General features: G+C 55.0%; 2 protein-coding genes across 4 annotated transcripts; one reads left to right on the forward strand and one right to left on the reverse strand.

Annotated features, from left to right (window-relative positions):
* The first annotated feature begins 793 nt into the window (after window positions 1–793).
* On the forward strand, window positions 794–21515 carry PADI6 (peptidyl arginine deiminase 6). Its single transcript, XM_032864054.1, has 16 exons — window positions 794–903; window positions 1657–1840; window positions 3092–3164; window positions 5260–5327; window positions 5990–6104; window positions 6893–7018; window positions 11327–11505; window positions 11780–11883; window positions 14999–15110; window positions 16378–16485; window positions 16697–16851; window positions 17525–17681; window positions 17793–17916; window positions 18907–18977; window positions 20054–20215; window positions 21270–21515. Exons 1-16 carry the CDS (start codon window positions 812–814, stop codon window positions 21513–21515), a joined length of 2076 nt encoding a protein of 691 aa, XP_032719945.1. The 5' UTR covers window positions 794–811.
* A 1392-nt stretch (window positions 21516–22907) lies between these two features.
* RCC2 (regulator of chromosome condensation 2) lies at window positions 22908–47630 on the reverse strand. Of its 3 annotated transcripts, none has more exons than XM_032863565.1 (13): window positions 47613–47630; window positions 46146–46434; window positions 40915–41008; window positions 37440–37583; window positions 34655–34786; window positions 34203–34291; window positions 32860–32974; window positions 30761–30927; window positions 28913–29093; window positions 28559–28664; window positions 27636–27708; window positions 26019–26096; window positions 25204–25314 (listed from the first exon to the last, which is right to left on the reverse strand). In XM_032863565.1, the coding sequence occupies exons 2-13, from the start codon at window positions 46425–46427 to the stop codon at window positions 25210–25212; spliced, it is 1566 nt and encodes a 521-aa protein (XP_032719456.1). In that variant the 5' UTR covers window positions 46428–46434; window positions 47613–47630; the 3' UTR covers window positions 25204–25209. The 3 variants fall into 3 exon arrangements, with proteins under 3 accessions (XP_032719457.1, XP_032719456.1, XP_032719455.1); XM_032863564.1 differs by lacking the exon at window positions 47613–47630 and adding an exon at window positions 47498–47591; XM_032863566.1 differs by lacking the exon at window positions 47613–47630 and having other exon boundaries at window positions 22908–25314; window positions 46146–46427.
* Window positions 47631–69109: the final 21479 nt, after the last annotated feature.

Here is a 69109-nt window from a genome sequence, read left to right on the forward strand (position 1 = left end):
TCTGTCCTTTGCTCCGTGAGCTCAGGGATGATGGGAGGCAGCTGCTGAACCGGGCTCAGCAGGGGCTCCTCTACTCATTCATTCCAGCAACACTTGCCACGCCCCCTCTGGGAGTTGTTGCCACCCCTGCGGACAAGGAGCACCCCATCACCTGGACCACACCCCAGACCGGCCAGGCCCAGGAGTCTATAATGTTAACAAGCCTCCTGATCCTTTCTGCAACCACCATGCATCGAGGACCGCTGATCCAGCTAGTTTGCCCGGCTCACCTCAGGAATTTTCTGGAAGGGCTGAGGCCCTGGTGCCTGGTGATGCTGCTGCGCGCTGCCCTCCTGCATGAACCCCATGTACCCTCTGTGGATATGTGCTCCTGACAGCAGCTTGCAGCCAAGTCAGTCCTGTGGTGTCATGGCCAGGTTGCCCAGCCCCCTGCCCCCACCCTCACCCCTGCCCCCGGCCCTAGCTCCCCAGAGTCCCTCTTGCTCCTAGTTCATGACCAGAGACCTAAGCAGCCGGCCTCAGAGGCCCTGGATCTGTAGGAACTAGCTGCCTGACTGATTAGGGGCCACGGGGCTTGGACCCCACCTGCTCCTCCATGCCACCCCCCACCCCCACCCCAGCAAGTCTCAATGGAGAAAATCAGCCACACCTGGGCAGCTGCTGAAGCCTCCTTAACAAGGGAGTGGCCTGGGGAGGCCCTGAGCCCATAAGAGGGGAGGACGCAGGTGAGCCCTGGGGTTTATGTGAGGCTGCTGTGTTGAGTCAGGGTCGTTTAGCAGGTCTGAGGGTTGACGGCTTGGAGGGCCGCGCCATGTCTTTCCAGAGCATCATCCGCTTGTCTCTGGACAGCCCAGTGCATGCCCTGTGTGTGCTGGGCACGGAAATCTGCTTGGATATCAATGGGTGAGGAGCTGGGGGCTCTGGCTGGGGGGACAGTTGCCTGCCTCACGTACGGGGGTACCCCTAGGCTAGGCGGGGGTCGCTGCCCTTCTCTGCACCTTTGGCTCCTGCCTCATCTCCAGGAGCCTGGTTTGGGTCTCTACGGGCCTTGTGATCCTGACACTGCAGGATTCTGACCTAAGCCCTGCCTCAGGCCCATATGGGCTGTGGGACCTTAGAGGAACAAGTGCCTTGCTGATCCTGTGCTCTTACCAGTGAAGCAGGGGTGAGGTTGGCTCTCCAGGAGGCCATGAGGATTAATTAGGGGCTGGGGGGCTCCTGTAAATTGGAGCCTTAGTGGAGGGGGAAGGGTGGAACTTGTGCTGGAGGCTGAGTCTTCCCCAGAGTCACCACGTGAACCTCCTGAGGCCCGGGTCCTGTTTCTCCCCCTATGGGGATCCCTTCTGGCTCATACAAATGGCTCCTCCCTCCACGGTCTTACAAATAAGATGTAGCTTTGGTAATTTCTGGAGACTCACTGAGGGGCGGGGTCTGGGCTAGAGCTGGCGGGCGAAGGACACGGGCTCCTTGGAGTGGGTGAAGGCAGGAACAGGCTGAAGCTGGAGGTCCACAAACCTGTCCTGGCCAGCTGGCCTCTGGCTCAACACCCCAAGGGGAGCCATGGTCAGGGCCCATCTCCCACCAAGCCACCTGCCCTGTGGTCCAAGGATGGAGACTCCTGTGCCCTAAGGTCTGTCTCCTTGCCGGGCCAACCAGGTGTGCCCCGGAGAAGTGCAAGTTATTCACGGTCAGTGGCTCTCCGGGGGTCTTGGTGGATGTCCCCAACACAGTCCAGGCAGGGAGTGGGGAGGAGGCTGCCCCGACCCGGTGGCCTCTGTCACATCCCATAGACGTGCTGGTGAAGATGACCGCCCCCAGCTCTGCCATCGACGGTGACAAGGTAAGCCTGGGCATGGGGGTGAGGGGGAACCCCCTAACTGGGGGAGGGGTCAACCCAACACCTCGGGGCTCCCTCCTGGGAGCTGGTGTTTCCCTGGGGCCCCGAGTCTGTGAACCATGCAGGTGTTTTGCCTGCCATTCAATGCTTCCATCAGAACTGTGAGTGGGGTGCTCAGTGACCCCAGGATGCAGACAAGCAGGGAGGGAGGGCATGATCGGCTGAGCCAGGACTCCAGCTCCAGCACATCTGACTCTCCCTGTGCTCCTGACCACGACCCCGGGCCAGCTTCCCAACAAGCTGCTTTGCAAAACTGGCTCAAAAGTTTTAGCAGCAAAACTCAGATGGGCTTGTTTGGCCAAAGCTGGTCTTCGGGGGGTGTGGAGAGCTTAAGGAAACTGAGGAGCTACCGTGTAGTAAATGCATATGCTGTGTCCTGGGTATCTGGGGTTCTATTCCAAGAGGTCAGCCCTACCCCCATCTTCCATACGTGGAAACCGAGGCACAAGATGACCTTTCTCAACCCCAATGACGTGACTAGAGTGGGGGGCAGATCTAGGGTTTGAGCCCAAGGCCGTGTTCTTTCTCCTGGGCAAGCTATCACCCTAATGGGGCACCACTGGTGGCAGGAGGGTGACCTCCTTGCAAAGCGGGCTCCTGGGTTTGCTGTTGGGGGTGGTTCTGGGGCCGCCGCTGATGGCTCCTACAGTGTCATTGGGACCACCTGGGACTCTTAACACTCACCTCCCAGATCACACCCTCTGCCAATTAAGTCAGCCCCCAGGGGAGCCCCGGCTTCTGCGGCTCAGCTCTCCAGCTGACTCCAGTGTGAAATGGGGGTGAGAACAGGGAAGCCAGTTCAGGACCAGGGCATTCGGCCGGCAAAACTTGCTGGAACGGTCTGCTGGTGACCGGCAGGAGACCAATGGGCAGTGCACGTCCCCTGCTGCCCTCTGCCCAGAGCAGGCCCCTCCCTAGGAGGCACAGGGCACACTTAAGCACAACACAGCTCCCAGGGAAAATTCACAGCTGTGACTCATCCTGGCTGAGCCCAGAGGACCGGAGAAGTGCTCTCTGCCCCGGAGCCAGCCAGCACGTGGAGGACCCTGCCCCCCAGCTCACTGGTTGACATCAGAAGCTCAGAAGCTGTAACGGAGGCTGAAGTCCAATGGCCGGCTGTGGGTGCTTAGCCCAAGGTCCCGTTCCTGCTCCCCCCGCCATCCCCTCCATGAGTGCTGGGTGCTGTCTCCACAGGTTTCCGTCTCATACTATCTGTCTGACGAGGATGTCCCTGTGGCCACGGCTGTGCTCTGCCTTACCGGCATTGGTGAGTACCCTGGGGCGTGGGGAGGGGCTCTCCTGGTAATAAGACCCCTCCTGTGGATCCTGGATGTACTCCCCCAACGTGCCCATTCACACAATCCCCTCCAGCCACACTCACTCACCGCTGACCTCATTCCCTGAGCACAGGCATGGGAAATTCCCTGAGCTTCTACTGTCTGGCCCACCTACCCTGGGCCCCACCAGCATTCTGCCTCCTGTGTTGTTACCCGTGGTGCATCTGGTGCAAAGTTCACTTTCTCACATCCGGTCCTCTCCCCTCTGATTCAGAACCTTCCTTCTGCAACTTAATGATGGAGGAAGACTCAACTCCTCTCCTCACTCCTTTTCTGGATCATTCCAGAACAAGCCAGAACCTCTATTCCTTCAGTAGGAGCAAACTATGCTGTCTACTGTCTTAAGGAAGAAGAGAGCTCCTCTGCTCTCTTAAACCTGATTCTGGATCGTCTTCAAACTTTTTGAAGGAGATCCCCCAAACTTTTCCAGCCAGGCATCTCCCACAAACTTGATGCGGGTATCCGCTGACCCAGCATAACTTCTTGGCTGTCTAACCAACGTCTCCATCTTTACTATATCCCGAATGAAACCGGTTCTACTTCCGGGAAGATGGCGGCAGAGTAGGAGGACCCAGATTGGTTTCCTTTTCCTCTAGCACCTACCTTCCCGGTGGTCTTCCCATCACCATGGACTGTGGTCCACCTTTCTAGCCGGTCAGGCCTAAACCCTGGGGGTCACTCTTCCCTCTCCCTCCACCCCCGTCAGTCCTTATGTCTGTGGCTGTTTCCTCAAAGTTCACTGGAATCCAGCCACAAGCCACCTTGGCTGCTCTTGGCTGGTCTGAGCCACCATCCTCTCCTACCTGGGTCACTGCACAGGTTTCCTGGGTGGGAACCCTGTCCTTCCTGTTCTACTGTCCACTCCTGACCCGGCTCCCAGAGCAGCGTGTCTTCAGAAGGCTATCTGATAAGGTCTCTTCAGATTAGAGACTTCTGGTGCTTCTGCATAGTCGGACTAAAGCTGGCGTCCCTTTTACTCACAAAAGCTACGTGAGCTGGGTATCTACCTCTGCCCCGTGGCCCGTTTCTCTTCTCCATGCTCATTCTGCCCTGGGCCCTTGACCTTACCACTTTGCACTTCCTGTTCTAATTGCTTTTACCAAAAATAACACCAATCTTTTTTTTTTTTTTTTCTCTTTCTGGCCTCTGTTTATATTTCAACTCTTTAGAAGACTTCGGATTGTCTAAAACTAAAACAACCCCCCCCCATCCCTTCCTTGTTTCCACAACACTTTGCCATCAGACATAATGTGCATTTTACTCATTTCTTGACCCCTTACCGCTGTTTGTGTGTACGTGCGTGTGTGCGCGCGCGTGTGCTCTCACACTCCCATCCCCAAGATTGAAGAAGACTGAGACTGTCTCGCACGCTGCCGTGTCCCTAGGACCCAGAACTGTACCTGATTCCTAGCAGGGATCTGGTCCCTGAGCATCCCCGTACCAGGAGCTAGGTACACGCGGCGACTGTGGTCTGTTCTCCTGGTCCTGGCATTCCAGCTGAGCACATCAGGTGATCCGCTCTATAAACGAAAATAAAACCAGAGCAAAGCCGCACGGTGGTCAGCGTGCAGTGGGGAGGAGTGGAAGGTGGAGTGTGGAGACTGTAGGAGGAGCCTCGGTGATGATATCGGGCCCAGCCTCGATCCCTCTGCTCTCAGAGGCTTGGAGTTGCTGTGGATCGGCCCTTCCTAAGTCTTAGAGCACCAGGAGCTTTCCAGAGAGCTAGGAACGTCGTTCCTCCTGGGGGGTGTCACCTGGGTAGTCCAAGAGGCACGAGATGGATCAGGACCACCACGGGCTGGTTTTGTGACTTCCCAGGGGGTTGGGGGAGACACGCAGGTACTTGGTCCTCTCCAGGCTCGCTCAGAGAAGCAGTCGGCCTTGGAGGACCTTTCTTCTAAGTGGACAGCATGCCTGAAAGGCTGGACATCCCTGATCCCAGCTTTGGGCACTGCTGGGATTACCTGGCACTCCGAGGCTCCATGCAGCAGATCTGGGTGGTGGAAACTTTCTCTCTTGTTTCAGTGGTCTCCCTGGACGTGGATATCTACCGTACTGGGCAGGTCCAGATGACCAGTGACAAGCAGGCTAAGGTGAGGCGGCCCAGGGAAGGGTGCGGGCCCACAGACTGCCTAGATCACACAGTGTCTTCGAAGTCCAATAGCTCCAACACAATCCGAGCTGATGAAGTCCAGGGCGCCTGCGGGGCTCAGTCGGTTAAGTGTCTGCCTTCGGCTCAGGTCATGATCCCAGGGTCCCGGGATTGAGCCCCACATGGGGCTCCTAGCACAGCAGGGAACCTGCTTCTGCCTCTTACTCTGCCTGCCACTCTTCCTGCTTCTGCTCGAGCTCTCTCTGTCAAATAAAATCTTTAAAAACAAAACAGAAGTCCATGTCTAGCTCTTTCAAAAAAAAAAAAAAAAAGGGCTAGAATATCTGGTGATGCTAAGTCCCCATCCTAGCTTGGTTGTACAGTCAACCAGAACGGGCCCCCTGTGTGGGACCCGCCTCCTCCCCTTTGCCTCCATCCGGGCGGCTCAGCACTGAAATCAGGCGGGGAGCTGTGACCCGCACCCAGCTTCCTCTCTGCCTCTCCACCCACTCCCCTGATGCTGCCTGCTTCTAAGTGCCTGAGTTCCCCAAGAGGTCCCAGTCCCCCTGTAAAGCCTCAGGTCCACTCCTGCTGTGGGGTAGCATCTGGAAAGCAGGATTTCCCTGGCTTCTTCCTGAGTCAACATTCCTGTCGTCTTTGCAGAAAAACTGGGTCTGGGGTCCCAGCGGCTGGGGTGCCATCCTGCTTGTGGACTGCAGCCCTGCTGACAAGGGCCAGGTTGTAGACAAGAAGACCACGAAGGTGTTCCTTCCAGAGGGTAAGGTCTGGCTGCTGTCCTGGGACTGCTGCCGCTTTTCTCCTGGGATCCACCTCTCCCTGGGGCTTTGCTGCCACACTCCCAGCAAACATGGATGCCAGGTGGAGGTGTCCCCACTCTGAGCCTAAAATCTCTTGTCAGAGTCTTGGAGCTTATAACTAGGAAGAAAGAAGCCACATGGCTCTGGCTGGGGGGCAGCATGGGTCCTGGTGTGGGATAGCAACCTTATTTCCTGGCTATGGACTTAAGCATGTTAACTTCCCTGGTCTTGTTTTCCCATCTGTAAAATGGGGATGATCTATCTAGCTTCACACATTAGATGAGAAGGCCAAACAGAGGGTTGCAAGCATCTTCCTAAAAACCCTCCTGTGACCTGGGCCAGGAGCCCTGACTGTCTTAGGGAAGAGCAGTCTTGGATCTGGTCCTCACTTGTGGTTGGCACCAAGGTTCTGGGTCTTAGCAGTATAAAGGGATGCCCTGGTTCACACCCAGGCTAGCAGGGGACCCTCCTTGAGCGGACTGTGCCAGGCCCTGTTCTCAGTTTGTAGGGGCTGTGTACTGGCCCTAGCTGGGGTCACAGCCATCCTAACTCCCAGCAGACCCCAGGATGACAAGTTGCCCGTGGCCATGTGGGGAAGCAGGGAGCAGAGACCTGTTGCAGGGATGGGCCAGAACGGAAGGCGGAGGGTCCCCAGGACCCTGATATAGGAGCCCCACCCCTGGCCCGACAGCCCCTCCCCTCCTCCCTCCACCCCTGCAGCGCCGGCTTTATCTTGTCTTTTGCCCAGAAATACAGAGTCTGTCCCAGATGACCCTGAACGTTCAAGGGCCCAGCTGTGCTTTAAAGAAATACCGACTGCTTCTCCACACCTCTGAGGAAGAGGCAGAGAAGACCAGAGTCTACCGGCTCCAAAGTGAGTTTCTTGATTGTACCACATCCAGCTCTGGCTTCTCTTCCAACGCGCCAGGGGGAGCTGAGGCCAGGTCGTTCCCAGCAGAGACCTTGTTGGAGGCCTGCAGGGACCCACGGCTGCAGGTCGGGGCCTGGTGGGGCCACACTTGTGTCCCTGGGACCCTCCGGCTGCCACCTCCATCTACTAAGCCTATACGTGTGGGTGAGTCAGTGTCCCTTCAAGCCACTTCCCTAGCAAGGATGACAGCAGTGCCTGTCCGGCAAGGTTTCACAGCTCAAGACAAGAAATGCATACTGGCTGAAAGCTATTGCCTTATACAGACCTGCTAAGCTCTTCTCCCAATTACTCCTGCCTGGAGAGGCCATCTTCACTCCTCTATAAGGCCCCATTAGATTGAGTTTCCAGAACTCGGAGGCCAAGGAGCTGCGTGGCAGCTGTGCCCGCATGTCTGTCCCGGGCATCACACCGCACCCTGCCCATCTATAGCCCTACCAACCTGGAAGGCAGGTGCACATTCTTATCCTATAGATAAAGGCCCAAGGGCTGTTGCTTCAGAAAGCAGATCTGGGTGTGTCCAGCAAAATGTCCTTGAAGGAACAAGTTCTTGATGTAACTAAACTGACTTAGCATTCAGTGCCTCTGTATTCATCAAACTGACATTAACGTTGCTTCTGGAGGCATGTGCCAGTAGGCTCCCTTCTCTTAGAAGCCAAGTTCAGCTTCCGCTGGGTGGCTAGGACAGGTTCTGCTCTAGAACGACCATCCCTGGTCTCCAGTCCTGGAGAGCACACCTCGGCTGCTTCCTGACCTGTGCTCAGGGGCCCTGGATCAGCCTGAGGCTTGGTCTCTCCTGCAGGCCACAGCTGAACTTGGAAGGGATACGGGACCAGCCACGAGAGGCAGCCTGGGTTGGTCATATGCGGTCCTTCCATGTGTGCGCTGGGTCTAAGCCTGCTTCAGGCCACGAGGATGCTCTGGCCCAGTGTGGCCCCTTGTGGACAGATAACAGATAATGACTTGTGTACCTTGCTAAAGATGTACTTCATCACCCGTGTCCAACTGTCAGGGCTTTTTTACTCAAAAACTTAAAGGTTCCTGGCTGGCTCTGTCTCTTGATCTCGGGGTCATGAATTTGAGCCCCACACTGGGTGTAGAGATTACTTAAAAATTGAAAAACTTGGGAATCTAGGGCAACCAGGTGTCCTGGCTCCATCAGTGAATCATGTGACTCCTGATTGCGGGGTTGTGGGTTTGAGTCCCACATAGGGGGTAGAGTTTAAATTTTTAAAAAATTTTTAAGTTCTACAAATACAGGGCAGGGACACACAGCACGTGGTGTTTTCACGAGCCCTCCAGCTGATTGTGAAGCAGGCTGAAGTTTGAGAACGCTGCTTTGTAAGATCTAGCAAAGGAGTCTGAGGGGAGATTTTCGGAGACCTAGAAAGCCAGAGGAAGTTCTAGAAACTAAGGAAAGGAAGCCTTTCATGAGGGCCACAATGGGCCATTCCTAGGCTAATCAAATCTGTGGTAATGTTCGCAGTTCTCAACATGCCCGTCGTTCATGAATTTGGTAAGAACGTGGGGCTGGAAGGGAAGCGGGCAGACGGTGGACATGCACGTGGGACAACTGGGCTGGGAAGGGAACCATGGGGAGGTGGTGACTGGAGGCTGGGAGGGAGCGGGGAATGACTGGAGATGGAGGAACTCAGCACGTCTGGGGGTGGGGGCGTGGTCCAGCAGGGGTAGGGGTGAGGGAGCAACTCAGAGGAAGAAACTGGTGAGGAGAACATCCCCCTCGGAGGACTCTGGAAACTAACAGATGGGAGTGTGACAGTAGTGTTCCCAAGCAGTGGTGATGGCAGCTCTGAGGCTTTGTCCCCTCCTAAGTGTGGTCTCTCAGCGTTGTGGTTCCTCTGGCTGCTCGGGTACAAAAGTGCTCCGCAGACTTGGCTTACCTGGATTCGAGGTCTCAGGGTGGGAGCGGACCGGGCGTGTGTGCGAGAGAGCGAGAGCAGGCGTAGCTGTGGCTCTTGGAACGGAAGGGAGGGCAGGGGCAGGGAGAGGGAGGAGTTGGCAGGGTGGGGGCTAGGGTGGAGAATCATGGAGGTGGGAGTGTAGTTGACCTAAAAAGGCAGAACATGCAGATGGTCTGTGTGGAGGTGACGTCCGGGCCATGAGCATGCGGAGGCACGTCTGAGGTGGTTCAGGGCTCTATCTCATGGCAATGAGGTCAAGGAACAGCGCGGACTGGATGGGCTGGGCTGGGCTATGGTGTGACCAGCAATGACCACCGTGGGGAAGACGGACCAGGGCTAGAACAGTCTGGAGGACGGGGCGGCGAGAATGAGGGCAGGTGGAGTGATCTGCTAGCGTGACCTTCAAAGGGATTAGGATTCTTGAAGGATGAAGACATGAGCTAGAAGTATTGAGGACAAACCCCCATGGTACCTAGAAGGTAGGGAGAAAGCACGGCTCACATCCATGTTGACTGGGTTCTGGGGCCCCAGCTCTAGAAGGGTAAGTTCACTCCCTGCTCTCCAAGTCTGCTAGGGATGGACCGCCAGGGACTGAGCAGGGGCTGGGGAGTGGCTTGAGTTCAAAGGTAGGGTAGGGGAGCTAAGAGCTGAGTGCGAACAGGAATGCGGGCAGGAAGAGCCTGTCTTTGTCCTTAGGTACTTTTCTCCCTCCTTAACCGGATAATGCATCAAAGGTGGGGAGGGTGCATAGGAGTCCGTGGGCCTCCGCCACGCTTCCTGGCCTATAGGACGGCCACAACCAAATGTCAGCTATGCTTAAAGACCAGCAGCTAGAAGAGAGACCTCCCACCCCCCAGCCAGCCACAGAAGGACTGAAGTGGCTGGGAAGGGCCCGCAGCAGGCAGAGCTGGGCCCCCCTTGAGCCCCACCAACTCCATGGAACATCACCTTCGTGGGCAGGGGCCATGGGGAGCCCAGGGCCCTGCGCAGTTGAAGCTGCTGGACGTTCTTGGGGCGCCAAGTGGTGTCCAGCACAGTCTAGTCGTGGCGGCTGGGCACCCGGCGATGCTCCAAGCATACCAGCTGTGAACCTGCACAGCCTGCTGAAAGGGCTGCGTCCCTGTGCTGGCCAGCTTTGGGGGTCCTGGTGGCAGGCTCCACCTTGTCCAGGTGTGCCTCTTTGAGGCCTGGCTCCGGGCCACCAGGGGCAGCCTTCAGGCCGAATAGAGGCAGGAGTCCCCAGGGGCGGTCCTAGCTGAAGCTGTCCCAAACGTGGCCAGCAGAAGCTGGGGTCCCCCGTAGCTGGCACCCCATGCCTGTAAGGCTTTCTTGCTGAATGCCCCATAGCTAGTGTCTGGGGCACAGCCACCATGCAGGCCACCGCAGTGCCATTACCCAGAGTAAGAGGTCCGTGAACCAGAGCTGTGCCTCTGTCCTGGGGACAGCAGTGACCTCAGCAGCCATCTGTGGCGTGTTGGAGTCCGAGGCCAAGGCAGCTGGCCCCCGCTGTGCAGAGACATGTGGCGCCCGGATGGTTTTTGGTGACCCAGGGAAACCGAGACTGGGATTTCCTGGAGTTGGAGTCTAGAGGCCATCAGGGCAGGGTGGCCATGCTGGGAATGGGTCGGAAGGACAAGGAGAGCGGCAGGAAGGTCAGGTGGGGAAGTTTGGTGGCTTCGGATCAGGACGATCTCTGCAAATGGACAGTGAACAGAGTTTCGTAGAGATAACCGCAGGGTGTGGTCAACTTCTCTTTTCTGTGTGTGGTTTTCTGTTTCACACCCCCAAGAAGCCTGAGGGTGCTGGGATCTGCACAGTGGATAGGAACTTTCCTGAGCTTCTCTGGAAACCATCCGAGGCCTATCCTGTCCGACAGGCTGTTCCCACGGAAGCCTCCCTGCCGCTTACTCGAGGAGGGTCTGCTGTTTCAGACGAGGCTGCCAAGCCCACCTTGGCTGCTGCTCCCCTTTGAGGCTTTTTAGGATTTCCTCCCCAAAGCTGGTCTGAGAATGCAGCCAGATACCTCTGGCCTTCACCCTGGACCCAGAGCCTCAAAGGCCGGCATCTTCATCCGAGCCCCAACCCTGTGATACATGTGCTAGGTCTTTGAACAGCGCTGCTGAGCTCTGGCCCTTGTCCGTGAACAAACACTTGATTGTCCCCTAAGCCCCACACACAAGAAACGCGGGGACGGAAAAGCCAGCTTTGTTCCTCCTCGGCTGAAGCTCCCGTCCTGGCTTCTGCCCGGAGGAATGAGCCAGCACCCCGACTGTCCGAGGGGGAGATGGGCACCGGGCTATGTCAACAGCTGGCCTGTCCCTTCTGTCCTCAGGAGACAGCTCAAGCACCTTTGAGTTACTGCTGGGGCCTGGCCGGCCCACCTACACCCTCGCTCCCCTTGAGAATCCCCTGAAGGAAAGCTTCTATGTTGAGGCTGTGGAGTTCCCATCTGCCAGCTTCTCCGGCCTCATCTCCTACTCTGTCTCCCTGCTGGAAGAGTCGCAAGACCCGGTATGTTCCCCGCCCCCACCCAGGTAGACCGGCGGTCCTGGGGCCAGGGGCCGTATGGGGAGGAAGCCTTTCTCCTGTGGCACAGCAATGGGGGAGACCAGGTTTGGTGCAGGCAGAGCTACGGTCTCGGTCTCCTGCCTCCTGTGGGAGAATAGTTGGCAGAGGACAGGGGAGGGTCCAGAGGTGGGCAGGGGTGCACAGCTGGAAGCTTGGGGCTGGGGGGGAGGGGCGACGTGGAACCAGCTCGCCAACGGGACCCCGTGTGACTTTGCAGTCAATTCCAGAGACCCTGGCGTACAAAGACACGGTGGTGTTCCGGGTGGCCCCTTGTGTCTTTACTCCCAGCACCCAGATGCCTCTAGAGGTCTACCTGTGCAGGTAAGAGACCCTCGGGTACCTGTGCCGGGTCCTTCCTGGTATTCTGTCCATCTGCAGGGTGGGAGGTGGGGGTCAAGATCACTAGACTTCTCCCCATGTCTAGTGAGCTCCTCCTGCCCGAGCTGTCTAGTCCTATCCCCAAGGTTAGTCCTTGCAGGAGTCCTTTTTAAACACGAACAGTGCCGGGGACGGAGCCGTGACTGTGAGCCTCCCTCCCCCGCTCTCGTGGGGAGGTGGACGACACCATGGCTTCAAGTATCGGCCAGTGCTGGAAAGCGGGGTGAAGGACGGAAAGGTAAGGACTGGCCCGTGCTCCTGGGAGGCCCAGAGAGCCAGGAAAGGGCAGGCAGGAGCAGGAGCAGGAGGAGGAGGGCAGGACCAATGCAGAAGGGCCTCGGGGGCTGGAACAGACCCCATTTTCCACCTAGACGCCCACAGGTAGGAGGGCTGCACTGTTCAGTCACGGAGCGGCCCTGGCTCCTTTCAGTCTTGTGCTGACGCCTTCCCTGGGGCGGCAGCTCCATCTTTGTGATGGATGCTGGGCCCGGGCATGTCTGTGTCCATGTCCCAGGCCCTAGGAAGGCAGGAGAGTCAAAATCAGGAAGAGCTGCCCTCTGCTGTCACTGAGGTCTGGAAGTCTCTGAACTACTTCTCATGTGCTCATGGCCTGCAGAGGGCCACCCCAGCTGCAGGGAAGCCAGGCATGGCGTCCTAGCTAGGTGGGCAAATACCTTTGGAGGAGAGGACAAAGGACCCTGCCTGGTAAAAACCCATCACTCCAGCCACTTGGAAAATCAGGGGCACAAGCAGAAGGCAGGACCCACTTCAGCTGTCGCAATGGTGCAAGCTGGAGGTAGCAGTGGCACAGGACAGGGGGTGGGAGCCCAGTTAGGTTCAGGGGTGTGTTGAAGGCAGACCTCCTCCCCCTGGGCCATGGGAGCTGATGCATGGGCTATAAGGAGACAAGACTGTCCCCTGGGTCTGGGGTCTGCAGCAAGGTGAATGGGGGTGCCGTTGCTGACTTGGGATAGAGTCATTGCTTTGGTCCCAGAGACTTAGAGCTGGGGGGACCCATGGGGTCTCCTAACTTCTGGAGCTCCATGGACAGTTGGGAAGCTCAAGACGAGGCTGGGTGCCCCTGGCCAGTGGAGCACGTTCAAAGCCCAGGCCTAGCCATGCTCCTCTAAGGAGTGATGAACCCAGGAAAGCTAACTGAGCGGTGAGCTCTGGGTTGATCCAATACTCAGCTCTGGACAAGAACATAGCAAGGCAACTGGGAAGGAAGAGGAGGTTTGATTAATAAACCAGGAGAGTGAAGACCCAGAGGTTAAGGGTAGGGGGAGACCAGGTGAGGGTCCAGCTGTGTGAAACCAAGAGGAGAAAGAAATGCCCATTGGGTTTGGTAAGATGGAGGCCACTCACTGTGCAGCAAGAAATCCTGCCTGGTGGGTTTGGAAGCACAGAGGGATGAGCGGGAAGGGGGAGTACTTTGCAAATCTCTACAGAGATGGGAAGCAAGAAAGGGGTGTGTGGCCAAGGGCAGGCTGTTTTTTAAAGTGGGAAGCTGTGAATGAGGCTGACTTAATGATCCAGCAGAGCAGGTCAAATCCGAGGAGGGGAAAGGCCACTCCAGGAGCCAAGCTGGTAGGCTGCGTCCACAGGTCCTGCTGATAGGCGCGAGGACTGCTCACCCACAGCTCCAGGAGGGAGAGCAGAGCAAGGGGGTGAGGGCTGGGTGAGAAGGACGGCTGTCCAGTGTTAAGGACAAGTTCAGCTCGTCCCAAGGAGCTTTTCTCCAACTATTTCTGGTAACTTGAGTTCAAGGGAAGAGGAAATGTAGAACTGGGCTAACCAGGGTTGGGGTTCTGTCAAGCAAAGGGGCAAGGGGAAAATTATGAAGCCAAATGAGAAAGGCCAAGAACCGGAAAGATGGGGTTGACAGCGGCTGAGGACAAGGGGTCCCAACAAGGGGGAGTTGGAGCCAGAGCTGTAGGTTTTGGAACTGGCTGCCAGATGGGGATCTTGGAAGTAGTGCAAGAAGGGGAACTCTACCCTCTTCCAGGCCCACTGGGGGATAGAAGAAAGCTAGCCTTTCCATGGGAGGGCTTCCAGGGAGGAGGGTCCCCAGAGGAACACCAGATTTCAGTATAAGAAGGGAAAGAGCTTGAGGGACTGCCAAGAACAGATAATCGATACACCAGATCCATCTACCTTGTCTTTTATATCTGAAGATTCCTCTTCACTCAGAAGAGCCATCTGTTGAATGCCTGGTCTCCTAGGACTCCCCCATAGAGGTGGTATGCAGGCACAGCTTGACCCAGCTTCAAGCCTTCCACCCGCACACATCCTTGGACTATACCAGACTTTGTCAGGCTGGTCGGCTAGCTGCAGCCTTCTCTGTGTTGACTGGAGAAATAAGGTTCTTTAGGAGCCCAGAATAACAAAGGGAGTCTTGGACCTGGAACCCGACTAGAGTCTTAACTTTGACACTTCCCAATAGTGTGACCTTGCTTGCATTCGACTCCTGAGGATCTGTGTATAAAATGAGTGGTCTAAGTACCTGCCTCAAACACATCTGTTCATCTCCAGCATGGAACAGACATCCATCGTGGTCCTATAAGCCTGCTATTATGCCCAACAACACGAAGATCCCCAGGGTCTGAGACCTGCCCCTGTCCCCTGCCAACCATACCAATATGGCAACCTTGTTAGCCATCCCAAGGGCTGGTGGGGGGCACTTGGCTGCTTGGCTTCTTAAGAGAAAAAGAGCCCCTCTGGGTAGGCTGAGGTGGGAGATCCTGGGGCGGGGTGGAAGGCACACATGGGGTATGACTGCAGGCTGGGGACAAAGCAGGGTCCTAGGGAAGCAGAGCAGGGGCTGACCCTGGCAGTTCTCGACTCTGCTGTGTGCTGAGTGCTGCTGAGCAAGACCCACTCTAAGTACCAGCTCGTGCTCCGAGAAGCGGGGCACAGCAGCTCTGCCTACCTCGGGGCTGGGGGCGTGAGCTCTCCTGACCGGAAGGAGGTGCCCCCCTGGCCCTGGAAGGGCGAGGCCATGACTGGGGTCGAGGGAGCCCCACAGGCCTCCCCAGGGCTGGCTTTTCTCCCGTGGCAGAGAGCTGCAGGTCGAAGGCTTTGCGAACACGGTGATGGAGCTGAGCGAGAAGAGCAACATCCAGGTGGCATCTGTCTATGAGGACCCCAACCGCCTGGGCAGGTGGCTCCAGGTAACTCCCCACCTGGGGAAATCCACCTGTTGGGGGAGGGGCAAGGAGCCTTGCAGGTGGTGCATGTGCCCAGCATCACGTGTCTGTTCAACCTGCCCAGCAAAGCTCAAACCAGAGGTGTCTGTTTCTAGAACTTTAGTAGAGGCTCAGATGGAAGGGCTTGCCCAAGTCCTAGCCACTAAGAGAGAACTTAGAGTCCAGCTTCCCCTCCTGTTCCAGAATGTACAGGTTCGAGACCACAGAATGCCCAGGTGTGAACGGTCTGGCACCTTCGCCTCCTGGCTGCTGGGGCAGGGCTCCTCCTGCAGTGTCCAGCCCAACCGGGCAGGGCCCTGCTGTCTGGGGCTCTCCTCTCCCCAAAGACCACACACTGGCCACCAGTCTACACGCTACAGCCACAGGACAATGGGACGGGTCGTGCTCCTGTGCTAGCTAGCAGGACACGGGGCTCTAAGTGCTGGGATAGCAAGATGCTGTAGTGAGTCTCTTGCCCAAATGAGGCCGTTTTGGGTGGTGAGGAAAAGCTTCAAATTCAGGAAACCGAGCTGACCATACAAAGATCTGGAGATGGGGGGTTGGTGCTACATTAGACATTAAAGCTCTTTGGGGGGAGGCACAGCTGATGGGAGAGCCTAATGGGGGGTGTCCTTGGAGCATCGGAAGAGCAGAAGGGCTGGTGTGGCCAGATTAGAGCAGAAAGGCCAGAGGGAGGAAAGAGCCAGACTGTAGACTCGGGATCTTTTAAGCCAAGGTAAGGGAGAGAAACGAGTTCACAACAAGGTAGGACGTCAAAAGGTGTGAAGTGAGACGTAAATGTTCTGATTCAGGTTTCTCTGGCTGACAACTAGAGAACCAGTCCTAGGCAGGGGCAAGGATGAAAGTGTGCTGGCCGCGGGGGACTGCGGTCACCGGGGGAGGCAAGCACGGTGGCTTCCTCTGGCTGGTGCGGGAGAGCAGTGCGTCCACACCGTGAACCACCAAGGCTCGTTCATGGACAGGGTGCGGGAGGGAAGACAAGGAAGGATCTCGGTGACCCAGCTTTTAAGTGAGACCCATGGGAGATCGGGTCTGGAAAACCCCAAAGAAGGGGATGCCTGAGCAGAGGAGTTTCAAGGGCTGGGCAGGAGTTGGCAGAAGGGGGTTCCTGTTGCCTAGTCCCCCGCTGCCCCTTGGAGGTGGCCTGAGTGCAAGGTGTGACCGGCAAGCCAGACACAGGAGAGCAGGTGATGGTGCCAGGTGACTCGACTTCTTTTCCTATCCCCTCCAGGACGAGATGGCCTTCTGTTATACCCAGGCTCCCCACAAGACGGTTTCCTTGGTCCTCGACACCCCTCGGGTCCTCACGCTGGACGACCTCCCCATGAAATACTCCCTGGTGTGGGGCTCGGTTTGGCTGATCTAAACTCCATCCAACCTGTCAGGCCCCGCGGCTGCCCAGGAGGGATGGGGTGCCAAGGGGGAGAGGGCCCCAGTGGCCTCTGGGGGCAGGGGGTGTGGGGATCTACCCGGCGGTCTGGATCAGGGCTAAGACTGGGGCTTAAAGCCCATCCTTCCTAACAGACCTGCCCCACTGGGTCTCCTTCCAGAGCCCAGGGATTGGCTACATGATCCAATGCACCAAGGACCACAGGGTGGCCAGCATGGACTCCATTGGGAACCTGATGGTGTCCCCACCTGTGAAGGTGGAAGGCAAAGAGTACCCCCTAGGCAGGATCCTCATTGGCAGCTCCTTTTACCCCAGGTGAGGCAGGAGCCAAGCGGGGGCCCGCGGGGGCCAGCTGCCTTCAAACTAAAGGGACCGCCCCCCCTCCCCGACTCCCACATGACTCCGCAGATCATCTGCACTGGACTATTTTTTTTTTAAGATTTTATTTATTTATTTGACAGATGGAGATCACAAGTAGGCAGAGAGGTGGGTGGGGGGCAGGCTCCCCGCTGAGCAGAGAACCCAATGCAGGGCTAGATCCTAGGACCCTGGGATCATGACCTGAGCTGAAAGCAGAGGCTTTAACCCACTGAGCCCCCCAAGCGCCCCTGCTCTGGACTATTTAAGTTGGCAAGAAGGGACTTTTGAGTCTTGGACTGTCACAGAAGACTACAGGTAGAAAAAGCAGATGAATTGTTCATCCTTTTCAAGTGGTGACTCGTGGCTTCAGATTTGGAAGGCTGCTCATTTAGTTCACCTAAATCCAAGAGCTACTTGTGCCCCAGGGTTCAGAGCCGATCTAGCTGGAATCCCTTGGCTCCGTCCAGAGTTGGGCCAGAGGAAGGGATTCTTAGCCAGCCCATCCTTTATGGACCAGTCCCTTGAGCCCAGTGGTTAGAACAGCCAGTTAGCTCAAGGGAGACTGATCTTGAGCTGGCCAACCCACACCATGCTGGCTCAAGGGCTGGTCATTCCGTGTCTCCCTTAGCAAGGAGGGCCGAGACATGGGGAAGGCTCTGCGGGACTTCCTCTATGCCCAGCGAGTCCAGGCCCCGGTGGAGCTCTTCTCAGACTGGCTGATGGCTGGCCACGTGGATGAGTTCCTCTGCTTTATCCCCACGCAGGACAAGAGTGAGGGAGACAAGGTTGGTGGGGGGCGGGGGGTAGCCTAGAGAGGGAGGGGTCTCCCCTCCCTTTTAAAGCCCCTTAGAAGCTTCTGGAAGGAAAGCGAGCATCTGACCCTAGTTGTTTCTCAGGGCTTCCGGCTGCTCCTGGCCAGCCCCAGCTCCTGCTACAGACTGTTCGAGGAGAAAAAGAAGGAGGGCTACGGAGACATGACTCTGTTAGAAGAGGTCCGGGAGGATCAGCTCCTTTCTAATGGTGAGCAAAGCCCCCGGCATCAGAGCAGACACCAGCTACTCCTTTCCCACATGTCCCTTCTAGAGTGCTGGTTGGCCATTGTTCCTCCTGGTGCAGGGTCCCAGGGCAGCACGAAAGCCTAATGTGTAACACCCATCTTGTTCCAGGGCTATTCTGGAGATGCTAGGGGTTCCGGAGGGGGGAGATGGCCAAGTGTATGAGAAGGGGACTCTGGGGGATGAGGCGGCAAAGCCAGGTGTCACCAACACTCACATTTACCTACTTGGAGAACATGGAGTCAAGTACCTGCGCTTTGGGACTTCCCGGGTGCCCTGTCATGTTGTAGAAAACCTACAGGGACAGGTGGAGATGGTGTGTCTGGGGCACACTTGTTCTGTTTGAAAGTCTGTGGGAAGCCAGGGAGGGGTTGCTGGGAAGCTCTCTAGCTCCACTGCTTCTCCAAGTGCGGCTTCACGGTCACCGGGAAGCCTGTGACCCATGCTGGACCTGGTGAGTCACAGGGTTCTAGGAGCTCTTCTAGAAGGTGATACTTAGCACAAGCCACATTTCACACCCCACATGCCAAAGACCCTGTTACCTTAGCTGGGGCCTGAGCGGGCCATCCCTGTCCTAAAGACAATGCAATCGAGGCACACAGTTGAATAATCTAGTCAAGGCCCCAGGTAGGAGGGGCCAGGTGGTCCGGGTCACGTGGTTTACAGAGCCGCCCAGGGGAGAGGGGAGTGCCGGCTGGAGTCGCCCGCTAACCTGTTCCAAGCTGCCTTCCCTCCTACCAGGGTCAGAGAGGTTGGGGGGCAGCAAAGGTCCTCCCTGGGCTTTAATGACCCTGACGTCAGTTCCCAGAGGTGACAGGTGACCTAGGTAGTCTCTGGAGACTGGCCAGGTCACCTGTCAGGGCCACCAGGGGCAACAATACACCAGGAGGCCCGGTGCTGGGAGGAACCACTCCCCGGCCTCATGTCCTGCCCCGCGCCTGCCTTCTGCCTACAGGGCGGGAGGCCAACACCATCAACCAACTTCTAACGGATGGAAACCTGAGGAAGCAGAACAACTATGTAGAGGTAGGGGCCAACAGCGTGAGGGACCATCTCCAAAAAGTGGGGGGAGGCATGGACAATTCAGAAGGTCCTAAATGAGCAGCTACTCAACCCAAGCATCATGAAAGGGACTATGATCCTTGATCACCCCCTGAAGCATAGGGGGTACAAAGCCTTCGAGCCCAGGTATGAACCTAAGCCGAGGAGTAGGGGGAAGCGGGTCTGATTCCAAGTCTGACCCCCCAAAGACCGGCTCTGGGCCACTCAAATCGCCTGGCGTCTGACCTGAAAATAGAGGATGCCCCCTCCTGCCAACTCCCCTAGGAAGCTCTGAGTTCTAGAGACTTGGACCAGGGTCCTCTCCATGCTTCCAGGAGTGGCCCATGGGCTGTGTTCTAAGCCACTCAGCACCTCGGGCCTCGGTGTGAATCACTGGCTAGTAGTTCCCAGAAAGCGCTTATCCAGATTCCAGCAGGGAACACAAGTCTGGAAAAGGGCAAGGACCTGTCCAAGGTCACATGGCACAAACCACTTCACCCCCTGAGGCCTTCTGGCTCCCAGCGTAATCCCGCCCAGGGGCATTCTGGGCAATGGTGCTAACCTTTGCTGAACAGGGAATGCCTCCGGGGACAACAGGGTGGTACTGGCCAGGTATGGGGTCAAACACCATCTTGGCTCCAGTGACTCCTGTCCTGGGGGTGGAGGTCATGAGCCTTATTATCAAGACCCAGGAAACAGGTGGTCAGGGCAAGAACGTGCTGTAAGTGTGGGAGCAGCTGCTCAGGTCCCTTCCTAAGGAAGGCAGTAGTGTGCCCATGGAGGACTTCCTCTTGCCTTGGCCTGGTCCAGCCCGGCTCCTCCACTCTGGCCAGGACGGAGGGCCACACGAATGCCCCGCGTTACAGTAGAATCAGGCCAGCTGTGGGATCCTGGCCATTTCTCTAAGCCCTCCCCTCCCTGCTTCCCCAACCGCAAAGGGACCTGTGTGCCCTCTATGAGAGGGCATGCCTGCCAGCAGAATGAAGACGGGGGGGCCGCTCAGGCCATGACCCTGGGCTTCTCCATTCCCTACCAACTCCCGTCTCCTTCCTGCCCCACAGAAGTGCATTAACCTGAACCGTGACATCCTGAAGAAGGAGCTGGGCCTGGTGGAGAAGGACATCATCGACATCCCACAGCTCTTCTGCTTGGAGCAGCTGACCAATGTCCCCTCCAACGAGCAGACCACGAAATTGTTCGCAAGGCCCTACTTCCCTAACCTGGTGAGGCACGCAGGGGCTGGGCTGGGTGGGGGGCTGTCCTGCTCACTCTGGCTGCTCTCCTGACCTGCCTGATGCAGGACTAGAGCCTCAGGCACAGCAGACAGCAGTGGCTGCAGAAAGGAGGTGAAGTCCTCCCTCCCCCGTCAGGGAACACTGCCTCGGGGAGCAAGGAGGTGAAGTCCTCCCCTCCCCCGTCAGGGAACACTGCCTCGGGGAGCAGACCAGCGGGTCCCAGGCCAAGCAGTGGCCATGGACGAGCCTCTGGGTTCAGCCTCAACCCTGAGGGAGCGATGCTACATGCCCACCTCACAGATGGAGTCACTGCTTACCCTCTTTTGAGTCCCAGGGACACAGGCCCTGCATTCATTAGTCACACAGGGGTAGCTTTTAATTCTAGAAGACCCAGGAGCCCTCGGTTTTGACGTGGCCCTGGGAGCAGGGGTGGGGAGCAGTGGTGGGGGATAGTGTATTTGAGGAAGAGAGGCTGGAATTAAGAAATGAGAAATGGGGGCGGCCTGGGTGGCTCAGTGGGTTAAAGCCTCTGCCTTGGGCTCAGGTCATGATCCCAGGGTTCTGGGATAGAGCCCCGTTATCGGGCTCTCTGCTCAGCAGGGAGCCTGCTTCCTCCTCTCTCTGCCTGCTTGTGATCTCTGTCAAATAAAATCTTTAAAAAAAAAAAAAATTAAGAAATGGACCCAAGTCAACTGCCAGAGCTGGGTGGAAAGGCGTTCCAGGAGAGGTGCCTGGATTACAGTGTGTGAAGTTAACTTCCTGTCCAGAGCAAGAGGAACGCAGTAGGGGAAGGAACCAGGGAGGTCTGCAGAGCCAGACCGTGGCCTGACGGGATTTCGGTTTTGCTGAAACACGTCAAGGACACGGGAAGGTTGAAGAAAAGTGAGTTGGATTTTGCTGAGGTCGGCTGGCGTCCACAAGGGGCAGAGCTCGAGAAGCTGCCCTGTGTTTGCTACGTGTGGTCGAGCCTGACCACCGAGGGGCTTTCTTCCATAGCTCTGACCCCACCCCGGCCTGGCCTGGCCCGTCCTCTCTCTGACAGCTGCAGATGATTGTGATGGACAAGAATCTGGGCATCCCCAAGCCTTTTGGGCCCCAGATCAAGGGCATCTGCTGCCTGGAAGAGAAGATCCGCCAGCTGCTAGAGCCCCTGGGCTTCCAGTGCACCTTCATCAATGACTTCGACTGCTACCTGACTGACATCGGGGACTTCTGCGCCTGTGCCAACATACACCGGGTGCCCTTTGCCTTCAAATGGTGGAGCATGGTGCCCGAGCCCCAAGCCTAGCCCCACCAGCCCTTGCCCAGCGCGAACAGCCCAGTCATCGCATTCTGCAACACTCCGATGGCCTGCCTGTCCCTTCCCCAAGCCATGCTCGTCCCTCAAGGTATTCTGAGGGGACGGCAGATGGGGCTCAAATGTGCTCGAACCCCCTTGGAAAATGGTCCTCAGCTGAGAAGTGGTTACTAAGTATCCATTAAAGTCCTAGGTGTTCCCAATGCATTTTGGTCGCAGCTGCCTTGTTTTGAGGACGGGGAGGACACCTGAGAATGGAAAGTGGAGCCCCTGGGACTCCTGGGGTCAGGCTGCCACCTGAGCAGGGATGAGGGCAGGGACAAGGCTGGACTCCGATTCCTTCAATTCTTTTCTAGTTTAAGCCCCTCTGACATGCTGGGTCTACACGCTTGAGCACGGGGACAGCCTCCAGGCTTGGGGAAGGGGAGTGAGAAATCACCCCCTGTAGGCAACCGGCCTCTCTGGGGTCAGAAGGGCAAGATACAGTAAGGGCGCGGTGGGCCAGGGTACCTTTGTTAACCTCAAGTGTCCAGGAGAGAAGAAACGCCCACCCTGGGACCCAAAGCTGCCTCTTTCTACCTGTCTGCCAGGCCCTGAGCGGATGGCACAAAGATGCTATTAAGGTAAGTGCGTCTGAGGGGCCACTCCCGCTCTGCCCCTCCTGCTGGGGGTGTGGTGGGGCGGCAGGGGCAAAGACTGGGAGGTGGGGAGGGGAGGCCAATCTGAGGACTGAGGGCAGCCAGCATCTCAGAGGTTGTGCAGTGATGGGTGTTGGGAGACTGGTGAGTGCAGGTGGCCACCGGCCGCAGGGTTAAGAGCTCAGTGGGGGAGCAGCCTGGGAGCAAAGGCTGTCAAGGCGGACACTGCTAAGTGCCTGGGGCTTCTGAGCACCCGACTGGCTCCTTGGTGCCACCTAGTGGGCAGTGCGCTGCACAACCGGCAGGGGGGTGGCCCTGACCTGGAGCGCCTTTGTGACCAGTGCTTAAGTGGCGGGAGGGCTGGGGGATCCCCTTGGAAGTGTTGGTGGGGAATGAGGACAGACCTTTCTGGGCACACAAGACCTACCATTGTTCCCGTGCTTTTCCGTGCCTGAATGTTTGCCCTCAGAGCCCCAGTGGGCAAACCCAAACCCCCATTTTTAGTTGGGCCAGTGAAGGGGGACACCTCCCTGAGGGTCTCAGGTTTCCAGGGAGAGTTGGGAGCTCCACTCACCTTCAACCCAGGTTGAAGCCTAGAAACTGAACCGAGCTCCCACGAAAGCCTTTCTCAGGGGGAGCCTCGGTGAAGGCAGGGGCCACTGCGGGGAGCATGGGGAAACCCAGCTGCTCTGTGTTCTTAAGGTCTTACGCTGGTTCTACTGACAAAGAAGCACAAAAGCCAAAACAGAGTAAACAATGATGTCGTTTATTTAAAACGTTTACTCCAAGAAATATATATATAAAAAAAAAAATAAGACAAATACAGCACTAAACCAGGCACCTTCGACCAAATCACAACCTCTTCAGGTGTTCTCTCCCCTTAGCCCTGAACCCCCCTCTTCCAGAGATGCCCTCCAGAGCTGGAAGGCGGGTCAGAGGCCCAAGGGGGTCGGCGCAAGGACACTCTTTCTTTTGGAGTGCAGGACAACCCCCTAATTCCTTGTCAAGAAGGATTTCCCCCCCTTAGGAAGTTCATCTTAAAATTCTAAGCCAAAAGGAGTGATTGTGGTGGAGAACAGGGCCGTCTTCACCTGGAAGTTCTGAGCCTATGCTGCTCTGGTCCCTGGCAAGGAGCCCTCAAATAGGCTGGTGGCGGGTTTCAGACTGGTCCCCCAGAAGATCGGAGCCCTGCCTGCCCCAGGGCAGCTCCCGCAGAGGGGACCCTGGGACTGCTGTGCGGGTCCAAGGGGCACATATGCCGAAGCCCCGTTCCAGGAGAGAGACTCATGTCCAGGAAAAAGGGTGGGTGCCCCGCACAGAAGTGAGAGCCCGAGATGGTGGCTCTAAGGGTGATTTGGACAAATTCGGTTAGTTTAGCAGAAGCTTCTCCCCTGGACTACGGACTGACACAGGACAGCAAAGATGAGCATGAAGTCAGACTAAACCTTAGGAAGACGCAGGCCCGCTCTCCTTGCACAAGGGCCTTGGGACTGGCGGGGCAGATCCTGTCCTGTCAAACGCCCTGGAAAGGCAGACGCTGTGAGGCGCCATTGGGGATGGGCAGGGAAGAAAGCAACGACGACTCGATCATTTTTGGCATTTTAACATCAAGACAATGACAAGTGGTAACAACAGCAAAGCAAAGAATAAAAAGACCCATATTCAACTCTCCCATCCCCACCACGTGTCCCACCAAGTCCGAACCCCCTCTCCCCCAGAAGCACCACGGAACTAAAAAAATCTATTTTAAAGCACCCAAACCCATCCTGACCCTCTCGAAACCAAGAGCCCCAGCCACAGCTGTCGCCTCTCCTGGGTCCAAGTGAGCGGAGGGGTCCGGGAAAGGCACCTCGTAACTCACGCAGAGCAGCGCACCGCCGGTGACGAGCTCAGGCAGAGGGCGCGTGGCAGGAAGCGGGGTGGCAGTCATAGATCCGCGCTAACACGCGGGGAAGGGGGACTTTTCAGGAATCCCAACTATTTGGTACCACAGCCAAGCAAGGCGACCAGAGAGCTGGGTTAGCAGAACAGGACCCCGTGTCTCAGAGACCGGGCCCGTTCCAGCAGGATCCGGCAGAGGATAGAGACAGAAGCACAGAGGTGATCAAGGCTGGTACGGAAAGGGCTGATCCTTCCTTGCAAGGACTCCAGAATGCACTTTTTTTTTTTTTTTTAAACTGCTGGCTGATCAATCTCTAATGGCGAGTGCTGGCCAGACGGCTCCAGCTCGTCCAGAGAAACCTCAGAGCCGCCTGTGACCTAGACATGCTGTCCCTTCGTCTGCCCACCCCCCAAGTCCCACTGGGTCCACAATCACCCGATTTTCATTTGGACTTCTTTTACAGCTAAAGTATATAAAAAATGGCTAAACACAGACCCCAGAGCCCCCACCAGGGGGGAAATGGCAGATTCTAATAATGTTGCAGCCAAAAGGTGCTGGGGCTTACAAGCAGCCAAGGAGAGAAACAGAAGGCCAGCCTCGGCTGGTCTACAGGAAAAAGCGGGAAAGAAAGTGACCCAGATGCTTCCGAAGCAGGCGGGCGTGATTTTTGGATGGAGATCCACCACCAGCACTGTCTCTGTCCAGCTGCTGCTGGCTCCCAGAAGGGACCTTTCTTTCTGCGTCAACGGGGACTCCTCTCCCAGGGAGCACCCGCTCGGATCACGTGCTAGTTACGACTGGAAAGGGGTGTTCTAAGAAGTGTGTTTAGGAACAGGAAGAAAAAGAAAAACCACTTGGAGAAAAAGAAAAAAAAAAAAAACCTAGGTTGCTCAGAGTTTCTGCCTCTTTTGTAGGAATGGTAAGTCAACTATGAGCAAATATTTTAATTAAACATTAGAAGAAAAAAAAAAAACACTTTGGAAAGCATACAGAAAAGGTAGTTGACGTTGAAATCACTTATAAAATGGAACCTCAGGGAGTCTAACAAAAATGCACCTTCGGTCAACTCTTGCTTTCTTTAAATTCCTCATTGGACGTCCGGTCCCAGTGCACGTGGAACTGACAGCTGCCGCGGGAGGTGTGGGGCTGCAGGGCTCCGGGAGAATCAGAGGGTCCGGGGGTTGTACTCGGGCAGTTTTCTGATCTTCTCTTTCTCGGTCTCGCTTTCATCTCGAGCAATCACCAGGGAGTGTGCGTAGCCCATGGCCACCTGGGGGAACAAATCGGGGTTGGATATGCGCGAGCCCGTCGTGGAGAGCAGAGCAGACAACGGGCCACCGCTCAGCTGGCCTGGCAGCCTGGGCCGGGACCACCTCCATGCCCCTGGCTCCATGACACCAGCGTCCACATGAGCTGACCCGTTACCAACGCCCCGTTCCAGGCTACCACCAAGAAGGGCTTTGATGCCATCAGCACACACCCAGGTCCTGCCCCCTGTTCCCTCTGCCTCCCTGGACCACAATCCCACCCTGTGTGGAGGTCACACGCCCTGCCTGTGGGATGACAGACAAGGGCGGGCAGGGCGGCCTGGTGGACAAAAAAGGAACCCACCCCCTGCCACCACCTGCCCCATGGCCAAATCGTGTGTAGTCTCAGCTGAAGGTGCAAAGCAGATGTTTGCGGTACCCTTGTACCCAGAACAAATCCGCCGTGGCTGAACTGTGGCTGGTGTCACTGGGGTGAGAACGCCTACTGAGCCTGGCTGGCCCGCCCCTGTGCCACGTCCTATGGACGCCCGTTACGCACCAAATCCTCTAGCACGAGGCAGCCAAGAAGCTGCTCAGGGAGACGAGACCAGCCTCGAATAGGCGCACAAGCCCAGGAGCAGCCTAAGGAGGCCTCGTGTGGCCTGGCCTCGCTTCGCCCGGCTGCCAGCGCCCTCCGCTTCTCACCGGCCTGGAGGCCCCCGCTCACCTGCTCGGTGAAAATGCCGTCCAGCGTCTTCACCTCCTGGGCCGCGGTGGAGGACTTGGGCTTATGGTCCCCGTAGCCCTGGCAAAGCGAACAGAAATGCAGAACTGGGGTCACTGCCGTACGGTCCAGGAGAGGGAACCACAGCGACGTGTGGCGACCCCGCTGTCCGGGAGCCTGAGCCAACGACGGCTGGCCTGGTGACAGAGGCCCGCCGTGCCTGACACGACGGTTGGCCTGGCGAGCGACACCGGCCCACACAAGCGCTACCACCAGGGACTGATTCTCAACCCAAGAAGGGCCCGATGCTGAGCTGTCACCTGTGGGGGTCTGTGTGTTCTGGCGGGGGGGTCTGGGGAGACACCATCATCACGAAGAACCCTGGCGGTCCCCACACTCACTGGCAGGCCAGACTCCCAAGAGCCCCCCCTCAGGGCCCCACCCCCAGACTCCAGGACACCAGAGCCGGCAGGCTCTGCTGGAAGACTGCTCCCAGAGCACGGCTCGGATAGGGTGGGGATGGGGGCTTTTCCAGCTGGCAGACCCCACCCTTCCCAGCTCCATCTGCCACCAGGTGCTTCCTCACCCCTTCCCGTGCAGGGAGTGCTTCCTCCCAGACGCGCTGCCATCTCCTCCTTGCCCCTGGGCCGCTGCCCCGAAGTCCCTCTCGCTCCCCTCTGGTTTCTAAATTGGTATTCGGAATCTCTCTCTGACAGGCCCTAGAAACACCTTCCTCTCTCTGAGAAGGAGCCATAAAAACCGGGCCAGGTTCTGTCTCCTGATTTCGAGGCTGCAGCCAGGGCCACCTCGGGGGGCTGGAATGTCTGCTGCCCGGGGGCCCCCGTGGACCCCCAAAGTCGGCAAAGAACACCGAGGACAAGGCCACCAAGTCCCGGAGATGGCTCAAGGGACCAAGACGCCCTCCCTTCCCTCCTCTCCATCACCCCTCAGCTCCCACCCACGAGCGAGGCGGGAAGGGAAACAGACCGCCTTCCCCACAGGAAATAACAAAGAGGCTGAGGATCATCGCAGCTAGAACGGGCAGAGCGCCAGCCGGGCTCCGAAGCCAAGCTGTTCTCGACGAAGAAATTGAAAGTTAAAGACTCATCAGGCACCAGAACTGAAGAATCAGACGGTTGGTTGGGGAAGGCCAAGTATGGGTGAGAAATCGAGGGCCATGGGTGCTCATCAGTCAGGCAACGGAGATGAAAAGCAGGCAACGTAGACTTTCACGCATTTAGGAAGAGCGAGGGCACCGTGTCCCCAAGTGACCAAGAGGCTGGCCCCGTGGCGCTCCGCTCTGGGCAGCAGCAGACGCTACTACTCGGTGCCCATCGCCCCGGCGGACACGACCCCTCCTGGAGGGGAGCCGCGAAAACGCCCCCTTCCACGCCCCTGCACACCTCAGCTGTGCTGACAAGACCCCGGGGAACAGGGATCTTCAACCTCCCTGTCCCTGTGAATGCACAGGTACAGACCCCTGAAAGCCAACGAGACCCGAAGACTAGGGAGCGTATCGCCTTCCAGCAGACACTCATTCTCCTCCTCCTGCCCGTTTTCAGGAGGCAGCCGCAGAGCGCGGACTGTGTCCCACCCTGGCCACACAGGCCCCCCGCTTACCAGCTCCCCAAAGGTGGGCGACGGGCCCCAGCTGATGGTGCTCTCGTCGGCGGCCACGATGATGCTGCTCTTCCTACAAGCAGAGGTCGGGGGGGGGGGGGTGTCACCAGTGCAGCCACAACCCCGGACCCCGCCGACACCTCCCGCAGGCTGGGACTTGCAGCACCAAGATCAAGTCCATCCCATTCTGAACCCTGCACGGCACGCACTTGCCACAACACGTGCCCGGCCAACGGGCTTCTCTGAACCCCTCACCGGTGTCCCGTGCAGGCCCCCGAACCCCAGACCTTCCCACCAAGAAAAGAGGTCATCGAGTCAGGACGGAGAGCTCATTACAAAGAGAGTGGAATGCAACAAAAAAATAACATGTTCGGGGCTGGACATTTGGGAGATTAAAGCCACAGCTCCCCTCCCCCAACGACACCGTCCCGCTCCACCCCCCCAACCCCCACAGCAACCTGACAGCTGATTAACATTAACAAACTCCTCACCAAGGCGTGCTAGAAAACTCAACAGGTGTCCTTAAAATAAACTGAAAAGCACCGGCTTCAGGACAATCTCTCCTTCCCAGCAAATCAGAGTCACTAAAATCCTACCATCATGTGGAGCTAAAATCATTTTAACTTGCTAGATGAGCAGAGCCTACCAAGCCTCTGGAGAACGGAAACTGTCAAGACGCCCTTCTTTCTGAGAAGGCAGCAAGACAAGCCTCCATCTGTCCCAGGACCTACCAACCCCTCTTGCCCCGAACAAACAGTACCTCCCCTCCTGAATTCTACTGCGTCTGATGCCCTGAAGGAGGGAGCGGGGGTGGTGGGTTGGAAGAGAAGAGCCTCTCAAGGGAAGAGGCGCCCTCCCTGGGGTGTCCACCAGGCCTAGGAAGGGGACAGATGTCCCACTCCCCAGCAGCCTTGGCCACATACCCACAAGCCAGGCTCCGGATTCGCCAGCCACAGAGGTCCTGCACGGCCTTTGGGTACATGGTGGATTCGCGGGACGTGTTGGTGGCCCCCCAGAAGAACAGCCCACCTGGGGGAAAGACAGACACATTCCCACTGTGACCACACGTGCCAACATCCGAATTCTCCTCAACAAGAAAGGCAAGATGCCGCACACTGGGGACAGCAGAGGAACATTCTGTCCGACAGAACGCCGGGGTTTCGGTCTGGGAACGTGGAAGGACTCCGTGTCTCCCCACCCACGGAGTACTCGCCTGCCGGGAGGCTCACCTCCCCCCCCCCCCAACCGCCTGAGGCTCCGATGGGGAAGTCACTAACCCACTTCACTGACGGCAAAGGAGCAGGTGTAGCCAGCGTAGATCTGGGACGCCCCGCGCCCGGGAAAGTCGAACAGCTTCACCAGGCGAGGGACCATCTCGTCCTTCTGCTCGGCGTGGCCCAGGCGGCCATAGCCACCAAAGCCCCAGGAGAAGACGCGCTTCTGAGAGTCCAGGACCAGCTGCGGGCAGAGAGAACACACAGTGTGGGATGGGACCCCACAGGAGGGGACAGGAGGCGCCATCGCGCTGCTGCAGAGGACAGCAGAGCACAACGTAAAAGGCAGAAATGCTGCAGCTAAGCTGAGCCTCCCCCAAGGCAGGGGACGCAAGGGCACTTCCTCTTTCCCTCCGCCGCGGGCCCTACTTTCTGTCCTCGAGTACTCCCTCAAGTCACAAGTACCCATGGTTCCCCATCAGAAGCAAGAGCCTGAGGCCCCAGCAGGCAGGTCAGTGCCCTGGTCCCCCCAATCACAGCGCAGACAGCACCGCAGGAGGAACGAACGGAAAGCCTGCCAGGGCCTTCTCCGCAGACACCCCGCAGACACCCCCCATCCCACCCGTGCACAGGGGACCTCCGTCTGGTCACAAGGACCAAAAACAATTTCAAACTGATCTTCGGGGCACCCGCATGGCTCAGATAAGCATCAGACTCTTGGTCTCAGCTCAGGTCTGGATCTCAGGATTCTAAGTTCAAGCCCCACACTGGGTGTGGAGCCCTATTTAAGCAGAACAAAACAAAACAAGAAAAACTTATCCATCACAGCCTCTTCACTGTCCAGCATTTGAACGGTGTGAACGTGTAACCTAGTACAACCACGTGATGTAAGAAGGCCCGTACAAGATCGACCTTTGCTTCCCCAGACCACACTGGACAGAAGAGAACCACAGATTTCAGACTCCAGAGGACCAACATCTCCTAGCCCACACCACTGAGCACGGGACAGGGAGGATTCCAGGGATGAAGCCATGCCTGAGGTTGACACGCCAGTCAGCTGCACACCAGCAGACCAGTGTGGTCTCTGGACTCCCAGCCCAGTGCTCTTTCAAGAGAAGAAAGCCAACTTGGACTCACAGGCGCGCTCGGGCAGAATAACTGCAAAAAGGCAACAAAGATAAACAGACACAAATACGGGGGCACCCAGCTGGGTCAGTCTGTGGAGCATGTGACTTGATCTCGGGGTGGCGAGTTCAAGCCCCAGGTTGGCTGTGGAGACAACTTCAAAATAAAATCTTGAACAAAATCAGGGGCGCCTGGGTGGCTCAGTCATTGAGCAGCTGCCTTCGGCTCGGGTCATGATCCCAGGGTTCTGGGATCGAGCCCCACACCGGGCTCCCTGCTCAGCGGGAAGCCTGCTTCTCCCTCATCTACTCCCCCTGCCTGTGTTCTCTGTTTCTGTCAAATAAAATCTTATAAAAACAAAACAAAACAAAACTAGACAGTACGCACACAGAAAACAGTACGGCCATCTATCCAAAGTGATCTTTAAGGGAACAGCCCTCACAGCTAAAAGCCATTCAACACCCTCGACTACAGACCTAGAAAGAAGTCCTGTGGTGCTCTGGTAGACAAAAGCCATCCCAGAGAGACACTTGCAGTAGGATTCTGACCCCAAACGTCTGTCCTTCAGCTGCGTCTCCAGAAACTGTTAGAAAAACTATAAACAAAAATACTACACCCTGTGGCTAAGCGAGCAGCACAAAGCCGTGGGAGGACAGGCGGTCGAGGGCCTCTGGGATCAGCTCCCGGCTAGAGCGGAGCGTTGGGACACTGGAACATACACACATCCTTCTCCGCAGAGGTGACAGTCGGGAAGCAGAGGAAAAGCCAGAAACCCTCAAGCCTTACCGTGTGGTTAGCTCCGCAGGCCACATCCCGTACAACCACATTGGGGACTGGCAAAATCTGCCCGTCTTTCGTCTTCTCGATGAAGATGGCCACTCGCCGGGGTACCAGCTCGCAGTCATACTCTATCCGCTGCGCCCTGGCGATGAACTTTCCGTCCGAGTTGTGTCCTGGGGCGACAGAGCCAGCAGTCAGCGGCGGCGGAGAGCACAGGCCCCAGCCTGGCCCATCAGGGCCTCATGGGACATTTCTGTCAACCAACATGATGCCTTCCACCTGGGGCACAACCCAATCAGTACCATGAAACTGACTGTGGGCGCTGAAGCAAATTATTTTTAAGAAATAAACAGGACAGAACAGCAAACACCCAAGGATACCCTCCCCCAAAAAGGATGTTGCTTTGTAAGACATCATCAAACGCACCTGTAGCGTCTGCATCAGTCTGTAACCGACCACATGTCTACCCACGAGCCGTGATCACAGAAGCCAGAGACCACAGATTCAAAGGAATGGCCTACCAAGTGTGGCCTCACTCGGCCCCTGCTTGCTCCAAGAACGAACAGAAAAAGTTCAACACACAATCCCTAGACTTGAGTTTTTAGGAGTTCCTGATAACCTAACTATACCATTATGGCGGTTAAAATACAGTTAATGGCACACGCCCATCTCTGCCTTGCCTGACCCAGTAAAATGCGTCATGGCGGGGGGGGGGGGACATGACACAGGCATGTGTGCTGCGGACACACTTCTCAAAGGTTACATTTGTATGTTCTAATTCTAAAAGGAAAGGAACCTCTCTGGATTTGGACAATGATATTCAAAGTGGGTTTCAAAGAAAGCTGACAAGTAGGGCTGACTCCACAGACACACGTAAAGCCCATATCTCAAACTATCGTTAAGAAAACATAGACCGGGCACCCCAAAGTCTGGATTCAGCACTTGGGAGTGCGTGGCACACGGTCCCTGCTCCAGGACCAGCCATGGTCATCACTGCCAAGGTCACGGAGTTTTCCCCCTAGGAAAATCCACCTGCCGGTCTGCAAATCCAGGGCAGCCAGAGGCCACAGGGGAGCCACACGCACTTCCAGAAAGAGACCGGAAACACGCTTCCGGTGTTCTGCCCGGGCTTGGGGATGGCACCAGGGCCTGTGGCCATGGAAACGGTTTCTCCAACAGCCTCTGGCAGCTCCCTGGCAACCAACACTGCATGTGCGTAAGGGGCTGTTCGTTCTTATTCACTTCTGACTCGAGGTATATTTAGTTTCACAAAGTCACTGTTCCCTGAAGTCTAAGGCCAGCGCGATGCTCCTTGTTCTATTTATACCGTCTTCCATCTGCCTGCTCTTAATGACGTGGGGACCCGGCAACCCAGATATGGGGGCCGTGGGGATCCGGAGTGGCATGCAGCTGAGGCGCCAGCAGAGGGCGCCCACTCCTCACCTCCTACTCGCCAGGGGCTGGGCTGTGGGAAGACGCCAGAAAGGGGGGGGGGGGGACAATTAAAAAAAACACACTTTGGTGTCAGATGGGAAAGAAAATGGAGACCTTGTAAAATCAGGATCGAGAGACGTTTTCCACTTACTAGGAACTGCTTTCTGAGCTTTCCCTTTCTACTCAATGAGACAGACATGACTTTTTCTGAAGGCGTACGCTCTGTTCAGGGACAGAAACGGGGAAGGGGACTCAGGTGGGTGGGGGGTAGTCGCCCAGCCCCGGGTCCGCAGGACGACCTTCACCGTGTAACATTCTCGCTTCCAATAAAGGCGAACTCTTAAACATGAAACCGAATGACAGTGGTTTGATTTTTCTTTCTTAAAAACTCTGAGATCCTTTTACATATAAATGAATTCCCCCTCCCAGAAAAAAGAATCCTTTGTCAGAATCCTGGCCCGACTTGATCATTAGGCCAACCCGTTGTAGATACTCCACCACCCTGTGACTTAGGACGGGCTGTCCCAGGAAACGGGAGACCCACTTAACGGATCAAGGCTATTATCTGTGATCAATTACCCACATTTCCAACATGTGTGTGCAGGCCCACACTGACTTCTGGTTCCAGATAGGCAGTTAGATTACAGAGCTTTTAAAAAACGTTTCCATACCCAGCTGACCATATTCGGGGCACCCAAAGGAATAGAGGTTCCCTTTGCAGTCCATTATCATACTGAATTCTGCCCCACAGGCCATTTTGGTAATTGGTTGACCGTTGTACATGATCTGAAAAGACAAGACAGCAGACTCTCAGACTTTGTTTCAAAAGGCAGAAAAAAAGCCTCCCCCTCTCTGCAGGTTGGTGTGAAACAATCAGATTGCCAAGGAAACTGAAGGGACCCAGGAATTCTGAAGGCTAAAACCCAGAGTGTCCATGAAGAAACACTCTTGGGACGCCCACCTTCCTGGCAGAGTCGAATCCCAAGGTAGGGCACATGGTGGGCCCAGCCCTGCGTTCCCAAAAATGCCCGATACTGCGCCCAGGCAGCATGGACCTCGGCCGAGCAGCCCAAAGTCGGGGAGGCGGGGGGGCAGAGACTAGCCCACACATAACCCCCAAAGCTTACCCAGTCACTAGCAAGCAGTTCAGCCTCAACCTGGAAGAGGGCAGCTTTCTCCCATGCTCCTTGCCCTCTAGAAACACTAGCCCAACTAGCCCTCACAGAAGGTGTGGACAAGAGATAAAACCGTTCAAAGCTAGGAAGCCAGCCAAGCCCCCCCCCCACCACAGGAACTCGGCATGGGCTCTGGAGACACGTGTCAGACAGGCTGTGGAAGCCGCGCTCTTATCACACCCAACAAGCCCTGAACCCTGGGCCCAGCCCGTCATTCCCACCTTGCTCTAGAAACCGTCACTTCCTCCTTAGTGCAAATGACAGATACAACGGGGATTATTTCCAAAATCCTTCAAACCACAGGTAGCCTTGCCCACCGTCTTTCTCAGACCAGGCAATGGGACCCCCGCCGTCACCTTCCAGCCATTCGTCTCTCACTAGCACGTGGTCTTGCCTGACATTGGCGGTCACCATCAGGTGGGATCCCCACCTCTCTGATGGGAGCACATGTTCCTCAGGAATAAAACACCGCCCAACTCCTGGCTGGGTGCTGTAAGCCCCTGGCGGGTAGCCCCACACAGGGTCAGAACTCAGAGTATTTACAGAGACAAATGGCATGCATCGAACATTTCTCACTTTCTTTGGAAAAAAACAGGCTTAAAACAAGGCTTCTGGAGCTAATTCGTTCAAGGAGAGCGAGTTGTCAGGAGGCTTTCTGACCACGGGCACCCAGAAGGTGCGCTTTAAAGACTACAACATGTGATTTCCACTCCGAGAATCTAGACCGTCTCCGCAAGGCATCGACTGAACTACAAGGAGTGGTGCTTGTCCTCAGCTTGGACAGTCAAGCACAAAAGCAAAGAGAAACAGAGGCCGGGCACCAGGAGAGGGAGCAGCACCTGTGCGGGGCTCGGGACAGCGTCTGTCTGGTTGCCGAGGCCGAGCTGCCCCATCTTGTTCTCTCCAAATGCAAGCACGGAGCCCGTCTCTGGAAGGAAAGAACAGTATCACAAAAGGGGAAAAGAACATTGAGGGATCTAAACCTGATTTGGGATCAAAGGCTCCCGAACCATCACAAATAGCTCCTTTGGCAGAAAGAGTGCGAGCGAGACCAGGCGGTGGATGTGGGGCGGGCAGCTTGGAGCAAAAGGCCCTCGAAGCCCTGGCCTCTGGGCCCACTGTCTAATGCCAACGGGTGGGAGAGGCCACCAGCGGCTCTGAGAAGCACCCTCTGGGGCTCTCCAGGCACTGTTCCCATCCTGACCGACAGCTAGAGGCGACTCCACCCCCGTGCCCAGGGTGGACTGCGTGGCCGCCTGCCCGGATGCATTAGAAACCAGCCATTCCTCACCCGTCAGTGCCAAGGTGTGGTTCCGTCCACATGCCGCAGACACGATCACTTCATGGCTCAGACCCTCAATGAGTTTGGGGGCTTCTACCCTCTTGGTGTCACCATGTCCCAGCTGCCCCTTCTCATTGCGACCTGCAGATCAAGAGCAAGATACCGTAGGAAGGACACAGGGTGGCCAGGCCGGAGAGCAGTGTCCTGGGAAAGGCAGACACACCTGGGTCCCCCTGAAGGCGCCCTCCACAAGCAACAGCCGAGGAGGCAGCGGAGAGCACCCCACTCCCTGTCCACAGCCAACCTCCTGAGCACCTCGAGAGGCGCCGGGTGAACAGGGCAAAGTACACAGTGTCGTCCCCAGAGATGGTCCCGCAGGCCGCCGCCACCTCCTTCACCTGCTCTGACCTGTTTTTCTGGGACAGCAGCTGGAACCCAGCCGGGAGCACTTCCTGTGGCTCTACCCCCAAGGGAGAGAAGGTTGGCCCTGGGGGTCCTGCACGAGCCGGGGAGCACGTGGAAACTCCCAGCTCTCACTCCACCTGCCAGACAATAATTCCCTCGCTCCCTTCCTGAGATGGACTTTAAAAGAGGAACCATTTTTGACACCTGCCCCACACAGTTTAGTCACCTCAGTGCCCTGGGTGTCTTCCATGGACCACGTGGTTCATTTCTACTTGTCATTTCTTTCCTTTTACCTGCCCTGGAAACAACGCCCACAGAGCAGAGCCAAGCCCACCTCCATAGGACCCGCACAGGCCATGAGCCTCGAGACACAGACCTTCTGGCAAGGCCCTTGGGCCCCACAGCAGACAGGGCAAGCAGGGTGCACAGGGAGGAGCCCCTTCGCCCCCCTTGGTTTTCAACACCGGCTACTACAGTCCTCAAACCAAAGAGCTCAAAGGGCCCCACACAGGTCCCCCCAGCCAAGAGAACTACCACACAGCAGGAATCAAACCTTTCACAGGGCCAAAAAGTCAGGGCACCTGGGGGCAGGGGGAGGAAGCAGTTCCCACCCCTCCCTGACAATGGCCTTCTAACCTTCCACCATGAAAAACACAGAGGGCAGAGCCATAAGAACAAGGACCAAGCATCCTGATGGCTGGAAAGGCAGACATCAGCTTCTACCGGGAGCTGTCCAAATTCGCCAGGAAAGGCATGGTTTCTTGGGCCCTCAAGAGGCCTGAGTGGCTGACAGGTGTGGACCCCTCGAGAGTGACATGTTGTAGCACTCAATCTTCCAAACACCAGCCCGGGCTGTTTTAAGCAGCTAACCATGGCACCAGGATATGTCCTCTCCCTGCCCCACCCCCAAATCTACTCATGGGGCACAGGTCCTTGCTCGGGCCCTGGGCCAAGTGCACGACCCCTGCACCACTCCTTGCTCAAAGGGCCAGCACAAGGCCCATTTTTAGAAGCACCATTTAAGTGCAATTCAGTAAAGAGATCAGAAAGAAGGTATTTCAAGTTCGGAGCTCTGACAGACTGCTGTGTTCAGCGCTGGAACACTAGGCAGGAGGGGTGTGCTTTGGGGGAAGGACACACCTCCGCGCCACTCGGGGAGAATGAAAACCGTGGCAATGTCAGCATGTCATCAAGAAACTATAAAGTTTAAATTTGGGCCAGACACACTTGTTAGTTTTTTTTTTTTCCCCCAACAGCATTACAAAATTAGCAGAGTGCAGTGAAGACAACAGATGTTAATATATTTGGACTTTGGTACGGCAGCTCATGAAATTGCAAAAAACTGTTCAAACAGACCGAAATAAAAAAGCAGTCATATGGACTAAAAACTAGCCAAAGGACCAGAAACAAAGGGCGGGGACAACTGCCAACCTAGCCAGCTGCGGGAAGAGGCCGGGGGCTACCAGAGGGCGTGGGGCTAAACTGAGCCTTACTCAGGACCTGCATCAACAATGTGGAAGGAAAAAAATGGGCAGCAGTGCGTGGGGGCCCCACGGAGGGGATGTTGGAACAGGAGGTGACCAAGGGCAAGGACACTGCCTCCCAGGGACCCAGGCCAGGGGGTCCAACAGCAGGAGACCAACTCCACTCAGAAAAAGTAAACTCAATTGACGAGAAATGTATAAAGAAACAGGAACCAAGCAACCAAACCTGCAGACGGGCGAGATCCCCAGAATCAGAGGGACAGGATCGCAGTGACACGGCGACTGATGCCATGACGTGGCCAGCGGCATTTAAAGTGGCAAGAACAGAGGTCTTACATCAACACTGTGCCACGAAGCAAGAAGGGGGGCCTGTCTGCCCTGGGGACAGCGTGTCTAAAATAGGAATTCAATTCTAGGTGCCTCAGGATCACAAAGATCCAGATTCCGTCAGAACATTCAGGAAAAAGGAGGATCAAAAGAGAGAGAGGACTCGAGGCGCCTGGGTGGCTCTGTTAGTTAAACGTCTGCCTTCAGCTCAGGTCATGATCCCGGGATCCTGGGATCGAGCCCCGCTTTGGGGGGTGAGGTGGAGGGGGGTCCCTGCTCAATGGGAAGCCCGGTTCTCCCTCTCCCTCCACCCCTCCCCCACTTGTGCCCTAATAAATAAAATCTTTCCCCCCAAAAAAAGAATTCAAAAAGTTCAGTAGCTATGTACAAGCAAATGACAAAAGAGTGCAGGAAGGGGACGCACTTTCAGGGAACAGGCGAGACCAGCTGGAAATTAGGGAGAAGAAATACCACTGCAAAAAGCTGCCCTTCCAGGCAGACAGAGAAGGAAGTCAGCTCCATGAGGGAGCCCACCCCACTCCCATGAGGCACCCCATCCCACCCGACCCCAGACTTACCCCAGCTCCACAGCTTCCCTTCCGTGGTGATGAGGAGGCTGTGGGCAGCGCACGAACCCGAGACCACGGTCCGCACCCGGACCCCCGACAGGCAGCCGTATCTATGGGGCCCCCACAAATTCTGACCGAGATTGCGGTAGGCAGCTGCAAAGGGAAGAATGCAAATCAAACACCCACAGTGACCAGGGGGCGGAAAGCACCCCAAGAAAGGGTACTAGCCACAAAGCATCCGCTCTCCGACCACACAGGACCCCCTGGGTGCTGCAACAGCCTGGCCTCGGGCTGCCTAAGGAGAAAGTCTGCAACTGCAACAAAATGACTGCCTCCACCACCCCCCGCCCCGGCCGTCTCTGTCCCCAACCAGTGGGGACTGCAGACCCTTGGGCACAGGCTGCTGAGCACACCCACGTGCAAGCAGTGGAAAAGGAGGGCCTCTCCCTCCTGTTAGGAGCCCAACCCAGGAAAGTTGGCGGTGGGCTCAGTATCTCCTTCCCCACACCCCTTCTCACCTTCCCCTGCCTGTCCTTTCCCCCACCTTGGCCTTGCCCTTACAGCCAGAAGCTCCTTTCCAAGTGGAGTCTGAGGGTCCCCATCTTCCCCAGAACCACCTGCCCTGCCTGGCACATCTACCAGGTCCTGTGCAGGGGGCCTAGCTGACACCCCTCCCCTGCCACAGTTTCCTCCTTTCCCAGGGGTCCCACTGTAGTGGCCAAGTCATGGCCCCATACTTTGTCATGCACTCCCTCCCACAGAATGCCCCTCCTTGTCCCCTGCTTGTTCCTTGAACCTCATGACAAGCACCCCCTCTTCTGGGAAGCCCCCCACTCCCCCATCCCCCTCTCCCAGCTCATGGCTCCCCGCTCACCATGAGGCCGATCCCAGCACTCAAGCCTACTGAACTCATGAGCCTTCCAGGCCCTACCAAGCCCAGGGCCTCACTAATGCCTGGCCCCCAAGGAAGGACTCAAAACAATGGAGGGTGTATGGGCAGGAAAAACACAGCCGCCTCCTTCAAAACTCGCCCTCCTCGCCATTCACGGACAGGGCATGGCCAGTGTTTTGTGTAGTATTTTCAACTTGGGGCTCTTGAGGACAGAGACACGAGCCGCATGTGTAGGCCTGTAATGACCGTTATGAAATGCTAGTGGCTGCCACAACAACCGTGTCACGTTAATCTGGATGTTGGAGCTGATGAAGCGGATGCTTAATCCGACTCCAGGGGAAAAGCGTAGGTGAGACTCTTTGAGGCCAGTCCTGCCCTGCCTGCGCCCCACCAGCAGAGGGCGCGAGGCACGTCCTCCTTCAGTTACAGGGGGCCCCCAGGCCAGGGAACGCTGTGTGTAGTCGGCACCCCAGACACACAGCAATGGCCTCCCCGCCTGAGCTCTCCCCAAAGGTGGAAGACGATCCGACAATTTCCTGGGAAAGAGCACACCGAACAGGACAGCCTTCACAAGATCTGCTGTAGTCTGTTTATCACGAAGGTGAAAAAGGACGGTGGCAGGACTGACGCGTGTCATCTCTGGGAACAACGCACTGCACACAGGGACACCGTGGAGGGAACAGGTGTACCACGGCGGACCCAGCTTGGAGTGGACCGGTCTCACAGGTGGCTGGATACCCTGGTTTGCCGAAGCCTCTTCCCTACGGCAGCTTCAGGAAGATCAATGCCCAAGATGCTGAGGGCCCGAGGGCTAGGATTTGTCCCCACCTCCAAGGACCCCCGTTCAAGTGATCCAAGTCAAATCCAGTGCCCAGCAGCAGTGGCAGCTCCTCAGGCAGCCTGGCGGTCTGGGGACGGAGCACAAGCCACCGTGTCACGTTGTCAACGATGTGGCCATCATGCCAATACCAGAGGCTTCGCCACAGTGGGCACTGGGGGGCTGGTCGACTCCCTAGCCAGGATATGAGGAGACTGGAAAGGGCCAGCGCGGGAGGACTCCTCTTCCTCTTTGGCTTGCAGCAGAGGGACAATAAATACCTCCCCTTCCCTAGAGTCTCCCAGCAAGGTCAGGGATACTTTAAAGATACTTTAAAGTACTTAGGAAGAATGTTTGTTAATAACATAAAACTTCGCTTGAAGGGAGACCAACCAGGGAAGCAAAGGTTGGAATGGGAGAAGACAAAAAGGCACTCTTGAAATGCACCCAAAACGCCTATAACTAGGGCATGAGAGTGGATTTTAAACCACAGGGCAGTTTCCCTCCTTCTGGACCTCCCTACGGTGTGGGGAGCCCGGCCTGGCCTCAGTGCACCCCACCCTCTGTCCACAGGAGATGGCCCATACCCTGCCGCTTGCTTTCCTCTGGCATTTACTTCCCCGCTCGGGGCCCGAGTGCGTAACTGTGAGCGGGCCACTCACTGGAAAAGCAGCTCAGAGACCCAATGCAGAGCCCACACGGGGCTAGCAGGGAGACAGCAGCTGTCACACCCCCAGAGGGGCTTCCCGGACACCAGCCCCAGCAGACCTGGTCCGTCTCCAGACAGACCCCTGGTGCTTCTGGAAGTCCTGCTGCCTTCATGGAATACGATGATGTTCTCTGCCCGGTTTGAGGCACTAGGGAGTGTCCATGTGCAAATATTTGTTTGCTGGGCAATGTCGGAAAGTACTTTGGGAATCTTTCCAAATGAAATCAAGAAGCCATAAAACATGGCAACAGGCCAGCTTCACTTCTCTTGGTTGGCCCATAACCTCCTGAAGAGAGATACCGGTTTTCTAAAAGCTACTGGGCACCAAAAGCTCCTTCTTGGGGCTTCTCTGCTCTCTCCACTCCACACTCTGCCACCTGCTCTGTCTGAGCAGTTCCCGCAACAAAGTGGCAGCGTGCAAAGGACCGCAGCCTCTTCCGTAACGTCTAACAAGCTGGACGTGTGACATGTGACGAACGTCTTAGACATTCTGACAGCCCACGGGACCAGCCTCTTCATGATCATGAAAGTAACGGATGTGAGGAGGAGGATGGGAAGAAGGCGTCCATGTTCTTTTTGATGGTTTATACTTTTCCCGTTTAATCCTCAACGGAACTGGTTTTTTAAAACACAGTGTTGTGAGGGGCGCCTGGGTGGCTCAGTCGGTTCAGTGTCAGACCCTTGGTTTCCGCTCACGTCATGATCTCACAGTCATGGGACAGAAACCCGTGTCCAGCTCTGTGCTCAGCATGGAGTCTGCTTTGGAGTCCTCCCCTCTCCCTCCTGCATGCGCTCTCTCTCTCTCTCAAATACATAAATAAAATCTTAAAACAACAACAACACAGAACAGTGAAATGAGACACTGGCACAAGACCTGGGTTCAAGTCCTGCCCTCTCCCTGGAGGGGCTGTGTGGCCTTAGGCAAGTTGCTTGGCCTCTCTGAACACTCTGCCAATGCAGAGCGCACCTACCTGGCGAGGACTCACAGGAACCACACGGGACACCTAGCACACAGGGAAGCACTCGACAAACAGCTTCGCACAGTTTTGGAAACCGGGTCTCATACCTTGCTGTTTAGGCACTTCTTTTCGACCAATCAAGTCCCAGTTGGTTGCCCCAAAAATCAAAAGCTGGCCTTTGCACTTAGACCCTTCAAGTTTCTACAGAGAGAAGACAGGGACAAGAAAGAAAAAAAAAAAAGATTAGCTTGCAATGCTGCTTCCAGCTGGGCAGTCTGTCCGACGACAGCCAGAAACAAAAGAAAAATTGTCATTCATTACTCACGCCTCCCCCTGCTGTGTGTGTGTGGTGGGGGGGGCGAGGTGGTCACCACCTCATCAGGGTGTGGAATCCCAAACCTGCCTGCAGCACCTCATTTTTGAGGCCCAGGCTGATCTCTACCTGTTGATTTTTCTTGGAAGTACCTTTTGCAAAACACTAAAAAAAAATCAGCTACATGTATGTTTCCCTCCACCCTGCAAACTGCCTATAGAGGTATTTCCAAGAGGCCTGGCAGGGCGCACAGGGGGTCTTAAAGCAGCTGACCTTGGGGTCAGCAGGGCGCCGCACCATGAACTACAAGCCTCAGGAGCCCTGCGTCACCCGACTTCAGACCATCCTTCCTCTGCGTGGGGCCTACTATGCCTAGCCCCTTTCTGGTTGGTGGAGGGGGGGCGGGCGGGGAAGGAACGACAACACCTCATCAGAGCACCATGTGACAGGGGAGATCCCAGCCGGGAGGCCCGTCCTGGCTGTGGCCTGGGAGCCGGGGGAGCAGCGGTGAGTGGGGACAGGGAGGCTCCAGGGGAGAAGCCATGTTCACAGCCCCAGGACCCTGGAGTCCAGCCCCTCAGCCTCCCCCCACACAGAGCAGTGCTAGGACGACACAGCACGGGCCAGTCAAGGGAGGGCACGTCACTGTCCCATTTGGGGTGGCCCTCATGAGGACATTCTCAGCAGTGCACTCCATTTCTGAAAAGTCCAAACACACTTTTTAAAGTTGACCAGCAGGCAGAGACTCGCTTCTGAGCCACGCACCCACCTCCTCTCTGCCGTGAGCCTTGACCCTGCCACCCCAGGACACCGAAAAGAATGGTTTCCTTCTGCTTGCAGAACTGCTCTCAATGAAAGCAAGCCACCCATCTTTCTACGTCTAGGCAGTGCCTGCCCCAGCGGGATACTCAGCGACACAGTGCGTGCCTTCTGAAGAGGAACACATCTCCAGGGGTGACACGGCATGACCCAGCACCCCACTGAACAGGTCCCACCACACGCGTCCATGTTTACATGGCTGGAGGAGGACGGTCCCTGTACAGGGCACATCCTGCAGACAGCCTGTGAAGGGGAAGCCGACAGCCAGGAATGGAGAAGGACCTCACCACGCGTAAATTATTTAGAGAAAGACCTTAATCGGAGGGCAGTTCCCACCCCACGGCACCCACCGACTCGGATTACTTGAATGGGAGCCTAGTTTCCCTCGGTTATCTCCCCTTGTTTAGCTGGCGGGCCTGGCTGGAACGTTCTACAGATCTACCACAGAGGACAAACAGCAGCCAGTGGGTTCTGTCAAGTTCCCCAAGGAAGCAGCAGCCCTGGGTCTCTGCCCAGGCCCCTAGCCGGCCCTCCATGGCTCCTCAGGTCTGCACGGAGAGGGCAGGAGACGACCCCTGGGGGCACGATGTGACCATGAAACCAGGACATGGAGGGGCACCTGCCAGAGCAGCAGCTCGCAGGCCTGCAGGTCCCTTGGACTTCGAGAGCTTCTGCAATGGCCCCGGGCAGGAGCGGGTGTCCCCTGTGACCCGAGGCAGCAAGGGCCTGTGGGTACCGGCTCCCAAGCCAGCTGCACGCTTCTCCAAGACTCCTCCACCCTCCTGATACAAGGCTTGTGGTGAGCCTTCGAGCATGCAGTCCATCCGGGCACTGCGGTCAGATTCCTCCAAAGAGAGACTGTTCTCTTTCTCAGGTTTTCATGTCCTGGGCCTTATGTCCTCACCCATCGGATGAAACTAATGGACTAGACTTTATGCCATGATCCACACAGCTGTTTGCCATAGGTCACCTACTTTATTTCTCCCTAATGGGATTCTTACCTTTACCTTCTAGGAAAAAGAAAATTCAAGTAAGGAACAGAACTCCCAACACCCTTAAATCACAGCCCGTGCTCCTCTTGGTCACAGACCTGAGCTGGCCCGCCACGTGCGAAGACCCCGATGTCTGCTGGCTCCACCCAGAGGAACCCCCAAGGATGGCTGTCGGGGCTGAGGGCTGGAAGCTCTGCGGTGGTGAAGCAGGGCCTACAGTCTCCCCAAGAGGAGGAGGGATTTCATTCCACCTGACACCCCGGGCACAAAAGCTGGTCCGAGATGAATGGCCGCGGCAGAAAAATGCACGGCGCTTCTTCAATCAACAAAACAGGCTTTCTGGTTCAAAGCGATTTCTGAATTACTGCCCAAGTGCAAAGAGCACGTTAATGAGGCTGAGAGCCCACCTTTTAACGTATGCCCTTTTAAAAAACCGCTACTCTCACCAGCGGAAGGCTGCTCAGAGAAATGCCAGCGACAAATCCCCTAACAGGCTATCATCAGCTAGAATAGACTTCAAGCTCGCTTTCTGGTCCTATGTGTTTGGCCCTTGCAGATGGGACAGACTTGTCTGGAGCCCACACGACCTCGGCAGACCAACACTGAAGAAACCACGAAGACCCGCACAGGTGGCAACACTCCCGTTTTTCCAGAACTCTGCCAAGGCAGCCTGTGTCACCTCCAGGGTTGCAGAGCTCACACGTCACCCACCCCAGACCATTGCAAAATGCTCATCTGACAACACTACAGAGAAGTCCAGGAGAGAGCATTTCCCGAGACTAAAATCCCAAGAATGTTCTACAAAAATACACATTTACTCAAGGCAACCCTGCTCCTCAACCCAAGGTATCTACCTGGGTTCACCTTTAACAAGCCCCGACTTCAGCTCAGAGTCCAGACCGCTCCTGGCAGCCACTGTCACACATACACCTCCTTCAAGTGGCCCTCCACAGTGGGGAGGCTTGCAAAATTCCCCCTCAAAAGCCTCTCCAGAAACAAGCTAGGGACAGCTGGCCGCCTGGGGCGGGCCTGCTTGGCAGGAGCAGGGCTGATGCTGCCCTTGAAAGCTGGGAACCTGGGGTCAGGCAGGGGACCCACCCAGGACCCAGGCCTGTGGAAAAGCAGCGGGGCAGCACAGGCCTGGTCTTGACTCTGGACCAAACTGAAAAGATGCTAAGGAAGAACCGAAAACGTCCACTGTGCACTGTGCACAAGGCATCTGGACGCTCAGGCTCCCGGATGTGCTCGCTAGTCCAAAGGAAACCACGCTACTGCTTGTTTTTTAAGGAAGGTTCATACAGATTTGTCTACACGTATACAAAATGGACAAAGTACACGAGTCGTAGATACAAGGCAAATGCAAACTGCAAGGCAAGGCTGGGCTTGTCTACTCCTGGGAAGCAGAGAAATCTCTAAGAAAAGACTAAGAAAGGGCCTTCCCATCAGACAAGCCGGCCATGGGCAGTGCTGCTGAAGAGCCGGGTGTCCCTCTCTCCCTCTCTGGGACTGCATGCCTGGGTGAGCCTCAGCACTGGGGTAAGTAAGGATCTCTTCCCTCACTTCGGGGAAAGAAAACTCGCTGCACCAATACGCTGATTAAAGAGAGCCCTGCCGCTGACAGGCACTCGTGCACAGGAGAACACAGCAGAGGTAGAGCCCCACTGGCCATTCTACTCACTTCCCTCCTAACACACAAGGCCTGGCAGGGCAACCGGCTGGAGAGTCCCGAACGGAGAATCACATCTGTAGAAAAGATACCCGTTACTGTGCTCCAGTTTCTCCACTCCAGCCAGTTCCTGGCACTGTCCTGCTCCCAGACCCTAGGTGAAGCCGTTTCAGTGACACAGGCTCTCTCCTCCACCATCTGACACACTGACCCTTTCAACAGGAGGGCAATTATGAAGCATCATCACATGAACGCTTTGCACAGGGATTACCAACGTCATCAAAAGACACCTGAGCCCATATGGAAGTCATGTGGAGGCAGGCCCTTAAGCTCCGTGCCTCAGTTTCCTCATCCATAAAGCAGATGAAGAAACACGTTCTTTTTAACCATTTAAACACTGAACACCTCTGGGGGAAAGCACTCTGGTACTGCTGAGCCTCACACACCCTTTGGGGACAGAAAAGGGCCTCTCCCGAATGCCTACACCCTAAATGGGCGTTCTTACTCGTCTGGGGCCATCCGAAATCTCTCCTCAACACACGTCCCACACAAAGCCGGTGGGTTTGAAGGATCGCGGACCCCAGCCTAAGATGTCTGGCTCTACGCAAGGTTCCGCAGGCATCAGGAGTTGAGCTGGTCACGACCTCAATTAAATTCTGCAGGCCCAACTCTACGAGTGAACTGAAGCCCGCACAGGGGATGGGAGATGCTTCTTCCCCGGTGGGGGGTGCGGAGGGGGGTACACGGAGCCGGCACGGAGCACCCGCGCACTCGCACCGCGAGCGGCGAACAAAGCCCCAACACCACGTCGCCCCGGGGGCTTCCCGACCTCAGGGGGAGGGCTCTCCGGAGCATGCGCCCTCGCACCCCGCCCCGGCGCCGGCCGCCCCCGCCTCCCCGGCGGCGCGAGACAGCGCAGGGCCACACGGGGCATGCGCGGCGGCCGCTAGGCCCCGCCCCCCCGGAGCGCCGGAGCCGAGGCGGCGGGAACCTCAAAGCCCCGGCGCAAACCGCCGCTCCCCGCAGCGCCCCGGCGGCCCCCTCCCCCGGCGGCGCCCGGCGGCGCAACGGCCGTGGGGAGGGAGAAAGGGCCTGGGGGCTGCGAGGGCACCGGGCGCCGCGGCCCGCACCCGGTGCGCGCGCGCGCGCGTCCCCTCCTCCGGCCCGAGACAACTTGCAAAAGTCTCCCTTCCCGGGGCGGGAGGGGGAGGGGGAGGGGAGGCGGAGGGAGTCGGCTCGCGCGGCGCCGGGGGCGGGGCCATGACCCCCTCGAGCGGGCAGGCGCGCGCGGGCTCCGACCGCCCCTCCCCCGGCGGGGGGCCCGGGGCGCGCGCCCCAACGGCCAACGGCCGCGCGGGCGACTGCGACGGGGTCGGCTAGGCCGCGGCCCGCCCCCGCCCCCGGCCCGCGCCCTTTTGTTGTGCGGCGGCGGCGGTAGCGATGATTCAGCCCGCGGCCTGCGCCGGCCCTGCCGCCCCCGGCCAGGACGCGCAGTGACGCTCCGCGGCCCCGGCACCCCCGCCACCGACCCCCAGGCCCCGCACTCACGACGCGCTCCTTGGTGTGCTCGGGCTCGGTGATGATCACGGCTGCGCCGCCCGCCTTGGTCGCCGCCGGCCGCGCCGCGCGCTTGCCCCCACCGGGGGCCCCGTCGAGCTCCAGGCCGTCCTCATCGCCGCTGCTGCCGCCGCCGCTGCTGCTACTGCAGCGCTCGGGCCGCTCGCGCTTCCTGCCGGCCGGGCCGCCGCGCTTCCTGGGCCCGGCGCGGGCCGTGCCGTTGCCCGAGCTCGGCTCCTCCCAGGCCGCCGCCGCCGCCTTCTTCCTGGGCATGGTCGCGCTGGAGGAGACACGGGGCAGCGGCGCACAATGGACGGGTTATAAACTGCGCGGGGGGAGGGGAGCGCAGCCGAGCCACCGGCCTCCACTTCCTCCCTTGCCCTCCCCAAAGTGGCGGCCGCGGGGTGGGCGGAGAGGGGGCGAGCCGGGAGGAAATCGCGCCCCTCCCGGGCCTCGGCGCGCCTCCTCCGGGGAATCCCGCACGGGAGCCCAGGTCTCCGACTGAAATCCGCTTAGGGAAATAAAAAAAAAATGGAGACACCCCCCCCCCGGCCCATCCTCAAGTTAGATTTGCCTACATCGCATCACTATTGCAGCCTGATCCCCAAAAAAGTAAAAGGGAAGAAAAAAGAGCCTCTGATCCCCTAGCTTCTAATTAGAGAAGGCTCCGGGACACTTAAAAGATCGCCCTCTGAAAGGGCTCCCCTCACCCCGGCCGCCCCACCTGCTGCTTTTGTCTCCGCGCCCCCCTCCCCGAGCCCCCTCAATTAAATGCAATTCTCTCTGCCGCCCCCCTCCCCTCCCCTCCCCGAGCCCCGAATTCCGCGCCAGCCGGGGGGTTCCGACCTCTGGCTCTAATTAGCCTAATCCCTCGGGGTGGGCTGCCCCAGTCGAAAGGGGGGCGAATGAAGCTGGCCCCCAGCCCCAAACACCTGCTCGCACAGACACGAAAAATAAAAACTTTAATGGTGCCCAACTCTCCCCGCCCCTCCCCGAACGTGTGGCCCAGCCGGTCCCTCGGATCCCGGCTGCGAAGTGCCCTGCTCCGCCGCTACTTTCCCCTAGCGTCCCTGCGCTTTTCGCCCTTTTTTTTTTTTTTTTATTGATTTTGAACAATGGGATCTCTGTCTGTCTCCGATTAAACCACGTGGATCCGCCTTCCTTCCCCTTTTTATTCATTCAATCCCCCAACCCCCCTTCCTTAGGATTGTTGTTTTTGGGTTTTGTTTTTTTTTTTTACCTTTTCTCCTTTAAAAAAAAAGGGAGGGGGGTTATAAAGAAAACAAAAAACTTTCCCAGATCCCGCAAACGGAACATTGTCGATTTTGATTTTCAGTCCCTACCTGGTTGGAGTGATGAGAAACCGGAGAGAAAACGGAAGAGGAGCCGCTAAGAGATGAACCGCAGGGCTTTTTCCCCCCGAGCCCCCGGCCCAGACCAGGGTTCCAGCCCACTCACCAGATACACTTAAAATGTAAATACGAGCTTCCAGAACAAATGCTACAACACAAAACAGAAACACATGTGCTGCCGGGCGGCAAGCGAGCGCGCGACGGAGCGGGCGGCTGGGGGCCCCGGGGAGCGCGCGCCCCCTGCCGGCCGGCGGACCCCGCGGCAGCCCGGCCCCGCCCCCGCCCGAGCCGCAGCCCGCGGGACCGCCGGCCCACCAGAGCTTGAGCGGGGCGCCACGCGGCCAGACTCCACGCGCCCGGGTCCTGCGCTGTCTCCCCGCTGCGCCACGCGCCCGGGGCACTCTGCGCAGCGCGTCCCGCGCCAGGGATTTCTTTGGGGTTTGGGAGAATGTTGGATTGTTTTTCCCCGGGCACGTCTAGACAGGTCACCTGAGGACACTTGCCGGAAAATAGTTACTTTGCTCAAGCATCCGCCAACAAGGGACGTGCCCTAATTGAGTGATTGGAATGAAAGATGAATACAGTTTGAATAAAAATTTCTCTTGTGCCGAAGGAGGCTGCATTTTTATTTGCCTCTGTGTCCCCAGAATGTAGCAAGGTACTGTTACATGGTAGAGTTACATAAAGATTTGCTCGGTTAGTGAACTGCGTACTGATGGATATGCAGGCCTAGGATGCACTAGAAGCTAGTTTTGATGGAAACTTTTCATAAATATTTACTGAGCTCCCAGTACCGCGAGCGCGGCTATGGGCTCAGGATCCAAAGCTAGAGGATGAGATTCCTGTCCTAGTGAAACACACTAACAGGAGACATAGATCATTAACCAAGATAGTAATCACAAACGCCATAAGTGATGGGGTTCAGGAATGCTACCCCAAAACATGGCACCTTGGTGTACTGAATATTATAAACTGAAGGAGTTTCCAGAAAACCTACAGAAATGGGTTTAAGGTCACCCAACACCACCACCACCACCACCCCACCCCACCATCTCCTAACCAATCCCAACACCACCTACCTACACCCCTTCCCTCCCAACCCTTCTTCCCTAAAACAGGTCATAAAACCCTCAGGTGAGAGGTGCCTGCCTAATCTCAGGATAAGGATCATCCTTTTCTCAGAAGACAAAGGAACACCAAGAAGAATCCTAATAAAAGAACTTTGCTACCTGCCCCCAGTGTCCCACACCTACCTCTTACTCTTTCACCTAAGTTAGTACTCAAGCACCCTCCACTCTCCAACAAACATAACCAAAAAAGACACGGGAATGTTCCTTTTGGTCTTCATTCCCTTATGAGGGCTCCCATGTCACATAAAACTTACATTAAAATAAACTCATATGTTTTTCTCCTGTTACTCTTTGTTGGCATGATTTTCAGACTCAGCCAGGGACCCTAAAGAGGATTGAGGAGGAAAGCTTTCTCCTGTCCTGCGAGAACGTTGCCAAGTAATACCTGTGTGGGACCTTTACCGCAATGGCACTCATCCTGTTCTGGGTTCAGAGAAGGCCTCCTTTGGAAAGTTAAACTCCGTGAATTTCAGGATGGATAAGACCTACCACGTGAAGAGTGATAAGACTAGGGGCGCCTAGGTGGCTCAGTGTATTAAAGCCTCTGCCTTCGGCTCAGGTCATGATCCCAGGATCCTGGGATTAAGTCCTGGGATCAAGTCAAGTTGGGCTCTCTGCTCAGCAGGGAGCCTGCTTCCCTTCCTCTCTCTCTGCCTGCCTCTCTGCCTACTTGTGATCTCTGTCAAGTAAATAAATAAAATCTTAAAAAAAAAAAAAGAGTGATAAGACTATTCCAGGGCACGTTGAGGGACAGTACATACAAAAGTCCCAGGTGCTTGAGAGACATACCATGTTGAGGATAAGTGTTCCATGGGGCTGAGGGAGAAGCACAATGCACCCTGAACTGGGGAATCAGGCAAGAGCGAGATCACGTAGTGCCTAGTGAACCACATTAAAGATGGATTTTTCTTAGAAAATCTGTTTGCTCATCCTGGGAGGTAGATGAATTACTGGTCTCCTACCAAAGATTTTTACCTGCTTCCTTTTGTCTTAGACTGCCAGAGGGTGTTCCTTCTTTAGACAACTTTCCGAAGTTGGGTAGGGTTCTAGGCTTTTTGCAATTAATTCATTCCTAATCATTATGGCAAGAAGCGGATATTCAGGAGGCAACAAAATGTCTAAACGAAGACAGAGACCCCAGGGGTCCCAGCTCAAAAGTATTTGATCAGTCCCAAGTCTGTGTCCCGGGAGCCAAGAGCGCTTATGTAAGAGAACTTTAGAAATGAGAAATCAACTGGAACTTTCCAGAGATTTTCAGATAGGTCAAAACAGAGAATAGAAAAACCCTTTGAAAGCCTCTTCTTAATAGACCTGCATTTAAAAAGGCTTAGGAGATTAAACCTTGATGCTTTCATATAAAACCCAAGGCGAACCAACCAGAAAAGAATTTTGCTTCAATATGCCATCAAGTCCCCTTCAGGAAGCAGCATGCTGATGCCTGCCAGGCCTCCGTGTTTGGTTGGGTGTTGATCCTCCGAACACCCTGTGTGGCCAATTAGGAGAAGTACTGATAGTACTTTTAGATTTCAGCCCGTGAGCTTTTTCCTTTTTTTTTTTTTTTCTCCTTCCCCATTATAAGGCTTTTTGCCAGAGCACAAAACACATGCGTCAGGAACACTGATGCAATGAGACGCTAATATCAGATTGCATCATGTGATCCTAGGTGTGGTGCTCCTGAAACTGGTTTTTCTTGGGGTGGTGCTGCGGGAGAAAAGCACTTTGGGGATAACACCCGAGAACTGGCCCTACTCGTCAGATGGTATTTTGGCATGTACATACCTGGGGTCCCCACCACTGTACTCCTAGGGAAAGGCGGTGTGGCTTTCCTGGCTGAAAGGGGGTGTGCGGGAGACACTCATCAGATAGGCGCGTCCACAGCTGCTTATGTAATCCACGTTACCTAGGGAGGCGCACCCACCAGGCAGGCTGGAAATGACACTTCCTCCTCTGAAACGCGCTCTGAATTGTATCTCACTTTCATCCAGCAGCCTCAGAGCAGCCGCACGTCTCCGGGACAGACCGTTTTGCTGCAAAATTGGAAAAGGAGAAAACGAAGGTGGCTGGGATTTCTGGGGCACTTCCTAGGGGCTGGCCCCGTGTTACAAGCACTTTGCAGGAGGAACTGTGGAAATGTGGGTTCCAGCCGCCAGCCTGCCATCACCCAGCCCCACCCCCCTACTCTGGTGTTTGGTGAAGTCACATGTCCGGTGAGATTAGGCGGCATTGAGGGTCCCTCCCAGAAGTGGAATGCCATTCACCTTGGCCACAGAAAGCAGCAACCCCGCGGTCTATTTAAAAAAAAAAAAAAAAAATGATTACGGATCATGAGAAGGATGCCAATGACCAAAATTAGTCCCGATGGTCTGTGTTTGTGAGTCGGGTTAGGCTAGGGTGCTCTAACTTGGATCTCCAACCTTCACCGTCCAGCATGGTGGCTGTGGGCTATCCTGAGCGCTGGAAATGTGGCTTCGTGCAAATTACGGTGTGCTGGTGTGCTGAAGGCATACCCACACCACGTTTCAACATCTTAGTACCTTAAAAAAGAATCTGAAATATATCGTTAATAATTTTATCATCCTGATCACATGTTGAAATGATCATACTTTTGGCATTAGGTCGACGGAGTACTAAAATTAACGTCACCTACTTCTTTCTACTCTTTCCAGTGTGGCTACCACAACATTTTAAATGACATAAAACTTAAAGTTTTGTGGTTCCCGTTTTATTTCCATTGGATGGCACTGCCTTCGGCCGGCATTCATGGAAAACGGGCAATTTGCTCTGGACCCGACACTTTCTGCCTCTGTTTTCGAGTGTTCCCACCTGTTAAATGGCAAGATAGAGTTTGTACTAAATTTCTTTTGGGGTTCCTTCTGGAAGAATATTCCCTGATTCTGAGAACAGTAATTGGTGGGAGGAGGGATGCTTGCCATAGTGTCTGGAAAGCTGTTTCCCGGGAGAGGAAATTCTTCTAACTCTATTTCTGCCCAGGAGCCATGAAGTTTTAGAATCCTAAGGATCTTTAAATATCATCGTTGGACTTTCAAGTCACCCAGGCTGTCGGCCCTGCCAGGCTTATGCCTTATTCACCTTTGTTTTTCCCCCAAGTACCAGGGGCAGCCTGACAGGACTATGCTCTCAATTTGTGTTTGTTGATCTGTGTAATACCCAGGTGGAGAATTGAAGCCCAGAGAGGCTCTGAGGCCACCTAAGGCCGCACAGTAGCTGTGAGATAAGCTCCTTCTCGAAACCCTGGGTGTGGTCCCTGGCCCAGCAGCAGCTGCTTCATTTGGGTGTTTGTTAAAAATACAGAATCTCGGGGCACCCGGGTGGCTCAGTAGGTTAAAGCCTCTGCTTTTGGCTCGGGGTCCCGGGGTCCTGGGATTGAGCCCTCTGCTCGGGCCCTCTGCTCAGTGGGGAGCCTGCTTCCCTCTCTCTCTCTGCCTGCCTCTCTGCCTACTTGCGATCTCTGTCAAATAAATAAATAAAATCTTTAAAAAAAAAAATACAGAATCCCGGGGCACCTGGGTGGCTCAGTGGGTTAAAGCCTCTGCCTTCAGCTCAGGTCATGATCTCAGGGTCCTGAGATCGAGTCCTGCATCGGGCTCTCTGTTCAGCGGGGAGCCTGCTTCCCCCTCCCCCTCTCTGCCTGCCTCTCTGCCGGCTTGTGATCTCTGTCTGTCAAATAAATAAATAAAATATTAAAATAAAATACAGAGTCTCAGGCTGGGCCCCAGATCAGACTGAATCTGAATCTGCATTTTTATCAAGATCCCAAAGGTGATTTTCATGTATCTTATTTTTATGCATATATTTATTTATTTATGAGACAGAGAGAGAGAGAGCGTGCGCGCGCGCATAAGCCAGGGAGGAGAGAGGCAGAAGGAGAGGGAGAAGCAGGCTTTCTGCTGAGCAGGAAACCTGATGCGGGGCTCGATCCCAGGACCCCAAGATCATGCATGCCCTGAGCAGAAGGCAGAGATGCTTCACCCGCTGAGCCTCTCAGGCACCCCTTACGTGTCTTAAAGTATGAAAAGTCATACCCCTTTTCTCAAGGGAAGCCTCACTGTGTGTGCCCCATGGGAGTTATTCTCAGCCTTATTCCAGGTAGAGAAGACATAGGATGCTGGACCCCAAGCCCCACATGCTGGCAGATGAAGACCAAGATTTCCAGAAATTCAACAAATGTTTACTGAACCTCTGTTTTGCCCAGCACATGGAGCCAATGCCCCTGCTTTTCTTCCTGAGGGTTTGAGGGGCTTATGCTTTGTAGCCCCAGTCACCTGCGCATCAAGAAAAAGCAGCCCCTTCATGATCCCCTCCCCGCCCCACGGGTTCCAGTGTTCCTACTTACATACAGGAGTCCAGGAGAAATGAGAAATGGAAACAGGCATGCCTTGGGAGTTTGGCTTTTCAGACCCAGGACAAACAGGATAGAGATGGGTTTTGTGAACGTCTGCATGTGAGTCTGTAACCACCAGTCCCTCCGTCCCCAGCTGGGAGCTTGCCTTCATGTCTCTTAGAACTGTGATAGAACCACGCTTTACAGAATTGGTCTCTAATCAACAGATCTCCAGTCATTTTTTTGAAGACTGTCCCTTGTCCGAGCTTAGCAAGGAAAGCCACGTTCTGTAGACATACCATTTCTCCTGGCAGTGGGCAGTCCAGATGTGCGGTTTCGAGGCAGAAAAGGAGCTAGAAGGACAAATGAAGGCAGGTCTTGGAGACATTCGCCAGCATTAACTGTGTAAGAGAGCCGAGAAGCCAAGGAGCTTTCTGGTGAGGTCAAGACACAGAGTCTGAACAGACAAGAAAAACCCCGGCTTTGGGCTCAGGGACAGAATGGGTCATTTGCCCAGGCAGCTAGTGAGAAGGCAAGGAGAGGAGCCTGGTTGCTGGGGACCCCTGCATTTCAGGCCACATCAAGTTGTGCAAAACTATGAGTCTTGGGAACATGAGAAAAGCAAACTGGTGTGAGCTGCTGTAGCCCCAAATCCCAGACTTCCTGAGAGTCACCGTCTCAGGAACAGAGTCAGCCACAGGAAGCAAAGGAACTCTTAAACTGAACCAACATGCTTTGGTGTCTATTGAACACTTACTCTTGCCCGGCCTCAGGCCATATGCTCTCACAGAAACGCCGATTTAATCTTTAGAACAACCATACAACGTGGATACCGTCCTTGGTCTCTGCTTTAGTCTGCTTGGGGCTGCGTGACAAGGTACCACAGACTGGCAGAGGGGGTGGCGGGGCATGTGACTTAAAAAACAAACATTTATTTTCTCCCAGTTCCGGAGGCTGGAAGTCCAAAATCAAGGTGTCAGCAGGTTTGGTTTCTTCCTTAGGTTAGCGCTGTCAGATGGCTGTCTGCTCACTTTGTTGTCGCCTGGGTTTCCCTCTGTGTGTGTCTGTGTGCTGATCTCTTACCAGGGACAACGATCATGTTGGATTACCCCCAGCTTCGTGATCCCATTCTAACTTGCTTCTATCCTCAAAGACCCTAAAGACCCAGTCTGAGGCACTTGGGGTTAGGACAACAGAATTTGATTGGGAGGGGAGGGGAGATACTGTTCATCCCTCAATGGTCCCATTTTACAGATGGAGAAACTAGACAAAAAGAGGTTCAGGGAGTTGGGCAAGGTCTCACAGGGGGATGTGATGAAGCCAAGATTTCCCCCTAAGCTGCTGACCCTGTTCCCTCTTGTGTGGGGGACAGACCCAGCACGGGGCCTCAGGCAGGGGCAACCTCTGTGAACGCAAGCAAGCTCCCACAAATGTACGGAGGTGGGCACAGCCACCCGGCAGAAGGAAAGGGGGCTCCACACGGGAGTGTGGTCCAGCAGGCCGCGCAGAAAGCACGCAGTGGGGTTCATTTTAGCCCCCCACCTTGAATGCCCTTTCCAGGGCACTGTGAAAAAGCACTGTTCCCAAGGGAGGGAGAGCCTTGGAAATGGGAAGCGGGGGACGCCTGGGTGGCTCAGTTGGTTAAGCGGCTGCCTTCGGCTCAGGTCATGATCCCAGCGTCCTGGGATTGAGTCCCACATCGGGCTCCTTGCTCGGCGGGGAGCCTGCTTCTCCCTCTGCCTCTGTCTGCCTGTGCTCGCTCACTCTCTCTCCCTCTGTCTCTGACAAATAAATAAATAAAATCTTTTAAAAAAAAATAAAAATTAAAAAAAAAAAAAAGGAAATGGGAAGCGGGTGGGGGACAATGTGGCTTTAAGTCAATGTGTCTCCTGCTCGACCCTCTCTGGGGAGACATGCCTTCATTTTCTTAAATCCCCCCTCTTCCTCTTCTTTTTTCTACCTTATCTCACTATCTCTGCTGGAGTCTCAGTTCAGTTCCGCAGCTGGAAACAGCAGGTGGACGGCAGCAATGGTGCGTGTGGTTCTTCAGGCTGGGAGTCTCAAAAAGAAGCATCATCTGAAAAAACAGCCTCCACTGTGAGCCATGGTGGTGCTGGGCATGGAGCCAGATAATGCCGGGATCCAGCATCTACTCCATGTCCGTGCTATTCTGGGTGTGGACTGTGTGGCTGGGTAAGTCCGAGCTGTGGCCTGAGCCCCCTCTGTGTGCAGAACCCTCCCCAAGCCCAGGCCCGTCAACCACCATATCATGGCCTTAGATTAGGCCCCTTGACCCAGTCAACACGAAGGCACAGTGTCCACAAGCCTCAGCTTCCTCTCTTTGTTCAACAGATCAGGCCTTAGGAATAGCATGTGCAAAGACCCTGAGGTGCGAATTCCTTCTGTTCTTTTGGGCCAAGTGGAGAAGGTGGAAGAGGATGACTATAGACCCAGGTGCTAGGAAGGGGCCAGCCCAGTGAGCTGTGTTCTGTGTGGGTAGAGCAGTTAATTTTGTAGCGAATGGGGGAAGCAGTGGCTTGGAGAGGTTCTGAGGGTCAAGGTTGTTCAACCAGTAGGTTCCAAGGTAATGACTGGGACTCTGTGATTTGGAAACCCACGCTCTTTTTGCCACACATCACTGCTCCTCCACCCTGAGACCTGGACCCCTTCTCAGAATATGCCTCAACGACATTGGGCTGAGCCTGGAAGCTTGGGCCCTCAGACATGCCCTTGAACGTGCTCTGTGGATGCAAACTAGAGACAGGCCCTGCAAGTATGCTCTGTAGACACACACTGTCAGCCTGCCCCATGGGTACGTTCCGTGGATGCGCGCCATAGACAGGTACCACGGTTGTGCACTGTGGACACGTACCACTGACAAGCTTCACGGATGTGCTCTGGGGATATACACTACAGACAGACTTCATGGGCAGGCACTATGGCAATGCACCCGGAGGTGGCTTGGGCCGGTACACAGATGAACATTTTAAAAATTCCAATTGCTACAAATTTATTTCAGTGCAAGTTAGAACTGTGTGTGGTAATGAGAAATCAAATCCATGCTTTCAATAATGAATGCTATGGCGTTCCCCTTTAAAAATTACCCATCTCAGTTCAAAATAGGTGTTGATTTAAGGCGAGATACTCAGGCAGGTGCTGTGCAGATCTTGAGGCAAGGGGTCCACAAACACCTTTGTCCGGAGAGATCAGGAGTCTTTTCTCTCCCACCTCCGGGGTTCTTTGGTCTGTGATGAACCACGGACTCCGAGGACCGGGAAAGATGGGTTCATGGCGGAGAAAGCAAGCCTATTTAAAGGCACACACTGAATCACGCAGGCCTGGACCTGATCCATGGGAGCCTTCTTGCCTTTGCATGTGTGACCAGGTATACAACCGGTCATCAAACACCAGCCTGATTATGGGGCTTAGGAAGCAGGAAGCTGGCCCCCCGAGGAGGATGAGCCTTGCCGCTGGGAGCCTGATCTTGGCATGTCGTGTCTAGCGTCTAGGTGCGAAACACAGTCATTTCTATGTCTATTAGGTTGCTCTGGAAAGTATCATTTTCTAGCTGGAACCCAGTCCCCTCCTTTGAGGGACGAGAGAGCAGGAAGCTGGAGAAGGTCCTCTGTCTCCTGGTCGGAGCTGTCGGAGCTGAAAGAAGCAAGGCCCTCCTCCCCACCAGGCCGCCAGGACCCACCTTGACAACTAAACCACTCATTATTTTTTATCTTCTGGATGGTTTGAATAACTATTATTATGCACACTATTTTTTTTTTCTTCAAAAGAGCGTGTTTATTACCAAACCTCATTAAATAGCCTGTGTCTTGGGCTGGTTCCCCTTCCCTCCCTTGGAGGGAAGGAAGGAATTTGGCTGGACCCAGAAGCGTTCTCCTCCCACACCATTCCCTAATGGTCTGTGTCCAAAACAGGGTGCTAGGGATTTCTGGGCAACCAGTCTGACAGGGACGAGGTTTCCAGATGACTCATGGGGCAGTGGTGAACACAGGTGACCCCAGGAATGCAGGCAGGGCCCTTCTGGGGAGGCAGAAAAGGGTGGACCCCAGGGAGAGACAGCGAGGGAAGGATCTGGGGAGCACAGACTCTGGAATTGGCCTGCTCAGGTTTGGATCCCAGCTTTGTTGTGTGCTGTGTGATCTTGGACCAGTTAAAGAGCCTCCTCTTAAAGTGGGAATTTTATTTTATTTTATTTTTTTAAGATTTTATTTATTTATTTGACAAAGAGAGAGAGACATAGTGAGAGAGGGAACACAAGCAGGGGAAGTGAGAGAGGGAGAAGCAGGCTTCCCGCTGAGCAGGGAGCCCGATGTGGGGCTTGATCCCAGGACCCTGGGATCATGACCCAAGCTGAAGGCAGACGCTTAATGACTGAATTACCCAGGCATCCCTGAAAGTGGGAATTTTATTTTATTTTATTTTTATTTATTTATTTATTTATTTATTTGTCAGAGAGAGAGAGAGAGAGAGAGCACAGGCAGACAGAGGCAGAGGGAGAAGCAGGCTCCCCGCCAAGCAAGGAGCCCGATGTGGGACTCGATCCCAGGATGCTGGGATCATGACCTGAGCCGAAGGCAGCTGCTTAACCAACTGAGCCACCCAGGCGTCCCGAAAGTGGGAATTTTAACAATAAAATCTACCTTAGAGCCAGCTTCATTCTGTGGTCCAAGGGGGCTCCTCTTAGAATGGTGCCCAGCATGTAGTAAGTGGGGTGCTGATATCACAAGGATTAGGCTGAGTGAAAAAGTCAACCTTAGGGGCGGCTGGTAGCTCAGTTGTTAGGTGTCTGGGTCGTGGTCCCAGGGTCCTGGGATAGAGCCTCGCATCAGGCTCCTTACTCAACAGGAAGCCTGCTTCTCCCTTTCCCACTCCCCCTGCTTGTGCTCCTTCTCTGGCTGGTCAAATAAATAAATAAAATCTTAAAAAAAAAAAAAAAAGGAAGAAAGAAAAAGTCAGCCTTAGAAGTTTGGTGATTTGTTCCCTCTTCTTGCATCATGTTCCATGTGGTGTGACCTGTCACAGCTCCCTCAACCATTCGTCCGATGAGAAGACAATCTGCTTGTTCCCACGTTTGGGCTATTACAAGTAAAGTAAACTAAAAGTAAAGTTGCTCTGAATATTCGTAGATCGGTGTTTGTGTGGATGTAAGTTTTTGTTTCTCTGGGATAAAAGCCCAAGTGTGTCATCGCTGGGTCGAAGGGTAAGTGTATATTTAGTTTTGTTAAAGAAACTGCCAAACTATTTTCGACAGTGGCTGTAGCGTTTATATTCCTGCCAGCTGTGTACGAGACAGCCCGTTTCTCCGCACGCTCGCCGGCATCTGGCCACTGTCCTTTTTCATATGACCCTTTCTAACAGGTACATCATGACGTCATGACGTCTCACTGGAGTCTTGATTTGCATGTCCCTTATGACTGGTGACTGTCTTTCCATGTACCCGTCTGGTATCTGTAGGTCCTCTTCCCTGAAATGGCTCATGTCTTTGACCCATTTTTCTCATTGCATTTTCTTTTTTTCTCTCTCTCTTTCTCTCTCTTTCTTTCTTTCTGTTGAGGTTGGAGAGTTCCTCATACATTTTAGATATGAGTCCTTTGTCAGGTGTGTGGGTTGGAAATCTTTTCTCCTGGTTTGTAGCTCATCTTTCCATCCTAACAGGGTTTTTTCATAGGACGAAATTTCCTAATTTTGATGAAGTCCAGTTTATCGATTTTTTTTTCTTTTGCGGATCGTGCTTTGGATGGAGCTGGGGGGGGGTGAAAAAGTGGAGATTTGGGGAGAATGGGAGATCTTACAAAGGGCGGGGAAGCCCCCCCATGCTGCTCACATCCCCTGTCCTGTGCATCTCTTCCATCTGGCTGTTTCTGAGTTATGGCCTTTTTTTTTTTCTGAGTTCTATCCTTTTGTAATCAACCAGTGATCTGGGAAGAAGAGAAAAAAGAAGGAGGGGGAGGGAGAGAAGGAAAAGGGGAAGAAGAAGGAGAAGAGGAAGAGGAAGAATAGGAAAGTGGAGGAGGAGCAGGAGGGGAAGAAGAAAGGGGAGGGGAAGGAGAAGGAAGAGGAGGGCGAGAGAAGGGGGGGAGGGAAGAAAACAGCCCTAGCCCTAGGGCCCAAAGACATTGTTCTCCATTTTCTTCTACAAGTTTGATAGTTTTGTGTTTTACGTTAAGTCTTTGATCCATTTGGAGTTAATTTTTATGTGAGCTAGGAGGCTTAAGTCAAGTTCACGCTTGGCCTGTGGATATCCAATCTTCCTTCCTCTTTCAAACGGGGACTTGTAACCAGGACACTTGGCCACCTCAAGGCTTTCAGTATCGTGTTCCCTGCAGGATTCTGTTGGAAGAAAAAAATGCCGCAGCTAAAATAGTTTGAAAACTGTGGAATGAGAAGATACAGACGCTTTCCAGGCTCTAATATCTTGTTAGTTCTAAACCCTGGGGGGAGGCATGGAGCTCAGCAGCGGGCTGGAGAGCTCCCCCAGAGCAGGGACTCCCGGGTGCTGGGTCGCTCTCACCATCTGGGCTCTCCTCCCCAGATGGGGCCTCTTAACCACAGAAGGAGCGATCCTCTGCCTGGAGGATCATTAGTGGGACAAATGACATCCCTGGCCAGGGGGCCTGGGCCTTCGGGGAGGCAGGCAGCCCCCTTGTGAGGAGCAATTACGAGCTGGCAATGGGGATAAGGGGGTGAACGTCAGGGGGAAGAATGCACAAGGGCAGACCCGCCTTGAGGACTTGGGGGGCGGCTTTACCAGGCAAATTTAAATATTTGCTTCTACCCATCGGATGCTCTGATGCTGGGAGAGAATTCCCCCAGATGCTAAAGGAGAAGCTGCAGAGGGCTGCAGGGGGCACAAGTAACGTGCCCCCTGCACCCCCAACCCCCAGCACGTCTCTACTCCAGGATCCATCGCCCATCAGCAACCACCCAGACTCCTTGATGAACTTACCGCTCCACTCTCTGCCATCCCCACCCACTGCTGTGAGACCTGAAGGTCACTTGTCAAAATATCCTGTTTCAGACAAGAAAAAGCTGCTAAAGATAGTAGCACGCGGAAGGTCCCTTCTCTCCTCAGTGTGGGGCTCTAAGTGAGCAAAGCATGTTTGTCTCCTGTCTTGGGCTTCCCAACCTCCTGCTGAGGCCACCAGGTCACCGATTATGATGTCTCTAGTACATCAGGAAAGCCTGAGGCTCGGGAAGGTCGAGGACTCGACTGTTCACTCTTCTGTCTCCCTCCACCAGGGCGGAAAGCTTGGCTCGTTTACCGCTGCCTCCCCAGCTCTCTGCACAGCTTCCAGAACCTAGTAGTTGCTCAGTAAGTGCTCTGCAGGTGAGCACAGTAATGGGCCACAGAGCTTAGGCAAACCTTCCTGACAATTCTCTCGTCTTTTTTTAAATTTTTTTTAAAGATTTTATTTATTTACTTGACTGGCAGAAATCACAAGTAGTCAGAGAGGCAGGCAGAGAGAGAGAGGTGGAAGCAGGTTCCCTGCTGAACAGAGAGTCCGATGCGATGCGATGCGAGGCTTGAGATCGCAGGACCCTGGAATCATGACCCGAGGCGAAGGCGGAGGCTTTAACGCACTGAGCCACCCAGGTGCCCCCGCAATTATCTTTTTTGCAACAAGATCTAAATCACAGCCAACGACAGGAAGGAGTGCGTGATCAATGAATGGGCCAAGAGCTTATGAAAAAAAAAAAAAAAAGAGGCACTGAGAGTCCAGATCTAACCCGTGAGTTAAGAATGACCTTTAGGGGCCCCTGGGTGGCTCGGTCCATTAAGCATCTGCCTTGGCTCAGGTCATGATCCTGGAGTCGGGGGGGGGGGGGGTTTGTGCCTCTTGTCTGGCTCCTTGCTCAGTGGGGAGCCTGCTTCTCCCTCCCCCTACTCATTCTGTCTCTCTCTCTCTCTCTCTCAAATAAATAAATCTAATCTTAAAAACAAAAAGGATGGTTTTTATATTTGAACCTCAGTTAATCAAAAAATGTTTTGCCCTCCCCGAGGAACTTCACTTTGCTTTCTCGTAGACCCGTGGTACAAACAAATTCTCCTCGATGATAAATGTAGGGTTTGACAACAAATGGAAGCATTTATGAAAATTCATTTTATCCCTTGTTATGTAAGCAGCCACATGGTGCCTGCAAATGGGGCTCTTGGCTCGCCCAGACTGGAAGATTTACTGTCTGGGCCTTTACAGAGGTTTGCGGTCCCCAGCTCTAATAGGGAGGGACATCGGAACTCACGGCAAGTGTTGGGGGTGACAGGAGGGCATCTGGACAAAGCGGTAAAGACGCGGGTGGCGGGTCTTGTGCCCCTGGGAAGGGGAGGATGGTGTGGCCAGGAGGAGGCGAGCAGCAGTGGCAGGAGGGAAGACATTGCCACATCCCCAAAGACCGTACAAGGTGACTGACATTTACAAAGCACCCGCCACAGGCCAGGGGCTTTCTTCAGACACCTGCCAATGAAAGTGTCGTTTGTATTCTGCTTTCCCATGAAGAAGCTGAGGCCCAAGAAAGTTCTCTCAGCCAGTAGGAGGCAGAGCTAGAACTCCGTGATGGTTATTTTTTTTTTTTTTTAAAGATTTTATTTATTTATTTGACAGACAGAGACCACAAGTAGTCAGAGGCAGGCAGAGAGAGAGAGGAGGAAGCAGGCTTCCCACCGAGCAGAGAGCCCGATGCGGGGCTCAATCCCAAAATCCTGGGATCATGACCTGAGCTGAAGGCAGAGGCTTTAACCCACTGAACCACCCAGGCGCCCCCGTGATGGTTAATTTTATGTGTCCACTTAAACTGGGCTGAGGCATGCAGATAGCTGGTAAAACATCATTTCTAGAGATTTCTGTGAGCACAGTTCTGGGGAAGATTCGCATTTGAGTAGGTAAACTGAGTAAAGAAGGGGACCCTCCCCAGTACAGCTGGGCATCATCTAAACCCTAGAGGGCATGGATCGAATGAAAGGCAGAAGAAGGGTGAATTCTCTCTCTGTTGGAGCTGGGACACCCGACTTCTCCCGCCGTCAGTGATCAGCGCTCCTGGTTCTCAGGCCTTAGGACTTGGACTGGGACTTACACAGCTGGTCCCCTAGTTCTCGGCCTTTGGGTCTGGACACTATCCTACTGGCTTTTCCAGCACACAATCGGCAGATGACCGTGCTTCTCAGCCTCTGTGATCGCGTGAGTCAACCCTTGACAATAAATCTCTTTATTGTTCCTATATTGAACCTATTGGTTCTGTTTCTCTGGAGAAGCTCATTTAGATCATAATCCAAGGCTGACCAACATCTGAGCCCATCTCTCTCCTGGACACCAGGCTGTCTCTAGGAAGTGGGGCTGCCCCCCCAACACTCCCCAGTCCTGCAGAACCTGCTCTGCTCTGTTTTGCAACCACAAATAATTCTTAGGTGCCCGCCCTGTGCCCAGGATTATTTTGAGTCCTCAAACTCCTATTCACCCTTCAAAGCCTTTTCCAAGGTCACATCTTTCCAAAAGCATTCTCCAGTATACCAGTGATGACGTTGATGACGGTGGTGGGTGAAGCAGGCCCCGTGTTTTCCGAGTATTTTTGCATTTAATGCCCACAGCAGCCCTTTTGACCAGACACTGTCATCACCAACCTGTTTAAGGTCGAGGAAACTGAAGCCCAGAGAGGTTAAGGAAGTAGTCCAAGGTTAAACAGCCGGTAATGCAGGATCCGAGCATAGTTCCCGGTGATTACGGAGTCCGCAGTCTCAACCACACACTCTACTGCTTCCAGAGTAAGAATGAATCCTTTCCTGCCTCTGTGTTCAAAAGTTCCAAATCCCTACCAGAGGCTTCACCAATTACATATCATGTGCTCTTCATAACGATCCAAGGGGCAGGTCTTCTCACTGCTACCTTTGAAATTTTGTTGGCGCTCAGAGAGGTGAGCAGGATGCCCAGAAATCGCTCACATGGACAGATCCCAGATGGCGCAGCTGCTTCTGGGGCCCCCAAGAAAACTCCCGGGGAGAGTTCTCCAGCATAAAGCCCCCCCCCCCACCGCCACCGGAGTCCGAGCCACCCACAAGGTGGCTCCTGGAATTACCCCATCCTCTGCAGCCCATCAGCTTCCCTGGGGCTGTGCGCTCCTCCTGCCCAGCTCAGCCCAGGACACTTTGGGTCCCCGCCCCTGAGAGATGCGTGGGTTGTGCCTTCAAGAGTGCAAGGGAGGGGCCTTTGGACAGGCACCAAGTTCAAACCTGCTTCGTCTGACATGACCCTCTCTGGGCGGCCCTGGCTTCCCAGCTGCCACCCTGGCCGTGCCAGGGCCCAAGGAGGATGCTTCAGGCAAAACCCCCTGCACGAGGGAGCCGACCGAGCTTGCGAAAGGTGTGCCCCAGAGGGGTGGACAGCCGAGGGCTCTTCTTTTGGCCGGCAGCTCTGTCCAGAGAAGGCCAGAAAATCTCTGTCCTCACATTCATCTTGAAACACGAACCTCAACCCCAAACGTGGACGTCCCTCAACCTGGCCACGAATCCTTACTACACCTTGCATCAGAGAAAAGCGCCTGTCCAAAGCTTTTCATGCATGTATTAAAAATGGCTTCTTTTTTTTTTTTAAAGAATTTATTTATTTGACAGAGAGTGAGAGAAGGAGAGAGAGCACAAACAGGGGGAGCAGCAGAGGGAGAGGGGGAAGCAGGCTCCCTGCTGAGCAGGGAGCCCGATGCGGGACTTGATCCCAGGACCCTGAGATCATGACCTGAGCTGAAGGCAGAGGCTTAACCCACTGAGCCACCCAGGCACCCCTCTTTTTTTTTTTTTTAAGATTTTATTTATTCATTTGAGAGAGAAAGAGAGAGAATGCACACAAGCAGGGGGAGGGGCAGTGGGAGAGGGAGAAGCAAGCTTCCTGCTGAGCAGAGAGCCCGAGATGTGGGGCTCCGTTCAGGGACCCTGGGATCATGACCTGAGCTGAAGGCAGATGCTTAACCAACTGAGCCACCCAGGCACCCCTAAAAACAGTTTTTGAAGCAAGGAGTAAACAAACCACGGAATTTTTTGTCTTTAAGAGTATTGTATTCACAATTTACAAACTGAGGCTGATTTCCCCTTAGCGGAATGACAGAGGCAAAGGACAGGACTAGTTCTGAGGCTGTGGACACAAACTGTGCATGGGAAGAACAGAGTGGCTGTGGACACAGCCGGAAGCACACACGCCACGACCCTGCTCACATCCTGGCTTTGGCAGATGGCTTTCAGATTCCTAACCCCGTGTCTGATTACACTTGGCCCGTCTTTATGGATCATGTGAGCTCTGTGACCCTCAGCATGTGCCGTATACAGGTGTTGACAACTTGTGTATTTTAACTTACAGGTTGAACAGGTGGGTGTTGTTGTTGTCCCCATTTACAGACCAGAAAACTGAGGCACAGGCGCTGAGAGGCTTGGTTAGGGAGAGTGGCTCCATGGCACGCCAACCCACCACTTCCAACCATTTCTGCTGCCCCCGGTGGCTCATCCCAGCTCAGCAGGACCCCTGGGCTTCGCCTGGCTTCCAGCTGCTGTCTGGCATTGGGGACCTGTCCCCAGGGAGACAGTGGGGGGTGGTAAAGGGCGGGGCTCACCCTGTGTGCATCTCCAGGACCATAGGCTTGTGCTGCCTGTCATTCAATGCCTGAAAACCGTGGCTTTGGGTATTTTGTCCAGTTTCATGGTTATTTACGATGGGGGCTTGAACCGTGGTACCCAATACTCCACCACAGCCACCATACCTTGCTGGCCGGTGGGTTCACTTTTATTGTTTTCCTTAAAAGTTTCAAATTGCAATGAGATATACATAACATAAAATATACCATGTAAACCATTTAAATTTCATTAATTAATTAATTAATTTGGAGACAGAGAGTGTGAGCGCAGGGAGAGGCAGAGGGCAGAGGGAAAGAGAAAAATCCCAAGCAGACTCCCCACCGAGGGTAGAGCCCGATGCGGGGCTCGATCTCACGACCCTGAGGTCATGACCCTGAGATCATGACCTGAGCCCAAATCAAGAGTCTGACGCTTTTCCCACGGAGCCACCCAGGGACCCCGCCATTCAAACCGTTTTTGGGCCAAAATTCAGTGGCAGCCATGGCCACCATCCACCTCCAGAACTTTGTCAGTTTCCCGCAGGGAAACTCAGAACCCATGAACGCAGCCTCCTGCTCCCCCTCCTCCACCCCTGGGCAGCCACCCTGCTCCCTTCCATGAGTCTGCCTGCTCTAAGCACCTTACAGAGGTGGGCATGCTGATGTTTCCTGAACATCTATTGGAAAATGAGGGTCCCTGAAGGAAAAGTAGAGAAATTCAGGAAAGGAGGGGAAAGACCGTCCAATGACGCATTACTTTGTAGAAAAAAATTTTTTCCCATTTATAGTAGAACTTTCTGGGAGCCTTCAAAGCCAGCTGCTGGGTTTGCTTCTCAGCCAGGGGCTCTAGCTAGCTGAGGCAGATAAATGATCACGGGGCACTGGGATGGCCAGGACCCAGGCGCTAAGGAGAATTAAACCAAGCCACGCTCCTGACCAGTGAACAGCGGGGTTTGTTCAAGCGTCAGAATTCAGACCTGGGGCCTCACACGCACCTCTCCGGGGCACTGGTTTCCCAGGAGAACCGCTTTCCGGCCCTGAACGCCCCCGACTCTGCCCTGATCAGGGACCCCGGATGTGCTTCTCCATAGCCCTGCCTTCTGTGGCCTCCCCCTTCTAGTTCCTCAGCCAGGCAATGTTTTTTCTTGGGTGGCCTTTATTTATTTATTTTTTAACACAACCAGTTATTGTTAGGTGGATTCTGCCATGGTGGGGACCTTTAGGAGCAGATCACCTTAACGGGGGGGGGGGGGGTTATCATAGCCCTGGGGCTGGGCCCTTGGCAAACAATTTAGTCCCTGCCCCCAAGGAATCTAAAAGCTAACCCTGGGTGTTTTTTTTTGGCCAGAGAGGAAGCTGGCATCAAAGACCAGCTTGGAGAAATCACCATGATGAGAATTACCCTTTCTTGTGCTTTTACTAGGGACAATTGTGTACTTAACACACATTATTTTATTCCTTCTCAGGGAGGGGAGTGGGCATTGTTAACCTTCCTTCGTGGAAAGCTCAGAGCCGTGAATGGATTAGCTTTACTCCCATAGCTGGTCTGTGGTAAAGCTAGATAATGCCAGTTTATTACTATTATTATTACTATTTATTATAGGTAGCATGTATTGAGCATTCAGTAGGTGCTGGCAAAGATTTATGCACTCTAGGTATATCTTCTTTTATATAATGCTTGTTATAGTCCCATGAGGTGAGGGGGGGCAGTCTTTCAAAATCATTTCCATTCTACGGATGACAAAACCTAGGAACACGCTCTCTCATGGTAGCCTAGCCAGTCTGTGGGCGGACTTGAACCCAGGGCTTCCACACCAGTCGCTAACCTTTAGCTCACCCTGACCCCTGACCTGTGACCTGCTGGCTGACTCACAGCTGCCCTGTACACAGATGACATTAGCAATTTCATTACAGGCAGACTTGGGGGCTGGGGTTTGAAATGATCCCATCTGATCTTGGAGGAGGGGGAGGCTAGGACGGGGAGCCTTTGGGATACGTCTTTGATCCCTGCAGACCAGGTCACCTCTCCAGAGAAAGGCAATGGCCCCGCCCACCCCGCCCGGCCCTGCCTCTCCCCTCCCCTCCCCCCACTCCCCTGGAGGGACTCGTTATCTCTTGGCAGAGTCTTCGAGATTGTGTGCGCTTAGTTCACAGGCATTTGCAAGTTTGGCCACAATCTCTGTTCGGGACTGGTGAAAACACAGGCCCCCATATGTGAATTTTATGTCTGCTTTCTCATTAAGAGAAGTTTTAGCTCTTTTTGGAAAGAGCTTTTTCTACCTTCCCATTCCTTCAGGCTGGCTGTGAAGTTAACCCTTTATTCTACCCATCCTTTTTTTTTTTTTTTTTTAAGATTTTATTAATTTGAGAGAGACAGACAGCAAGCACAAGCAGGGGGGAGGGGCAGAGGCAGAAGGAGAAGCAGGCTCCCTGTTGACTTGATCTCAGGATGGGTCAGGACTTTGGGATCACGACCTGAGCCGAAAGCAGCTGCTTAGCCCGGCTGAGTCACCCGGGTGCCCCTCTATCCATCCCTCTTAAAATGGAATCTTTCTTTTGTCCCCACCCCCCCATGTTTTTTTCTTAAGACTCTTTTCATTGAGGTGTAATTTGCATACAATGAAACTCACCAGAGACCTTCAGCCCTACAGCTCAGTGCCTGGGCCTGGGGTGGGCACCATTTCTCTAGGATCCCCCCAGGCAGAGGGACACCCCATCCTGGCCTTCATGGAGTCAGCTGGCTAAAGGCAGAGCCGGGAGGGAACAGGTCATTTCCCTGGGTGGGGACCCGGGTCACGAGACAGACCGCTCTGACAGACGGAAGCAGCCCGCGGAGGACCTTCCCGGCTACGGGGGAGGTGGTTGAGAATGTGTCGGTAAATCCCAACCCGGACGCGGGCCGCTCTTAAAGATAAAACGATGGTTCCTGACGCTGGTTAAAAGCTGCAGGGAAGGTTATTCAAGATGATTGCAGTTGGGAAGAGACTGTGGCACAAGGAGGGAGAGAAGCGGCTGAGCTCCCCAGACACGGAGGGCTGTTGGGGATTTTCAGCGGGAGCCAGGGGCGAGGGGGGTGGGTGGCGTTGCTTTATCAGTGCTCTGGCTAGGCGGGATTTATTCCTGACTTCCGTTTGCACGTTTATTTGCCCAAGGCCAGATGGGGAGACAGATATAGCACATTTTTACAAATGGGGGAAGGGATGGCCCCATTTGTACATTGGTTTTTTGGGGGGAAGCTGGTAGGCAACGGTAGGGGGAGGGGACAGTAGAGGGCAAAACCCAAAGTTTCCCTTCAGGGTGAAGGTGACTCTCTCAGAATGAACTCGGTCTTGCTTTCCTTCAGATACTCCCGCCGTAATGTTCTGTTCTTCCGAAGAGCCACCTTTTGGAAGTTTTCCTTTTACAAATATGTACGGAGCGTTGGCTGAGCCAGGGGCTGTTTCTGGTACTGGGGCTATGGCAGGGACCAGTTCAGACTCAGATCCTGCCCTTCCAGGGCTTCCATTCTATTGTACGGAGACACACATTAAGCCAGATGAGGAGGTGAACCGTGGCATGTGTCAGGGAAGGGTGCCATAGCAAGGGAGGGGAGACAGTATGCCAACTGGATGGTTTGCAGTTGCTAACAGGGGGTAGGCAGGAAAGGATTCACTGGAAAGGAGGCATTCTGACTAGGGAGCTAGCTGGGAGACAGGAGTATATCTGGGGTAAAAACACGGGGCAGTGAGAAAAGCAGGTGCAAAGGCCCTGAGGTAGCCAAATGCTGACTATATTAAGGATCCATAGGGAGGGAGGCTGGTGTGGCTAGAATGGGGGAGAGAGGTGAGAGAAAGGGCCAAGGGAAGCAGTGGGGAGATCATTTGGGATTCTGATGTGACAATCCAAGTGAGAAACGAGCATGGGGCAGGTGGTGAGGAATGGTTGCATTCAGGTAAATTCTGAAGGCAAGGCCATTGGATTCATCGATCATGGGTGTGGGAGCAAAAACAAAAAGCTGACTCTAATTTTCAGCCTAAGCAAATGGTAGCACAGAGGACAGTGGAGACCCACTGGGTCTAAGCAGGTTGGCATGGCGGGGCAGGACAGCACATGAGAAGAGGGGCCAAACCACATGTGAGATCAGTCTGGGACAGGGGGACATGAGAAGGCACTGGAGATCCATGTGGAGGTGGGGAGCAGGCAGCCGGCTTTGCGTCTGGCGTTGGGAAAAGGGCTGGCTTGGAGGTAGAATTATGTGAGTCAGCTGCCTGGGGCAAACATGTGATTAGAGCCTCAAAACCACACAGGATCTTCTGGGGGAGCAGCATCTTGAAGAGCTGCTCGCAGCTCTGCCCATTCAGGGCTCACATTTCACAGGAGAAAAAGCGAGGTCCAGAGAGGGGAGGTTTCCGCTCCAAGGTCGCACAGCCCGCTGATGGCAAAATTAGGAATAAGACCTCGATATCCCGGTTGCCAAGGTCAGCGTCCTTTCCTCATCTGGCTTCTCAGTGCCTTTTTACGATGAATGAGGCTCGTAGGGCTCTAACGCTT

This window comes from Lontra canadensis, unplaced genomic scaffold (assembly GCF_010015895.1).
Source record: "Lontra canadensis isolate GAN:19392208 unplaced genomic scaffold, GSC_riverotter_1.0 scaffold25, whole genome shotgun sequence".
Classification (NCBI taxonomy): Eukaryota; Metazoa; Chordata; class Mammalia; order Carnivora; family Mustelidae; genus Lontra; species Lontra canadensis.

Excerpts from the sequence above, each read along its gene's own strand:
- RCC2 (XM_032863566.1), bottom strand. The coding sequence starts at position 46,427 with ATGCCCAGGAAGAAGGCGGCGGCGGCGGCCTGGGAGGAGCCGAGCTCG. Across the intron at positions 34,787-37,439 it reads AGGGAAGCTGTGGAGCTGGG|GTCGCAATGAGAAGGGGCAG; the intron begins GTAAGTCTGGGG and ends CTTGATCTGCAG. Across the intron at positions 34,292-34,654 it reads CCACACCTTGGCACTGACGG|AGACGGGCTCCGTGCTTGCA; the intron begins GTGAGGAATGGC and ends CTTTCCTTCCAG.
- PADI6 (XM_032864054.1), top strand. The coding sequence starts at position 812 with ATGTCTTTCCAGAGCATCATCCGCTTGTCTCTGGACAGCCCAGTGCAT. Across the intron at positions 11,506-11,779 it reads TGGAAGAGTCGCAAGACCCG|TCAATTCCAGAGACCCTGGC; the intron begins GTATGTTCCCCG and ends GTGACTTTGCAG. Across the intron at positions 16,486-16,696 it reads TCCCCATGAAATACTCCCTG|AGCCCAGGGATTGGCTACAT; the intron begins GTGTGGGGCTCG and ends GTCTCCTTCCAG.